The sequence below is a fragment of the Gavia stellata genome, chromosome Z, assembly GCF_030936135.1.
Source record: "Gavia stellata isolate bGavSte3 chromosome Z, bGavSte3.hap2, whole genome shotgun sequence".
Classification (NCBI taxonomy): Eukaryota; Metazoa; Chordata; class Aves; order Gaviiformes; family Gaviidae; genus Gavia; species Gavia stellata.
In genome coordinates, this window is record NC_082637.1 from 68,443,956 (window position 1) to 68,516,044 (window position 72,089).

General features: G+C 38.2%; 1 protein-coding gene across 2 annotated transcripts; it reads left to right on the top strand.

Annotated features, from left to right (window-relative positions):
* The first annotated feature begins 16,759 nt into the window (after positions 1 to 16,759).
* Positions 16,760 to 55,252, top strand: CEP120 (centrosomal protein 120). Of its 2 annotated transcripts, none has more exons than XM_059833433.1 (20): positions 16,760 to 16,811; positions 18,342 to 18,498; positions 19,418 to 19,532; positions 20,552 to 20,693; positions 22,851 to 22,999; positions 24,211 to 24,408; positions 26,454 to 26,681; positions 26,935 to 27,157; positions 29,547 to 29,724; positions 32,073 to 32,222; positions 33,080 to 33,262; positions 35,549 to 35,645; positions 35,735 to 35,887; positions 36,575 to 36,664; positions 37,104 to 37,196; positions 38,837 to 38,998; positions 42,232 to 42,354; positions 43,821 to 43,919; positions 53,937 to 54,082; positions 54,774 to 55,252. In XM_059833433.1, the coding sequence occupies exons 1-20, from the start codon at positions 16,760 to 16,762 to the stop codon at positions 55,006 to 55,008; spliced, it is 2,973 nt and encodes a 990-aa protein (XP_059689416.1). In that variant the 3' UTR covers positions 55,009 to 55,252. The 2 variants fall into 2 exon arrangements, with proteins under 2 accessions (XP_059689416.1, XP_059689417.1); XM_059833434.1 differs by having other exon boundaries at positions 26,454 to 26,673; positions 27,068 to 27,157.
* Positions 55,253 to 72,089: the final 16,837 nt, after the last annotated feature.

Sequence of the window (72,089 nt, forward strand, 5' to 3'; positions counted from 1 at the left end):
AATATGTCAACATTTTGTACAAAGGAACCTGATCCTTCTTTGGAGAATCTAGGAATTAATACTAGTAAAAAATAACTATGGTTGATTTACAATTATTCTACAGTAGCTCTGAGTGTGTGCATTCTCATGCTGTATTAGATGCTGTTCAACACTGTAAATATTTAGCTAGTTAATATTCATGGCCATTTTATAATGAATAATAATTACAATGACCACATTTTACACTTCCATCTCATGTAGTTCCAATAATAATAGTATTTGCTTTCTAACAATGGTGAAAGAAGGAGGCCTCAGACAAAAAAGTAATCTAACCAACATCTCTATAGTTTGTAGAAATACATAGGCAGAGAATGCAAACTTCTGATAAATTGTATTATACCTATGGAAACATTCCGTGTTTTTAGACTAGGCATTTCATCTAAGCAGTTTACCTCAATTTTATTTTTCTCACTAAAAATAAGTTTAGCAGAAGCCATTTGCAGTATGGTTCAACGTCACTTTATGTATTAGAGAATATGTTCCAAAAACATCTCAGAATGGCTCACATGTATTGTGAATTTATTTATTAGGAGCTTTTTAAATTAATAATATTGCCTTAAATGGGCATGGCATAATGAAGTAAGATTAAATTAATTAATTTAAACCTAATTATCCCTAAAATATATCCTTTTTTCACCCCGCTGAATTGCTACTGGTAGTCTAGAGAACAGTAATTTTAGTTTACTGAAATGAAAGATCAGGTGAAGATTGGCCACTGGATTCAGCAACAGTTGATGGTGTTGCAATTCCTATAAATATGTATTTAGAGAAGAAAATTAGCATTCTGATCAGTGGAGGAAAGCACTCACCCCTGTAACAATTTTAACAATATTGTTCAAACTAAGTGCAGGCCATAATGTATGTTATGAAAGTTGCTTTTGTGGTACTTATGAGGTACAACTCTTACTATCCCCTTTTAAAAACTATGCTGAAATATTTGTTTACATTCCCTCTCTCACCCTCCAGCCTGAATATAAAACCAGATGTATCCAGATCCCTTATGAATTCCTAAATTATCAATAGGTTTAAATCAACTGAACATCCACATACATCATCTCTGGTGTGTATACACACTACAGATGTAGTTTACAAGTCCAGAAGCTGATAATATCTTATTTGTAAAAACTAATCTTTCAATAAAAATCTGTTTCAGTGTTATATTAATTATATGAGAAATAACATATCTGACAGACATTAAGAGACATGATACTGTAGATGCACATTTTACAATTACATGAAGATCACTGAAAATAAAGAGCTATGTGTTCATATTCTTTTGCTTCAGTTTCCTGTAATATTTCTTGAAGACTGAGAGGATGATGAAATTCTAATAACTAATACCAGAAAAAATATTAAAAACAATGTAAAAAAGAGAAGCTTCTTTGTTTCCCTCTGAGAAGTATTGTAATCCATTGTCAGAAATCCTAAGGACAGATGAAAAGCTTTTCACAGAGAACACTATTGAGCGTAACTCCAGGAAGAATCAAAGCAGAAGGCTATACATGGCACATTTACCTAAGCAGAATTTCTGGCTGCTAGCTCATGAGGGACAGCTATGGTTTTTTCAAAAATACTCCACCCTCATGAAAAATCAAAGGGGAACTTTTTTTAACAAGACTAGGGAAAAAAAATTGTGTCCACATTGCATGTTGTCTGTAGTTCTTTTTAATAGCCACTTTAAATGTGGGTAGCACCTCTGGCACTATCAGGCTGGTGAACTTTCTAGTGGCATAAAGTGAACTTATGCTTGCATCCAGTGTACAAGCTAATTTGCCACCAGTGTTGGACCACTGTACTGATACTTAATAAAAAGCTGATCATGCAATGCAGCAAATAGTCTGGCCTTTTCGGCATTTGGTTTTTACACACTGCACAAAATTTCAAAAGTCATTTAGCTTGTCAAACAGAAGACAGTTACTTCATTGCTGTATATTCTGTTGCATTTCCACTCTTCTAATCCATACCAACACAGTAAGAAGTCTTTGAGACATGTCAAAGTGGGCAACTGAGTCAAGCTTCTGGTTTGTGTCCTTATAGACTGGCTTCATTGAACACAAATGTGTTGAGCTCCAAAGGCAAGGTCAGGAACAAGATCAATTTTCCTCCTTGGGTATCTCATGGGGGATTACACTCCATGTCCCTCAATGGAGTGAAAGCCTTTGATTCTGCCTTACTGGTGAGGGAAGATGTGCAAAACTTCTGGGGATGGTGGTGAAATTAATATGCACATAAGGGTTTTATATCTTTGGAGCACTCCATGTAGAAATATAAAAAAGCTCAATGGATGAGGCAAGCCAGATAAAATACTTTTTTCTCCCTGAGTTCAAGTTGTAATGCTGAGAACCCATGTAGCACACAGCCTCTAGTGGCCCACGTGGAACTGTTTTCAGCCTCAGGCAGGATCATATTGCCAGATTTTTTTAAACATGTCAGAAAAATGCAAACACAAGATGATATATTAATGGTTATTCATTATATGGTATTCTCTTCCCTCTGAATTGGTTATAACTAGTGCTATAATGCAACACTTAACATGGGTGCTAGTATAAAAGTTTTTGGATATTATGCTGTGTTATGTTCTTAGAATAACACATAAAATCCAGTGCAGCCCATTAATAGTCACTAATAGTATTTGGGAACCTTTCATAAAATCTAATAGAGATAATAGAGAATTTCTAGCAAAATGCTACTTTACTGAAAATCAAAAATTATTTTCCAAACACCAATGAAAAATATTTTTTTCTTAAATAAATATTTTTAAAAGTTGTAATATACTACTTATTATGTCATTTGCATTGCTTATTATGTCATTTGCATTGCAAACTTTATGGCTAACTAAAATTGTCTCTGCAGTGCTATTCAGGAAGATACTCATTTCACATCCCAAATTGTTTTGTAACGTTCATGCGTGTTGTTGAATTGCTTCTAATTTTCACAGTACATCTAGTAGTATGACAGCACTTCGTGAAGGTTCCTGAATGCAAATTGTGTGTTACGTTGTAATGTACTGCCAGATGCAATAATTTATGCAAGGCCTATTGAAAAAGACTATCATGCACGCAAGCCATATAGGTCTGTCTTGATTTCCAGTCTCAAACAGACCTGCAGACAGCCTGTGCTTTCTTGTTTTATGGCATCTGCAACAAATAAAAGAATAACAACAGCAGTCATGGTTCCACTGCTTTAGAAAATGTGTTTCTTGAGAACTGATTGACAATGTTTTAACAGTTTTCCCTCAAAATCATAGTTGTTTTTCCAAAATGGTTGATTCCATTCAACCTGAACTGTTCTTTTATCATCAAACATCCAGGAAAAGTTAGTAACAGATATTCAAAAAACTTACTGCATTCATACCTAATGAATATTTTTAAAATGCAGAATGGCTTTTAAATAGGTGTAAAATAATTATGGTGCAGTGTTGTTCTGAGTAGAATACAGTTAGCCTGGAACAATTCCTACAAATTTAACTAAAGTTGGACCAGAATTTTAGAAACTTTCTTGTAAGATTACTGGGAAAAGAACCTTCCAGCACTATCACAGATGTAGTGTAAGACAGCTTGATACAAAATATGAAAATGAGAAATCCAAGAGAGCATTAGGAAAAACTACAATACCAAACCAGTGAAAAATAATATTTATAATATCTTCTAGTCAATTTATGCACAACAGCCTGTACAATGTGAGTAATTACCTAATGTTGTTTCCTTTTTAAAGGTGAGGCAACTCAGGCACGTATTTTCAAAAGTTTCTGGCTTGTGGATAGTTGAACAATTCCAACTGAAATAGATGATAATTCTGAGTTCGCAGTACTACTGAAAAATCAGGAATGACGTATTTTAAATTAGATAATCCAGAAAGCAAGATGCACTAAATATGTCATTTCTGAAAATGTGTCCGTGTACGATGCCAGCTGTGCTCCAAGAGGTTCAGCCTTAAAGCTCAAGCTAAAATGGAAACAGTTCCAGCTTAAACCACTAGAGTCGGTACTGATGGCATTAATAGAAGCAAGTACTGGGTTCCTGTGGTTTTATCTCGCAAGCACTGAATTACCGAAGTGAAACTATGGCATAATATACATTTCTCGTGCATTAATTTTCTATGCTTTCATTATGCTAAAAAGTTGCAAAAATAAACTACCTTTTTGCCATTACTTAATTCTCAAGTGATGAATAAAATCCTTATTCTTCTTTAACATGGTGCTGTGGCAGATTAAACTTGGTTGGCTGCCAGATATCCACCCAGCTGCTCTGTCACTCTCCCTCCTAACCAGGACAGGGGGAAAAAGTCAGGTAGAAAAGCTAATGGGTCAAGGTAAAGACAGGAAGATCACTTACCAACTACCATCACGGGCAAAACAGACTTGACTTGGGGACGATGGAACAGATCCTCCTGGAAGCTATATCAACGCATATGGATGATAGGCAGGTGATTAGAGACAGCCAACATAGCTTGACCAAGAGCAAATCGTGCCTAACTAATCTAGCAGCCTTCTGTGATGGAGTGACTACACTGGTGGATAAGCAAGAGCAACATATGTCATCTGCCTTGACTTCTGTAAGGCCTTTGACGCTGTCTCACAAAACATCCTTGCCACTAATTTGGAGAGATACGTGTTTGATGGATGGACTATTCAATGGATAAGGAATCAGCTAGATGGATGCATCCAAAGTGTTGCAGTCAATGGCGGCATCTCCAAATGAAGATCAGTAACAAGGGGTGTCCCTCAGGGGTCCATAATGGGATGAGTACTGTCCAGTATCTTTATTAATGACATAGACAGTGGGCTTGAGTGCACCCTCAGCAAATTTGTGGATGACACCAAGCTGCGTGGTGCAGTTGGATGCCATCCAGAGGGACCTTGACAGGCCTGAGGAGTCAGCCCATGTGAACCTCATGAAGTTCAACAAGGCCAAGTGGGAGGTCCTGCACACGGGTCGGGGCAACCCCCGCTATCAGTACAGGCTGGGGGATGAATGGATTGAGAGCAGCCCTGCAGAGAAGGACTTGGGGATACTAGTGGTTGAAAAGCTGGACATGAGCTGGCAATGTGCATTCGCAGCCCAGAAAGCCAGCTGTATCCTGGGCTGCATCAAAAGAAGCCTGGCCAGCAGGATGAGGGAGGTGATTCTCCACTTCTACTCCACTCTTGTGATGCCAGGAGGCTTTGGAAGAGTTTAATAACAAACTGCGTAAGATACTAACAGAAAAAAATGTTTCTAGCATGAAAAAATAGTACTATTAAACTGGTTGGGTCACTTCAGAGCAAAATATGCACTTTATAATTTCATACAAACAAAACTAGGAACTTAGACATATGCATGTGTTAAGGCAAAGGGAATACTCATTTTATAAAATTATCTTAAAAATAATTCAGCTTTAGCATCTGTTACTGCTTTAGCATTTATCATGAACTCATCTTAAACTCCTGACCCCAAATTCACCTCAACCTTGTCAGAATCAATGGGGCTGCAGTAATGTTTTATGGTTTGCTCAATCATTAGAAAACTACGCATTAATTACGTTCATCCTGCTCTTCAAAATCATAGACTGAGGAATTACTGTTACATATTGTAAAATATCATACTAATTAATAATATTAATAGTTTAATACAGCTTTTGGCTAAGGATGCCAAACCCAGTCCAAATTTCTTATAGATTTCTTTAACACCTAAAGTAGTAAATTAAAGATATCTATATTGACAACATTCTCTTAGCTGTCTTTTTATACAACAACGTTTATACTTCATTTTAAAATACCAGTGTTGAGAAAAGAATCTTTCTTGAGTGTATCCTTTCCGGAGTGATTCAGACTTCTTGTATCATAAACCCGAGGACCAAACTACAAATATTTCCTTCTTATTAGATAATGTACATGTGGAATGCTTCTTATACAGGTCTAATTTGGAGACTGTTCAACACGGTAGAAAGGAATCAATTAACATAGTGAACACTAAACTGGCTTCTAAATCTGTATATTACATAATAATAACATAGAAACAGGATTAAACCTCTGAGCCACTGTGCCTACGTGCCTACCTGCTGCTCTTGGAGCACCAAGAGCCCCGGGTACTCCCTGGATCAGGGGTCAAGGAGTGCAGATGGGCACTGGCAAGGCAGGACAGGGTGTTTCCCATGCTCCCTGGTCCAGCCACTGAGCTTTATGAACAGGACGAGCAGAGCAGGAGATGACTGCAAGGACTTCATGTCACAGCAGGACTTTGGATGGTGTCCTCTGCTCACAAGAGCCCTGGGGAGGGAGGGTGGCTTGCAGAAGGAGTGCCCGAGCCCTGTGCTGAAGGGGGTCTCCCTCGGTCCTAGCGGGGAGGGGCTCTGCTGGACTGCTCCAGGCTGAGAGCACAGGCAACGTTGCCCTCAGCTAATGAGCTACCTGGCTGCTTGTGGCAGAGCAGGAGAAGCCCCTGGCCAGGGCCAGGCTGTGACCTGACTCTTGGCTCTGCCGTGGTGATGCCAGGAGCCTGCTGCCCAGGGTCCCAGGGAGGAAGCCCAGCAGGCTGTCCCAGCTGTGCCCAGTGCATGGCCACCAAGGGCAGGGACAGCCCCTGGCCCTGGGCACAGGGACCACCTGGGGGACAGCATCCCAAAGGCCTTCCTCCTGTGTGGCCCTCCATGGTGACATGGGGGGTCCTTCATGTCCATCTCACAGTGCCACCACCCGGCAACACAGCTGTCACCATGCCCAGGGAGGATAAAAGGGGCATCCTCCCATGCCCCACTGCCAGGCTGCGCCATCGGGACAGAGCTGGCTGGAGGCCGACACCTTTGAGGGGTCAGTGGGATTAACTGGAGGGGCTGAGGGGGGAAGACTCGAGGCTGGACGAGGCTGCTGGAGGTTCTCTGCCGCAGTCGCAGCTCCTGGCAGGACCACGTTCAAAGCTGCATCTGCTGAATGGAAATCCTGCTTCATCCTTCCTTTGGGGAATGGAGACAAGCTCCTGGCCAGAGGAGAAGCACCACAAACACCTGGAGGTGCCCAAGGCTGTCAGGCCTTTTCAGCTGGATAGCAGAGGCAAAGGTTGGCTTGGTGGCCTGCCAAGACCATGGGAACGTGTTCTCGGTGCTCGAGGAGCACTGCAGAGCTCACCGTCCTCATCTGCTGTGGAGCCAGTGGCAGCGGCACTAAGCAATGGACTGCAAAGAGGTTGCAAGGGGCGTCAGAGCCAGCACCTTCCCCCAGTGCCTTGGAGCATCCAGTGGTGTCCTGCCGGGCATGGGAAGGATTCTCATCCCCAAGGTCGATCCAGCCGGGGGCTTTTTGCCACTCTCGGAAGCCGCTGAGATGGATCAGGGTTGCAGGAGGGAAGGGCTTGGGCAGTGGTGGCATCCCTGTTAGGTGTGCCCACCCCGTGGGGCCGGGAGGCAGGTCTTGCTCACATCCTGAGGGAAGAGCGGATCGCCAGCTCTGGGGTCAGGAAGGAATTTTTCCCCCCGGGGCAGACTGGCATTTGTCCCTGGGGGTTTTTCACCTTCCTCTGCAGCATTGAGCACAGCCCCTTGCCAGGGCTCCTCTGGGCCATTTTGGGTAAGTACCCGTCCACTCTTCTCGCAGCACGAAGACACCACGAGTACCCTGGATCTGTCAGGAGCTGCCACTTTTCAGCTGTCCCTGAATGCAATACAAGTGCTGTTTTCTCCCTGAAGTGCGTTCGTGTCACGTGTGTGCTGGTCTCGGCCTGGGAGCCTTGTCCTGCAGCTGTGCTGGCAGCAAGGGCATGTACGCTCAGCCCATGGGCCTGGCAGTGCCCTGGCAGAGCCGGGAGGGTTGGCTGGTTGCCCAAGCCTAGCCTGGGTCAAGGTGTCTCGGCAGCCGGAGTGCAAGGCGTGTTCAGCCACTGCCTCCTGGACACTCACGCTCAGCCTCAGGGATGCACTGAGAGCTGCCTCCAGCACCTGGTGCTCCGCACACCCTCGTTTCTTCCCATCCAGGTCTGCGTAGGCACTCACATGGTGCACCAGGGCTGGGGGCAAAGTCCTGCTGCACATCACATACTTGCCCCGCTTTGTGCTCCACAATCCCAGCTCTGCCCTGAGACGCTCCCCTCCCGTGCCACTCGCAGCTTGTGGGGGAGTAGAGTGGGAAACAAGAAGGAGGCCTCCCCACGACTTCCCCATTCTGGAGCACTCAAGATGGTGTTTGTGGAATGGGGACAAGTGGGACCCTCCACCAACATGAGCCTGACCCCATCTTTGCAGCTCAGTGCGAGGTGGCAGTTGGCAAAAGGGCTGGCCTGCCTTTCAGGACAGCTGTTCTTTCGAAGGACCAAGGTCTCAGATGGGTCCACCGCATGAAGCCTCAATGCAGCGGCACGAGCTGTGGTCTGTTGCTTGAAGCGTTGCAGTGAAGTGCAGCAGCCCCCCATGTGCCAGAGGTGCTGGCTGCCCTCTCCTGCAGAAGCCCAGGCCATGGCCATTGCTCGGAAGCTGGCTCTGCAGAGGTGCGAGGCAGGACAGGGTTACTGGTGATGAGCTCTGGGACAGCACGATGAGGTTCGAGTGACTGCACTAGTGAGGGCTTTCCCTCTGCTCCACAACGCAGCAAATACAGTGGAGCTCATTTCAAATGGTTGGACGCTGATGCCCGCAGTGTGAGGAATAAACAAGAGGAACTGGAAGCTTTGGCTCAGTCCCAGAGCTACGACAACGTTGGCCTGAGTGAGACTTGGTGGGAAGAGTCCTGTGATGGAAGGTTATAGGCACTTCAGGGGAGACAGGCAGGGCAGAGGTGTAGGGGTAGCGCTCTTTGTAAAGGAGGGGTTGGACTGTACAGTGCTTGCAGTTGGGGGAAACATGGTTGAGAGCCTCTGGGTAAGGGTTAGGGGAAAAGCTAATAAAGCAGGTGGTGGTGTGGGAGTTGGCTATAGATCACCCAGCCAGGAGGATGACGCTGATGTATCAGTCTATAAGGAATTAATCCCTCCCTCTAAATCAGTTGCTCTTGTCCTTATGGGCGACTTCAACTTCCCAGATGTTAACTGGAGCTGTCACACAGCAGACACAAAGAGGTCCAGGAAATTTCTGAAGCACGTTGAAGATAACTTTCTGGAACAGGTATTAAGGGAACGGGGAGGGAGGTGCTGATCTCATTTCTCTGGTGTCCGGTGATGGGGTGCAAGGGAATGGCTTAATGTCAGGGGAAGGTCAGACTGGATATTAGGAAAAAGTTCTTCACTAAGAGGGTGGTCAAGCACTGCAGCAAGCTCCCCAGGGAAGCGGTCAGGGCCCCAAGGCTGTTGGTGTTCAACAAGCAAATGGTTTGTGTTTTGGTTGCCCTGTCAGGACTTGGACTCAATGATCCTCATGGGTGCCTTCCAGCTGAGGATATTCTGTGATTCAATATCCTATATTTAACTGCCTTGTAAGTACTTTTCACTCAAACGATAACTTACATAAACTTTGCGAGGGAGGAGGAATGAGTCTATTCATTTTTATAATAGTTGCAATTTTTTTACATCATTTTGGTGATTTAGAAATTTAAAAAGCAGTTAACTTGTGACCTGCACAACAATTATAATAAAAAGGAAACAATGTATATAACACAGCATATGCTGTCTAGTATCTAATGAACTTCACAATACCTTATAATTAGCTCAAAAAGCAACTTTTCATAGACAATACTATATTCTGGATAGGACACCATAATGGAATGTGGAAAAGAGGATTAAATTCATGGCTTTATCATTCCTATGCATCCCTGGGCAAGTCATTCAATCCTTCTATTACACAGTCATCCATCTCCATAATGGGATTAAAAATCCTGTCTCTAACTCTCTGGTCATCTGGTCCATGTAAGACCAGATGCTAACTCACCCTGGCACAGAGTGACCAGTTACATTGGTATTTTGTGTGAGGAGATGCATACAAATGCAAGTATAGACTACTACTTGCTAGACTATAAACTCCCTGGGACTTAGACTGTCTTTTTCTGTGTATCCCTGTCCATGATCTATACAGATCACTACAATGAAGTCATGCTGCCTTAAGGATAAGCTTTAGCACACTTTCAGTATTCTGGTCTTTGGAGTTAGAACATTCATACCTGTTATTTTTTGTTAAATAGATGTTATATACATATTCTCCATGCTCTGTTCTTCATACCAAATAGCAAAGACTAGTTTCTAATTTAATCCTCTGTAAAGACTTATTATACACATACACAGGCATTTGAAAGCAGTTCCTAGAGTGTGACTTGCATCACTTTATTTTAGTGTCATAATCACCAACATGTATTTTACATTCTTTTGGACTTTTTCTATGTATCCGAGTACCCCAGAATATTAATGAATTTGTCAAGAATATTATGTTGTGCATCTGCACAGATAGAATTTTAGAAATCAGGTATTTATGGGAAGGAATATAATCCCTGAGTCAGAAAGGTGACTGAGTGCCAGCAATCTTTGATTAATGTCATTCCCTCAGGGCAGAACAGCACTAGTGCTTCTTGTCACAAGTAGTTTATCAAAACTACATGACTACATATTCCCACTGATTTGTTAACTATTACACCTACTCTGAATCTTCTGCTTACCTCCTTAAATTTACATTGCTGCTTGTGATAGAGAAATTGGGAAAGAAAGTTGTTGCACTGAACATACTTCTTTTCCTTTTTCTTTTCTTCACTAACGTCTGAAGAATACTTAGTGTGTAACCGTAGTACAGACAAGCTGATCCAAACTCCTGTGCTCTGTCCAAGTCTCTCTCAGTCCATGCTCTCTTTTGTTGGAACTGCTTCTGCCTACTCTTAATCTATCAAGTATAAATAAACTAATTAGATGCGTACATCCCATTATCAACAGTGGATGTGGTAGCAACCCAAACTGGCATACCAGATCCAAGTGACTTTTTCTTAAAATGCTCTAAAAAGTATCTCGTTTTAGCATCTTTGCTGTCACTGACCACAGACTGAAGAATTATTTTGATGGCTTTGTCCTTAATTTCTGCTTTCTTATATTACACAGCATGTTCAGCTTCACAAATGGTCTCTCTGAAAAAGAAAGATAACGTCTTGATTTATGTTAAGACCAGCAAGGCCTAGTGTATAGATATAAGAACTAAGACTCAGGAGATGAAGGTTCTTAGTTTTTCACTGACCTGCCAAGTTATGCAAGCCAAAATGATACCATTCTCTTTGGATAAATGACAAAAATCTACTGTGTTTGCTGTTCAAATACAACCTGAACTGTGCAGATGACCTTTCTGCTTACAGAGATGTAGGAGTGACCTTTCTGCTTACAGAGATGTAGGAGTATGTCCCTAGTCACTTGGGACAAGATCCAAAATCCACTAAAGGTATCCCTTCAAAGAAACCTTCTCACTGACTCGCATGGGTTCTGAATTAGGCACTTAGTTTAACTTCATGTTTAAGTTTAATGTATTAGTGCACTCAAGATGCAAGGAGTTTCCTGGGAATGAATGAGTGATGAGGTGAAACTGATGATATAAGAGATTCCTGTCATCATTAATCATTAGGAAATGCCATTTGCTGAAATTATTTCAGTTTAAATTTCAGTCACAGTGTAATAACCTTTAAGATGTCTTACCTCTAGACAAGTACGTCAAAACTTTGAAAAATGTAAACATCTGTAAGAATACCAGAGCACTGAAAAATATAGCCCGTGAAATATGCTCACTTCTACTGAGTCTTTTTTTTTTTTCCCCCCCGAAACATTGACTGAAAGTTTTCCATCTTCCAAATAATTAGGGTTTGGCAATTCTTGATTCTTCAGTATTAGCAATACTTACCAGGTGAGCAGTGAGCAGCCAAATGACAGGAGATCACGTGACAGAAGACCATCAGGAATTTATCCACTGCTGGCTTTTTTAGATTTTAAAAGCCATTAGCCATCTTCAGTCTTAGGAATTCCTGTCACAGACATTTTCACGCAGAATCTGACCTGATACGTTTACTGAAAAGATCTGGAAAGAAACAGGAACAATCTGGTAAGTTACATGAACAGTCCTAGAAATGTCACAGCACAGGCACACTTAATGGAGATCCAGAATATATTCTGATATTCTTCAGGATGCTCTTATTTTTTATCATAGAGTTCTAGGTAGTCCTAGACTTGAGAGAGGAACAAAGCCATTGCTTTTGTACTTAGTTTGGGAATATCCACTGTATACTTTGCATTCATTTCTTATACATGTAACTGTCCATTTCCTTTTCAAACCCAATTCTTCTAACAGTTTTCTAGTTTTCATTGATAGCACTATTCATGAATACAGTTTATGTGAATGAGGCATCACAATAAACTTTCCAGTGACATTTACACCATTTGGTTACATGTACTACAGCTGTCAGTGGAGAAAGAAATAATCGTTTCCTACTTATTCTAAAGGAAAATATTTCATGATTCAGTTCTCCCTTTTCCAGAAGAATAAAGGCTATTGCTCTTCTAATTCAATCTTTAAAAAGAGCCTTCGGCTGCCTCTCTTCTTAAATTAAATTTCCTCTGTTTAAATGATGTTTTTGCTCTTCCTGAACATACCAGTCATGCACCGAGTATCAGTGATTCCAATTCTAACTTTTGCCTTAAAGACATTATTTTAAATTTTAAACAAACAAAATATTTAAGAGTACTTCCAAAGTATTCTGAAGTGTAACCAATAGACCACAAGAAGAGTAACTCAAGTTACCCTCTTAGAACACACATTACACTTACATGCAGTTTAAATCCCTACTACAAAGGAATACAGCTATTTACCACACTTTGCATAAACAATCTGCAAATGTTAAGAGATGCAAGACAGGTTAAATAAGAACTAAATAAATGATCCTAAAAGTCAATTAATAGCTACCCTAAGGTTATTCATTAATTAATTCAGAAACAAATATGATGCATTTTGAACTGAAAATGCTGGAAATAACATGAAGTTAAAAGCACCAGTAATTTTTTAAATTGGGATGACATTCATAGAACCCCCTCCAACACAAATGGTGAATGAAACAATACTAGCTTCCAAGCAGAGAGATCTTCAGGACTAAGCTACCATGAAACAAGATGCCTGAACGGAGAGAATAATGCATCACTGTTTGAATTGTATATGACCTGTTCTTAGCTATGCACATCATGATGCTATTCTAGCCTGTTAGAGGTGGCAGGGGGGAATCTCTGAAGATATCACAACATGCTGTGAAACCTCACTAATACCATACTACAGCTGACTGACTGCTCATCTGATCTGTAACAGGAAAGACAACATTCCCAATTTGAGCAAACTAACAGAAGGCATGCTTGATGAGAAAGGACTGATTGCCTTGAGTGGGGTGAACCTGCCAGTGATATAGAATACTTACCAATTTCATCACCTTCTAGCCTTATTTGAAAGCTCATCCCCCTGGCATTTTTAATATAAGCATATATTATTAAAAATAATTCCAAAAAAACATTGACTGTATATATTCTTATTAAGGAGAGGGCCAAACATCTAAGACATGCTAGTTGTAATATTCAGTGCCTTAATTTGGCTTGGCTAGTTGAATGATGAAAGCCATGTAGGAACAGATACCTAACATGTAGATAAACAGAACGATCAAAGATGTAATTTTAGCAGGAATAACTCCATCTTCTTTGTTGTAAATTTAGTCAGAAATGCAGCAAATACAAATCTTTTGATGTTAATAGAAATAAATTTTACAGTACTTATTTAAGAGAATAAAGTAAAGAAGGCAGAGTAAGTAGCCTTGTAAAATGAGGGATAACTTAATATATGGAGACAAAATTAACATGTGATATGAATGGGAAGTGAAGCTGGGACTGAAAAAATAGTGTGCGAAGGAAAATTAGTTAATAATTATGAAGAACTGTTATAGCTTTATAGCCTCTAAAACAAGAAGATAAAACCAACTAATTTTGACTAAAGCATTTAATAATGGCAGTCATAATTTATTAATTCAATAATTACTTCAACCATTGGCTGTACGAAGAAAATTTCATAAGCGATGCTAACTTAAATATTGTACCTAATAGTCACTACTTGATTTGCTTTTATAAGCTACCTTATCATTTCTATTTACATAATTTTATTTATACTGTTCCCTTAGAGACATGGGATAAGTGAAAATAGTAATGAAGCACAAGATACTGGACAAGCTCTATCTTCTTCATGGAAATTGGATTATAAGTTGACAAATGAATCTTGAAAGTGCTACAGTTCTAATTCAATTGCTGAAAGAGAAGCATACTGACGTTGATTTGCCTAATGTGCATTAAACAATTAAACTCAGAAAATGGAAAACCACATTGACTTTCATATAATGTTTCATATAGTGTTACAGAAACTGACTGCAGTTGAAACACAGGCTGTTTTATGAATAAAAAACTTTGATTATTCTTAGTGATGATTTTTTGACTGTTATATGTTGGGTTTTTTAAACGTATATTTTTCAGATACATTAAAAACCATCTCACAAATTATTAAAAAGGAGTGTGCTGCATAGCAATAACATTTAAAATCTTATTAATACAAACATTCTTTTTATATTGTTCTGTTTAGATGCCACTCCAACTCTAATATAATTATTTAAGTCTGAAAGTCATTAGGTTGTCCCAGTTTGGTGTCAAAAAATGCCTTTACAAAAAGGCATAAAAAATTTCAAGAAAGCAGATTTTACTGAACTGAAAGATTTCTTTGGGAAACATGTTTATTAGAAAAGTGGTTTAGGAGAGTTCATAGCTCCTTAAAGAAACTCGTTAAGAATGTACATGCAAAGTATTCCAGTGCAACAAATGAGAATAATAGTTCTAGATAAATTAGCTCTTCAATGATTTAGGCTAATTACTAAGGAGGAGTATAAGAAGCAGGCAAAAATAGAAGACAGTATTAGAATCATAGTATAATTTAGGTTGGAAAAGGCCCTTAAGATCATTGAGTCCAACCATTAACCTAACACTGCCAACTCCACCACTAAACCATGGCCCTAACTGCCACATCTACAGGTCTTTTAAATACCTCCAGAGACGGTGACTCTACCACTTCCCTGGGCAGCCTGTTCCAATGCTTGACAACCCTTTTGGTGAAGAAATTTTTCCCAACATCCAATTTAAACCTCCCCTGGTGGAACTTGAGGCCATTTCCTCTTGCTCTATCACTTGCTGCTTGGGAGAGGAGACCGACACCCACCTCTCCACAACCCCCTTTCAGGTCGTTGTAGAGAGCTATAAGGTCTCCCCTCAGCCTCCTCTTCTCCAGACTAAACAACCCCAGTTCCCTCAGCCGCTCGACATAAGACTTGTGCTCCAGACCCCTCACCAGCTTCGTCGCCCTTCTCTGGACACGCTCCAGCACCTCAATGTCCTTCTTGTAGTGAGGGGCCCAAAACTGAACACAGTATTTGAGGTCACACCTCACCAGTGTTGAGTGTAGGGGGATGACCACTTCCATAGTCCTGCTGGCCACACTATTTCTGATACAAGCCAGGATGCTATTGGCCTTCTTGGCCACCTGGGCACACTGCTGGCCCATATTCAGTCCAAGGTAGCAGTTCTGCTGACCCCACTCCTTACTTTTCTGAGAATCAAAAACACTGTAATTTCATGATCACTATGCCCGAGACAGCCTCCAACCATCACATCACCCACAAGTCCTTCTCTGTTCACAAACAACAGGTCCAGCAAGGCACCTTCCCTAGTTGGCTCACTCACCAACCGTGTCAGGAAGTTATCTTCCACACACTCCAGGAACCTCCTAGGCTGTTTCCCCTCCACTGTATTGTATTTCCAGCAGATATCTGGCAAGTTGAAGTCCCCCATGAGAACAAGGGCTAGCAATTGTGAGACTTCTCCCTGCTACTCACAGAATATTTCATCTACCTCTTTATCCTGGTTGGGGGCTCTATAAGAGATTCCCACCATGCTATCTGCCTTGTTGGCCTTTCTCCTGATTCTTACCCATAAACACTCGACCCTTTCATCACCGTTGTCAAGCTCTAGACAGTCAAAACACTCCCTAACATACAGGCTTACTTTACTGCTTCTCCTTCCTTGCCTATCCCTTGTGAAGAATTTATAGCCATCCATTGCAGCACTCCAGTTGTGTAATCATCCCACCATGCTTCTGTGATGGCAACTATATCATAGTTTTCCTGCTGCACAACGGCTTCCAACTCCTCCTGTTTGTTGCCCGTGCTGCCTGCATTGGCATAGATGCACTTCAGTTGAGCTATTGATCCTGCCACCTCTTTTAGGGGAGAAGCCCTAATTCCTATGTGACTGTTTTCAGGTGCTTCCATCCTTTCTAACACTTCAACAACCCTTGCGTCTCTGCTGCCGTCTCTCCGGCCTTTCCTGAAACTCTCCATTTCCAACCCAGAACACAGACGAATGACGCAACGCAGCCAGACACAGCCTAAGCGGGGAAGCCGCGCGCCCCAGCCCGCTCCACCGGCGGCAGCTGACGGGGGCGGGGCGGGGCCAGTGCGGAGGGGGCGGGGCCAACGCGTAGGGGAGGGGCCAAGGCGGGGGGCGGGGCCGAGGCGTCCTGCGCCGGAAGCGGCGCGCTGTGCGGCAGGCGGGGCCGCTGTTGCTAGGCGGAAGTGCGGCGGCGGGCGGCGGTTGGCGTTTAAAGGCGCCGAGGCGGTAAAAGGGCGGCGAGTGGCGGCAGGATAGGAGGGTCGGTGGGGCTCCCGTTCCCTCCTCCGCTCCGCCTCGGGAGCGGCTGCGCTTCCCGCCCCCCCGCCCCAGCAGCCCCCGGGCGGAGCGGGGAGATGGTCTCCAGAGCCACCGATCGGCTGCTGATCGTCGTCTCCGTCCTGGAAGGTAAACGGTGGGGCGGGAGGGGTCGCGGCCTGCCGGCTGCTGGTCGTCGTCTCCGTCCTGGACGGAAAAAGGGGGGTGGTCGCTGCTTCCGGATGTGTTTTCTCTGTGGAGTGAGCTGGATAAGCCAAGCGGTATTTAATAAGCTGGTTATAGTAATAAAGCTATGGATGTACCTGTCTTAAAACCGGGATGGACTACCCCCAGTTTGTTGCTGGAGGTATTTACCCAAAATATTATTTAAAATTAATGATGAAAGCATCCTTCCTTTCTTAAGAAAATTTCTGTCTTTTTGCATTGCAAAACTCACCTAGCCTGTGTTGTCGTTCAAACTCCATATCGCTGCCCTTTCCAGTGGATGCTGAGAATCGTTTGCCACCGTTGCCTCTGAATCAAGCCTGTGTGTGGGCAAAGACAGCCCGGCATCCTATTAGCACTCTCTTTCTGTAGCGACAGACAGCAGTACCACTAGCCCTTCTTTACGGGCTGTGGAGGCTCACCTTTCGCTGGCTGGCTGTAGAGTCTTTTCAGCTGGGCCCCACTTTTAGGAAAGCTTTGGACCAAAACATTGGAGTCCAGACGATGTCTTTACAATGATCAGGATTGTTTCATGTGTCTGCACCTCTTTTTTTTTAAGTAGTGTTCTGGTGTTTCTATTCCCTACTAGCAATCTACTGTAAGCTTTTTTTTGTGTTGACTCAAATCCCTAGCTAATCGTTCTTCATCTTGTACTTCTACAGATTATGCTTACTGAGGTGTAATTAGCATGCCAGTGTGGGGTGTTTGTTTGGGTGTTTTTTTCTGTTTTGGGTTATTTCACATTTTTTTGGCTGCATGCTTTCTCTTTGTCAGATAAATCCTATTATTTTTCTGTCCATTTATGTAGTTTTCCCAGGTAGCTTTATAATAAGATCCTGTCCTCCGACATGCACGTAGCACCACCCTGCCCTGTGATACCTGCAAATTTTAAGTGTTCACTTCATTTTGTCATTTAAATTATTAATCAGAATACGGGATGATGCTGAACCCCAGGACAAATCCTGTAGCACTCTAGGCACTCTCCTAATCTAGTAGTAATTTTTTTTTTTTTCAACAACTTGTAGTTGGAAAACCACCTTCCACTGCTTTCATTAGGTTGTGTTTTGCTGCTTTGGTGTGGGACAGTGGTAAAATCTGCAGTAGAGGCGAAACATTCAATCTCTGTCTCTCACCTGTTCACTTGATCTATTTCCAATCATAGATTTCTCAAAATTAGATCACACTAGTTGCCTAGTTTCTTTCTGTCTTTGTTCCTTATTACTTAATGTCTTGCTATTTCTGGATGCTTCACAAATAGTCTGTTTCATGTTATGTTCTTCTTTCTTACTTCTGTATACTGGGAAGACCTGGGTTTTTTTACTATGAAGAACATACCTTTAGAGTAAGCACAGGGAAGATGGTACAGGAAATGTGTTTTTGTGTAATTGGTTTATGGCATAAATCTGAGCTCTCACTTTTTTAGTGATGGCACGTGGCAATTACACTCTTTTACAGGGCGCTATTTTCCAAAACGGCCCAAGCACATGCTTATAGTGGAAGCCAAGTTTGATGGTGAACAGCTGGCTACTGATCCTGTAGAGCATACCGATCAGCCAGAATTTGCTACTGAATTGGCTTGGGAACTTGATAGGAAAGCACTTCATCAGCACAGGTAACGTTTGAAAGTTGAGTCTAATTTGGAGGTAAAATTTAATTTTCTTGTCTTTACAGCCACTGAAATACAATTTTTGTGTTACTGTCATCTGAATTTTTTTTAGGAACTTTCTTTTAGCTGTACACTGATCTACCATAATGTTGCCTCAACAAACAAAAGTAGTATGTGGCAAGATAAGTGACGTTTAAAAATTCTAAAGGATATGTTTCTACACTACTGGAAAAAAACCCAAGAGCTTACAGCAAATTAATAATGCTATAGTTCAAGCATTGGATTCAAGCTTTCTTATGTATACTGTGACACAGAATTAACTTAACTTTGAGCCTGAAAAGACTTCATAAAATATTTTTGAAAATGTCAAATAGAAGAGCTGAGAAATTTAATAAAGTTTCCATAACTGTAATTTGGTTTTGACTGATAGATTATGATATTACCTCCATATTTTCAAAGGCCATATTACCTTTGATGGGAGAAAACCACCTAAGTTGTTCCTTATGCTAGATACTTTATCTATGCCTCTAATTATTGTTAGGTGCTTTGCACAAAGATCTTTTGCATAAGTCCTATTTTTAAGATACCCTCACAAATGAAATTCCAGTTTCATGTGAGGTGCAGTGCTTATTTCTTGTTCGTGGATGAGATTGAATTTATTTGTCACTAACATCTTTTTAATAGCAGTTGAGGCTCTGTGAGACTGCAGTACAATCCTCTTACAAAATTAATCCACTTGTTCATTCTTTCACTTACTGATGAATTTTTAGACGTTCAATATAAACTCAGTTTCTGCCCTACTAAAACTAGTTATGTAACACAAATCTTGTATCATTGGTATGCTTGAAAATTATGCATTATTTCTGTGAACTAATTGCAGAGGTAACTTATACATTTTTGAATTTTAACTGAGTTGTTCTTTCAGGCTGCAGCGTACACCTATCAAACTCCAGTGTTTTGCATTGGATCCTGTATCTTCAGCTAAAGAGAATATAGGCTATATTGTACTTGATTTAAGGGCTGTGCAGGAGAAGAAACAGGTATGTTATAGGGTACAAAGCTTTTAAAATTTATGTTTTGATATCAAACTCCAGTGTTTTGCATTGGATCCTGTATCTTCAGCTAAAGAGAATATAGGCTATATTGTACTTGATTTAAGGGCTGTGCAGGAGAAGAAACAGGTATGTTATAGGGTACAAAGCTTTTAAAATTTATGTTTTGATAACAGTACTGTTACATATAGTAGAATTTGAATTAAGGCACAGGCATAACTTTTGAGTCTTGTTTTGGAGTATGACCCCCAGCTGATCATGTACTTTTTTAGAGGAGATATGTCTTGACTCTGTATAAGAACGTGGGCAAGTGAAAATAATTTTGTACTAGCCTTGCTCTTCTGATTTTGAGATTTAGAACACTTAGAAGCAATACTTTTAAGCAATTCCATGATTTAATAATCTGAAAAAAATTATCAAAGCAATTGATATTGAGCAATTGAATTGAGTCTCCATCATCAAATCAAGTCTTAAGGTTTTTTGTAGTAGGCCTCTGCGGAAGATGTGTTAGGTGATCAGAAGTTCTAGCTGCTTAACACAGCATAGAGTAAACATATGTAATTATTTATATAAGTTTAATGAATCAAAATTCTATGTGTTTGACCAAAATATAACTCTGATATGGGTCATGACAGGACCCTGGTGTCTTATTTTGACATCACACTACTTAAGGATTTGTGATCCATATAACTTACTGTACACGTTCAGTTGAGAACATGAAGATTTTATCTTCTAATTAAAGATTTATGGCATACTTTTCTTGGTAACTTGTTTACTGTACAAATCGGTTGAAAAAGAGTATGTTCAGCTAGTCTTCCAGGAATCATTCTATAGACTCTTTAGTATAATAGTGCACTCCAAAAAGACCGAACTTCTGGAAATAAAACCGAAGGTATATTTCTGTACATGGAAGTAGAAATGCTAGAGCAAGTCTAATTTTTCTGTCATATTGTTTTCCTGGGTTTTTTAAATGCTTTTGGTTTTTATTTTTGTTTTTAATTATGTAGGCACCAAAATGGTATCCTCTGCTTAGTAACAAGTACACTAAATTTAAATCTGAAATACAAGTAGGTGTTGTGTTGGAGACTGATTCAAAAGCACTGGTCGATGGTTTTAAAGCAAAGGAGGCACCCCCTAGAGAAGGGAAGGGTAAGTAACATCAGAATATCACTCACTTTGAATTAAAAATGTTCCTGTGCCAGATGAACGTATCAGTTGTTGAAAATGTGTTGGTTTAAGTCTCAAGAGAATTTTAATTTCATAGCATTTCCAATGCAAATCCTTTGCAGCTGATTAATGTACCTTGTGGTAATAACTTTACAAGGATGCTTTACTGTGGTCACTGCGTGACTTTCAGGTGGACAGAGTTGCAAACCAACTGATGTTTAAAATCAGAATCAGGGACTCATAGTTGACTCCTGTGGGCATTTTGCTCATATGTCAGGGCTTTAGAAAGTTCTCTAATGAAAGAAATAAGAAAGGAGCTTCTTTACAGAACACAGTTTCAGTAGTTTGGGCTTGGGATTATAAAGTAGGGCAGTATTTCATTTGTTGGGTAGGCTGTTTCTCTTTTCTGATGGGTTTTTCATCTAATCAAAATCATTTAGTACTTAAGTCATGTTCTGTTGATAAGGTTTTGTAGTAACATCTACTTTCACTGTTGGACTCATTCCACTTCTGGATTCCCTTGTACATTCCTCTCAAAAGCAATTAGTGAAATGCGTCGAAAAATCTATCAGAACTCAAATATTCATGCTAGTAGGAGTCTTTATGTGCTGTGCTTTTCAGTAATTTTTTTATCTGTGATTTTTTTAATGCAAGTTGGTAGTTTAAAAAAAACAAAACCAAAAGCAAACCCTTAGGAACCTGATTAAAAAAAAAAGACCCCACAAAACAAAAACAGATTTACCTCTCCTGTCATCCCCCCCCCAAAAGCCTATTTACTTAATTTCTAAAAACTGAGCCTCTGTTACAACTAGTGGATTTCCTCCTACTTACTTTACAATACTTCGTGTTCTTGCCCTACGGGTAACTTTTTCCTAATTCTAAATTCATCATCTGCTTATGATCTGTGGCTGTTGTTCTGTAAAACCAAAGTGGTCAGTGGCAGTAAGAGTTTTACAGGGTTTCTGGCCCAGCCTTCGACTTGGCTGCATTGCAAGAGTGGTTAAGGCAGTACTGAAGTTCCAGTGTAATCGCTTAGCTTACACCATACTTTCAGGTTCACAGCAAAGCACAGGGAATTTTGCATACTGGTAAGTTTGTGGAGGAGGCAAGGAACTACTGCAAATAATGTGTTAATTTGCACTTCCCTTGCGGTCTTTCTGCCCTCAAGCTCTCCTCCCCCTCATGACAGTGGCAGAAAATACAAGAAATCCCTTCTGCCTTCACCCGGCACTGTCTTCAACTTCATGCTTTCTGTGGAAAAATTGATACAAACAAGTTTGCCAGCTCTTCCCTTTCTTCTGTCATCTCAAGATTATTCAATACCATATTTAGGCAATGGAGGAAAATAAATATGTAGATTTTCACAGGTTTAAAGTTAATATTCCAATCACTGGGTATGACAAAGCTAGACTACCCAGTTCTAGTCTAGTCAGATAAGGAGATGTTTTCCTTTTAGGATTCATACACTTCAGTGGTTTTTTGTTTTGTTTTTTTTTGGTTCACTGACCTAAGTGATCTAAAGCTTCCAGTGTTTGAAATGGAGCCTTTTATTTCACAACCAAAAGTGCTGTGTAATTATTACTATTTGGTGTAACCTGAGGTGCTTTGAAATGTATTAAATTACTGGCACTATAGAGTAGAAGCTAGTAAACCAGAATACAAACAGTATTTTATGCACTGAAGACTTCAGATGAAAAATCTTCAAATGAAGCATTCCAAAGGCCTGTGGAATGAGACATCATTCTTCTGTCAACAATTGAACAGGTTGTCATATGTAGTTACTGTCTTACTTTTCCTTTAATGAGTAAAATAAGGAAATGGCACGGTAGACTCTGACCTAATGAAATAAAGTTCCAGTCACTGTAACATTAAATAAAAATATGCACTAGCATTCTGTCTGTTCAAAACAATGTCTGTGCCCACTGAATCGAAATTAATTTCAGAATTTTTTGTAGCTATACCTAAGTACACTTAGGGACCTTTTTGTGTTGAAATGCTTTGGAACCAAGCATCAGGATGTTTAATTATTGTACATGTGGCAAGAAAAATTGCAAATAAAGGTAAAACTACAATTACCTACAAGATTCCTGCAGCAATTAATAAGGTCAGAAGTTACTCAATTTTTTTCTTCTCTCTTAGCATCTGCCCTTCTTTCTGGACTGGACCCTAAAAGTATTGTACCAGTCTTGAATGAAGAAGAGGGCTATCATCAGATTGGATCAGCAGAGTATTGCAGAGACTACTTTGTCTTGTCTGTAACCATTGTGTTCGCCACACAGTTGGAACTGGTTTGTTTCCTTGCTATGTGTAGTTTCTAAGAAGTGCTATCCTACGTTTGTATTTTTGCCCTCCTGTGCCTTATTTCTAGTTAGGATTTTTTTATTGTCTTGTTAATTCCTTGCAATAAATAGCCTTGTCCCATACTGAATTAATATACATTAATTTGAATTTTTAAACTTTATGTAGTGCTTACATGTCAAATTACAGATGAAAGATCAGAATTCTTTTGGAGCACTAAAATTGCATTTACTTTATATTATGCACTTTTATGAAATGCATGCATTTATATTACAATATAGTATAAAAGTATGTGTATGGATAATATCAGTCTCCAATGTGGTGCCCATGTGCTGAAGTTCAAAAAAGACGAAATACCTTTCAGCTCCGTAAGATATATGAAACAGTAGAGTTTATATATTGCCTAAGGGTAGGACTTACTAGCTTGGATGAAGTGCCATGCTAATGTGATTATTTCAGCTTTAGACCTCAGCTGCTGTGTTTATGCTGTACCACACTTGATACATGCTGTCTGATTTCAAAAATATTGGTATGCCCAAGTTATTGTGAAAGTCATGATTCCAAGCCATTGTGATTTTAATTGATCTGTAACTCATACTGTTAAACTCTCCTCCATCTTGTTATCTTTTTTCAGAGAAAATAGTTTTCCATGTCAGAATTACAGTGTCTTGTGAAGTAAATTTACTGTGATCACTCTGGGGTAGCTTGTGCCTTTTTAGGCATTGAACTCACAGGTGCAGTGGCTACGGGATGAAGTAACTGTTTCTGGCTGTTCCAGTCTTTCATTCAGTCACTTTAGATATAATAGCTTATTATACAACTTATCTGCATTGTTTATTTACACTATAAATATTTTGTGGAGGCACTGCTTATTTCTAAATATTTTTGCAGTGCTTGACATCATTGAATATATGATGCCAGTTGCAGCCCTTGGTGCTGGTAAATCTTAAAGTTAATTCAAAATGGGTCATTTTGCAAGTTACTGGTATGCTTGTAAAGGAAGTTTTTTAATTCCGTTTGAGTCTTAATATAAAAGCTTTCTTTTTATTTTATGTGTGTAGCACAAGCTAGGATTTAGGTCAGCTGCTCGGTAGTTTGAGATCACTTTAAGCTCTTTAATTTCCAAGCTAATGCTTAAGGATTACTGATAACGGTACCTTAATGAAAGAGATATATTCTTCTTTTCTGCATCTTTTTTTAGTTAGTTCCTAGTACTATGAAGCTTCCTGAACGACAGCCTGAGTTTTTTTTCTACTACACATTACTGGGTAATGATGTCACCAATGAACCTTTCACTGATTTAATTAATCCAAACTTTGAGCCAGAAAGAGCTTCAGTTCGAATACGTAGTACAGCTGATGTTCTTCAAGTTTATCTTTGTGCACAGTCAAAATTACAGGTAAGCTGTTTCTTCTCAAATGTGAATGAAAATAAGTAATGAAAATTAAATAGAATGTATCTCGGGCTGAAACTGGAAATAATTTCTTTTTCCAAAACTAGATTTTATTACAGTATTTTGGTTCAAATAAAGTTGATTATCTTGCTGATGAGGGAAACGCTAGCAGCAAGTTTCCCAGCTCAGATGGAGTGCAGTCTCTTTCGTACAGTCGCTATAGTAAGCTGGGTTACATGTTATGGTAAAAGGTATTGGTGAAACAGGATATTCCCAAAGACCTAATGTGGCATTATCAGAGCTCTGAGCTCTGGGACCTGCTCTGCAATCAAACCATCTGCAACCCACAGTCTTGTTTTGTGCTGCCTGTGATACCTCACCCACAGCAGCTGCTCAGGTCACTCTTGCCTAAGTTCTAAAATCACTGTCCTCAGCACTCTTTGAATAATAAGGCTTTTTCCCACTCCTTAGTGAAATACTATTTTTAAATACACTACACCCATATTTGGGCTGTTATGGGATATTGTGTATCTTTAGCTATGCCTTTAAATGGGGGACATGGTTTAGTGGTGGAGTAGGCAGTGTTAGGTTTATGGTTGGGCTCAGTTATCTTAAGGGTCTTTTCCAGCCTAAATGATTCTATGATTCTAAATATTGAGTAGCATTGAAAGTGTTTATGGCAATCTGTGTCTGGCCCACACTTAAGAACCTTAGCTGGTAAGTAAGACAGCGTTAGTTATACAAAGTGAGTCTTGGATCTGGACCCATTTAAAGTTATTTTTCTTTAAACTTGTACAGACCATTCTAGTATTGTTATCCAGGTTAGTTTAAGAATGTTTCTGTTTAAATCTTACCTTGTTTCAGATTTTTTTGTCTCAACTTTAAATTTAATTTTTCTAATGACAGTTTTTGGAGAAGATATGCACTGTTGTGTTTGGAATTTCATCTTAGTCTATGGTCTTGAAACAAAGTATTTACTATAACATATAATATATGTACACATACAGAGAATTATGCGTGGCTTTGTCATATTAAAGAATGACTATTTGAAAAAGACCTGTCATGAGGTCAGATACACATCTTGATTTACAGTTTTCTTTTTCTGACTTCTTACTCAGCTTCTTAAAATTTAGGATATAGGATCAGAGCACTGTATTCTGATCCTTTAATATTGAATATATTTTTTCCGAAAATTAATACTTTGGCAGCTAACACCTTTTACAACTAGACTTGGGGGGGGTGTATATATAGTATATGATCGTATTTGTGTGTGTGTGTACATATATATATATACACACACCCCTAGGTGTGTATATTGGCAGCTGATCCCTTTTAGCATTAAAGTAATCATTAAGTCCAATAAATATTGAGTATCAGAATATGCTGTTCTGATCTGCTAAAACAGAAGTGAAGTGACTCTTTATTTGGGAAAGAGCAGGTTGGTATGTAAGTTTCAAAGAGTAACTTTCACAGAGAAAATAAATTACCTTACAGTGTGTGTTTTTAAAGATCCATCTTTTACTTAAGTGTATAAATATTAAGCTGTGGAAGGAAGAAAGAGTTGAGTCAAGTTTTGAAAAAGGTATAATGATTCTTACCAGGAATTAAGAACACAGTCCCTTAATTCCAAAAATCCTTGCTATTTAAGTAGTGTCTAAATATATGCACAAAAGCTGAGCTTTCAAATAACTTTTTTCTTTACCTTGCAGTCATGCATTTTATGTGCCTGTGCATTAAGGGCAAGAGTTTGTGCTGTGTTTAGAAGGCAGACTATTGAATTTGTCCTTCAGAAGGGATGATATGACAGGTCCTCAGAAGGGCAGTGCAGTGATCTGCTACTCTGCTAGCACTGGGCATATCCTACCTGCTCATACTGGAATTTCATAGCTGTTCTTATACTCCTCAAAGCACTTGCTCTCAGTATACAGGGACTCGACTAGAGATGATGACTTTAATTTGTTGTATTTATGCTACTTTAGTAAAGGGTGAACAGGCAGTTTGAGTAGAAATGCACATGGCAGTTACTTTCTAGCACTTTTTTATGTATACAGATCCATCTTTGCTGTGGGGACCAGTCTCTTGGGAGCACTGAAATACCCCTGTCTGGACTACTGAAGGAGGGAAATGTGGAGATTGATCAACACCCTGTGGGAATAGAAGGAGCATTTGTCCTCGTTCCACCAAATAGAGCTAAACAGAAACTGCCACAGTTTCCTTTGGATAGGGCTCCTACTGTTGGGGTATCTGTAATTCTGCAAAGGGAGAGCTTGAGTGCCCAGGTATGGCTTACTCATTTATTGTTGGTTTAGACACTGTTGCACAGTTTCATGTTAAAAATTGGGATTTCTAGGTCATATTTGACAGTTAAGTATGTAAAAGAAAACCTGAAAGAATAAGTTGCTTTATATGAATAATCCTTCCATTGCTTCATTTTTCGATGTCAGAAAAGTAATCTCAACCTATAAAAATGTTGTAGACAGAATTTCTCAGTGCAAGCCATGATCAATAAGAAAACTGTATCACTTCATTCAGCCTTTGATTCCCTTAAATGCTCCAACCGAACCTAAAGAGACCCAGGAGAAAGTTCTTTCACCTATTAGTGGAAAAACAGAGGGCCTGCAACAGAGGTCCCAGAATGTCCTGTCTCAAGCTGACCACTCTCAAGCTGATCACTCTTCTTCAACAGAAGATGAAGCAACAGGAAGTGAAGTTGAAAGTCTTAAGTTTGAAAAAGGCATGAAACTAAAGAAAAAGGGTATGTGGTATATATAATTTTTTTCTCCAGTTGTCAAGTGTGGTCTTGGATCATGTACTAATCATTTGTGCTGATAAATTTCAGGCAAGTAAGAATTATTTACATAAAACAAGTAACAGGAGGAGAATAAATATTGTAATTTGAACATGGTGGTTGTTGAAAGCACTTGGAATATCCAGATTGGGGATTTGATGGTGTATAGATAACAAGAGACATGGATGGTCATCAGCTTGAAAAATAATAACAGAAATGTTTGGAATTTCCTGAATTTGAGCATGGGAAGGTTCAGTGCAATACCCATGAAGAAACTGACTTGCTCAGTGAGGAGATGAAATGGTCTAATGTTCACATTTATTAACTAGAAAGGCAGGGAAAATATAGTATTTTTTAAGATTTCTAATGGATTTACTATGTGAATAATAAATTGTGAAAACCAGCATTCATACTGTACAGACTCCTGGACAAAACCAAGCAACTGTTTTTGTTTGTTTTTATATTATCCTTTTGTAGGGATTTGATAGCCCACATGGCCTTCTGAGACTTCCCTTGTTTTGTTTTTGATTTGAAAACTGGGTTGGGGAGAAGTTGAAGAGAAGTTGAATAGAGATGGCAGAGGAAGAAATGCTATGATATAGTAAAGCTCAGAGGAAAGAATGTTAGCTTGCTTAACATTACTGAACATGCATCTTCCTAAGAGATGATTTATTCATAAATCGAATGATTATTTTTCTAATGATATTTGTATTACTGTTCTTTTGGTCCTAAAGACACCCAGTTCTGTAGAGGAAAATCTGTGTCCTAGAACGTGCTCTCAGGATTTGTCTGCTAATTCAGCCAAACTTTCTTTTAATCCTAACTGATCTTATCTAAGCAAGGATTAAGTCCTCTATATGGAAGGCAACAAGAAAAAGTATTGTGAACCCAGCAACTAGTGTGAATCTGTGGTTAAGAAATCCAGGATTGTGCTTTTTTATGAATAGTAATAATAATTTTATAACTCTGTTTCGGTAAGATGTAAAACATGTCATTTCGCGTTTATCTTTCAGGGCTGGTGGCTGAGTCTTGCCAAGAGGTTAACAAACAGTATATTGAAGAGCTTCCAGTTTTCAAATCAGAGGGCAGAGCAAAGTCACCTCTATTGTCAGATCTGCAAAATTCCAGTAATGCAAGATTTACTGTGTTTAGTACATTGAATGAAATCTGAATATAGTAGCAACTTAAATGAATTTTAACAGTAGGCTCTTTGTTCACTTGTCTGTGACAGCCTTAAACTTCTATTCAGCTATTGCATTGCAGCAGGCAGTCTAGTGACATTTTACATGAATGACTGAAAATTATTTCGTTCCTACCTTGTGCTGACTAGCTGATGTAGAAATATTATTGAATTTTTTTTTGTATTGTTACTGTTAATCCAAATAAAACACTCAAGCAGGAAAAAAAGGAAGTCAATGCTAGCAATGATGTATTTCTTTACAAATTACGAAAATGGAAACATTTTAGATAATTATGAAGGAAGAGGATCAGAACAGCTTGCATTTATAAAAGACAGTTGAGTTCTTCTCTGACAGTTTCTTTGCACTATCTTAAATGTTTTCGGCCGATACCTTTTGGAGACCCTGTCTGTAAAACTGGTAGTTTGACCTGTTATCCTTTGAAGGCAGTACTGGGTCCCAGCGTAAGGACTTGAGAAGCCTAGATGCGATTGGACAGGCACTCACTGTAGCTTCTTCCTAAATTATAAAATGGATGTCACAGTAGGTGGGTTCTGATCAAAGGGCTTAAGCAGATATACTTTACAGACCTAGCTAGAGCATTTTAGTTTATTTAAATATAGTTAAACCTCAGCTTGGGACCAATAGTTAATGCTTCCTTAACTGAGCACTGCAGTTGACCTGGTGCTCTGTCTTTTTCAGTCCCAAACTAAAGAAGTTAGTTAATTCAAAGCAAACTAAGCTACTACAAATGATTTTTTTTATAAGCCCTCCTCCTCTGCATGCCCTCCAGTTGGCTGGGAACAATATGTAAACTGTTGAAACTGAAGTCTTATAGCATTCCTCTGAAGAATTTAATATCTTGGATCTTAGACTAAGCTTTTCTTCAGTGAGATAAACTTATGTAGCTTTGAAGATTAATAAAAAAGGAAAAAAAATTACAGAATCTTTTAAGATTTGAAGTATACTGGGTTTTTTGGTGGTTTTCTTAGAAGCAGTAACATACAAATAGATTGGCTATTTTTCATGTTATTAGCTTATATTACAAGGAATTTAAATGTCTTGGGGAAGCAAGCTATCTGTACTTGCATTTAAAATGTGAGACTTATCTTAAATATATTTTGTTATTTTGAGCAGAACAAATTATTAAAATGTGCATAAATTCTCTTCTCTGTCAGCTGATAATGTTCCGGTAGCTGCATCTCAACCCAGTCCTGTGGGTGCATCCAGTTCTTCTGAGCCTGTGTCAGCACACAAAATTGTCATTCCAGCAGCCTCTCACCATTTTTGCTTTTCAATAGATTTACGAAGTATACGTGGTCTGGAGGTTGGTTTTCCAATAAATTGCATTTTAAGGTATGATTTATCTTTGTTGATATTATTCTTGGTAACAATACCTTTCTTTTCAATGCAAAGCCTTCATAATCTGAATGATTGTTGGCAATATGCTGCCTGATGCCTTTTTGCCTTTATGTAGCTGACTTTCAGTAGCAAAATACTTTAGTGATGAGCCAGATGAACATTCTAAATATCTGAGCATTACAGCATTAAAGATAGTATGTACAACTTCACCTGCACTGTAATTTTTATTAAATCTCACTTGAATATCTGAGCTCAGACAATACAGATCATCACTCAGTCCTTAGAGGAAAAGGAGGATTACTTGTCTTCTTATTTCTGGCTGCCTTTCCAGCTGATCGAAGGAGTGATTTCTGTAGCTTTCCATGTCTCCACCAAGAATTCCTTGTAGTCTTTTAGTAAAAGACAGATCACCTGGTTTGTGTGTGACAGTGAATCTAAAGGAAGCTCATTCTAGTCTTAAAGTGAAAAACCAGTGTAGTAAATACATTCTGAGAGGTAGTATCAGGGTTTTTTGATAGTCTTTGCATACAGTAAGCAAACCTTACTAGGGAGAAGTAGCATCTTTTGTTACATTAATTTGTGGAATTACGAAAAAGACAAGCAAAAGTAGAAAACTACCAGTGCTAGTTTGGAGCAATTGCTTGGAGATTAGTTTGTTACTGATGTCAGCATGAAAGAGAAGTATGGGAGCACTTTTGGAGAATATGCAGAAGTTAGCTGGCAGGTGAATGCTAAGTTGGAGGAGTAAGAATTAAAAAGTTGAAGGACCAGTTAAGATTTAAGGGTATTGAAACCAGTATCTGTATGCAGGTTTGGGTTTGTTTTTTTTTTAATATTGCTGTTGAAGAGAGAAACTTCCTTTTATCACCTTGTTTTGTTTTAGGTTTTCCTTAGAGTTTAGAACCAAGAATTCATAGATACAGGGATGATTTTTTAAAAAAAAAACAATTCTACCTGTGGAATATTAGTGGCATGTGCCAATATTGATGGCATGTGTGAATGCAGTGGTTCATAGCAGTTTTTACAGTTTGCCTTCTAGTTTCCATTAGAGCCCTTTTGGTGCACATGATGAAGCATATCTTTAAATGGTGATTTGGTTTGAAAGGGTTCAATATTTGTGGCTGTGGAGGTGCATCTGCATTTGCTTTGCATTTGTTGTTCTGACAGTTTGGTTCAGTACAGTTTTAACTGGTCACCAGGAAATCTATTTGTGTTAATGATTCTTGGAGTTCAAGCTTTGTTTGAACTAGGGTGAAAAGTTGGAGTTGAGGTGAGGGGGGGGGAATATTTTAAAATACAACTAATAGAGATTGCATCATTAATGGTTTTCTGTGTAGGCTGTATTATTAAATAGGATGGGGAAAACAACATACAATGGATGGAATTTTGTCACATAAAAGCTTTTTCACATAACAGTCCAAAAATGAATTTGCTTCAGAACAGGTGACAACAGAGATTTTGCTGTTTAATGCACTTCAATTTTTACAGTCATTGGTGAATATGGCAAGAAATCGAAGAGGAGAAACATCCAAACACATAAATGCTAAGGGAAGTTGCAGGGTAAAAAACTGCATTTTCACTGTATATTGGGAGCATTATTTCATTCAGGTCTAAACAAGCTCTTTAAATTGTTTTGCACAAGCAGTTGAAGTATGGAATTTTATAAGTGGCAGCATTTGATGCAGCATTTATTTTATTAGTAACTTAGCTGACCGCTGGCATCGTCAATTTTAGCAAAGCAAAGTTCAAGAGATTCTTGGCCTCCCCTTTGTTGTAGTTTATCATACACTGAATTATGATAGTAGAGTAGTTTCAGGCCACATTGTAAATCATATTGGTAAAATGATTCGACTTTCCTTTTTGTGAATTAAACTGTGTGACTTAAACTAAATTCTGCAAATGTGACGGAAATTTTCAAATGGTTCTGACACTGCATACATGTGCTTGTTAGGCCAGTCTTAGCTGTAAATATAGATACAAATGTTTTTAAGTAGCAATCTACATCTGAATGTAATATTCCTTTATTCTATTTCTCTGCTCACTTTTACATAATGATTGCAGAATTTTCAAAGATTAATTCATATGGTTGTGAACATACAGGTTATTAAAGTTTTTTTGTCAAGATAACAGCAAATATAAGTGAAGCTGGTTCAGTGCTGAAGTAAATGAAAACATGAATATTTGAGAACTAAGTTCTATTGTTGGATGTATTTGTGCAAATTTAGCTAACTTTAATACAAGTCGTGCTTCAGTAAAAGATGTCTAAACTGGTTTTCTTGAAGGAGAAGGTATAGGAAAAAAGTATTAAATTATGATTTGATTATTTTTGTTATTGTTATTAGGTACTCGTATCCATTTTTCGGCAGTGCAGCACCTATTATGACAAGCCCACCTGTAGAAGTCAGAAAGAACATGGAAGTCTTTCTTCCACAGTCCTACTGTGCATTTGACTTTGCAACTAGACCTCATCAGCTTCAGGATACATTCTTCAGGTGATAACTTGCATTCTTTTTATCTTAATTACACTTTTTCTGTTTTTCATTGTAAATGCAGTCACAAGTTAAATTTTTACTTAAGATCATCAGTCTGAGAATTTAGTAAAGAATCCAAGTGCTAATGCCAATGAATATTTAATACAGTGCTCTTCCAGTTTCTCTATTACTTACATTTAAAGACAGGGACTCTAAAATTCTTGCTTTTATCTCCTGACTACTTGTGCAGGGATCATTGCTTACAGGAACAAGTGCTGTTGCTGTAAGTTGTTAAATTAAAGGTTGATAGCATAGTTTTAACAAAGCAGTACTTCAAATGAAATAAGTTATTTATTTTTCTTTTTAATACACGACGGCTATGCAGTATTTTTGAAAATACAGCAAGTACTTAGGAAGCTGAGTACAGTGAGGGCTGTGGCACAGTTTTCCCAGTAGTCCCACCAGCTTTCAATAACTGATTAAGATGTGGAATAAAGAAACATCAAAATAGTCTTTTTTTGAAAGAAGAGGTGTAGGAGAAGTATTCTGTGAGTGGCAGTGACTGAAATTTATTTATAGGTATTTGTAAATTAGGATGATCTAGGTCTGTTAAGATTATTCAGTCAATCACTTTCACTGCAGCATTGTTCTTCCTATAATTGGAGAAAGGAATGATAGTCTGACCAAAGTTACTAAGTGATGGAGAAGATACAAAGTCATTTAGTCTCATTCCTCTGTGTGTAAGGAATTGTTTGACAATTGTGACTATCACTGATTTGGGAAGTTACTTTTAGAACATGAGATCCTTTTCCCAAATGAATAGGAATGCTTCCTCTTTTGTGTTGATGCCTGACACTAAAATCACTACTTTGTTTCAGATTACCTCTGCTGGTTGAATTGTGGCACAAGGATAAAACAGCTAAAGACTTACTTCTAGGGGTGGCAAGACTTCAGCTTTCAAATGTTTTGGCTTCAGAAAAAACCCGTTTTTTGGGTGGTAATGGTGAACAATGCTGGCGTCAGACTTACAATGAAACAGTCAGTGTCACAGCAGCACAAGGGTAAAACTATTTTAAAAAATTACTTTGTAGCAAGTTTTGAAGAATTGTTTGTTTAGTATTTCCCTGAAAAAGGACAAGCTCTTGTTTACCTTTTTGAATAGGTAAACAGGATGCAGAGTATTGCAATATGCGGGTGGGAATGGGCATCCAAGAGATAAAAATTTAAATTGCCACAGGCATATTGTGCAACCCCACACCACTGCCAGAGTCATTGTAATAAACCTTTATATAATCATGATCTTGAGTAAGCTTCGCAGACACCTTAAAGAAATAAATAATTGGAAAAAGTGTTATTGAGGCACTTTCCTAAGTTACTTAACAAATACAAGAAACTGCTGATATTCCAGAAAATAGTTAAGACTTTTTGTCTATAGTATGCTTTTAGATGCAACTGAATTCAGTGAATGTTAGGAGGACAGACATAGCCATAGAGTGGAGAGGTTTACTATTTCAGGATTATACTCTCTTATAATAGAAGGAGTTTGAGCTTCTGTACATCAGAAGGAGCAGTGTTATTAGTTAATACTGTGTCTGAAGATAAATGTTCATTTACATAAAGAAGTGATGTTCTTTTTTTAGGTATATGAAGAAACTTAATTTATAGTTACTTCTGTTCTGTGTCCTTGTTGAAGGTGTGAACTGTGCTAGCAATCAGTGTCTAGACCCTCATCTTTTTCTGTGTGATAATGAACTTGATTATGCCTTTAGAAATAAATATAATAGCTGTTAAGACTGAGGTCAGTTTTCAACCTTTAATCCTAGTAATAATTAAATATCCTAATTAATAATCCTAATCAGTAATTAAAACATGCTATATTTAACACGCAGGAAACTTCGGGTTACTGACAAAGACTGATACCCTCCCTCCTCGCAAATTGATAAAAAATTGGTCTCTGATTTTGTTTAAACTTTTCTGTGTGAGAGCCAGCATTGCCTGATTCTGTGGAGAGTTACTTTATGATCTCACTGTACATTAAGGTTCACACTTTCAGCAATAAGTTTGTTAAAATGAAACCTGGTTTTGCACAAAACCTTAATAACCACTAGATGGCATTCTCAAAATGTAATCAGGTCTCTGCATTTTGCTGTGCTGATAGTTTTCTAGCTTTGCTGTTGTTGGTGTAATGTTCTTTTTACAGTCGTGTTAAACTGACTTAATTACTCAGATTTCTGATGTCCACTACCTTGAATCTTGTTTTGTTTTTAATCAGCGACTGATAGAAAGTTGTAAGAATTTAATCCACTAATTTATGTTAATTTATGTGAAGTACGAATGTTTGGTGGGGTTTTTCACCTTGCAAATAACTGTGTAGAAGATTGCACCTTTGTAAAAATATTTTAGTGTTGTCTCTATATTTGCTGGAGGAGAATTTCTGTGAAAACTACAGCCATGGTTAATTCCTGCAGCCTTTTGTTGCGAATTGCCTCATACCGGATTCTGCAGCTTCTAGGCTTCAAGTGATTGTGTAATTGCCTTTGCATTATTGAGTAGTTATAACTGAAATTATAGTTTTCTTTTCTACAAAGTACAGGTCTATATTGCAGTGTACTTTCATGTTAGACTAGTGATAACTTTCAGTTACATGATTTGTGCATATTCCTTCTCTTAATATCTTTCCATGCAGAAAACTACCTTTGTTTACTACATTTTGTTTATGATTAGAGATAGTCAGAGACAAACTGTTTTATCTAAGCAGAAACTGCAAGTAATTTCAAAGTAGTTTATTAACATATTGGTTATCTAGACATTTTTTCACTGTAGAAGAGCAGATAGATATTTTACCTATAAGTGGATTTAAAGTTGTCAGTTCTCTGTGCTGAGATACATATGATATTCTAAGAGACTTATTATACTGTGGATAACTAGAAAGTTACTGTTAACATGTAAAAAAGCAATTTATTGAGTATCTTAGAACAAAGTCAGCAGCAATACCTGTATTCAACAGGTATATTAGAAAGATTTAAGACTGCAGGTAAAATTTTGGATCATTCTCTTGTTACAGGGATGTGTTGATTATAGTAAGCTGTTAGCTAAATAGGTTCCCAATGCCAAGTTGTCTGTTAAAGTCAGAAAGCTTACTGTAGATGTATAAATTAGTCCCTAAGTTAAAACCATATACATGGGAGAGCATGTTTGGGCTCTCACATAGGCAACTGTTTAGAGTCTCTGAGCTTACATGGAACCTTTTAGCATTTAACTTTGCTGGTTTGTGTGTTGTCGTACAACTCACTTTCTGTATTTTTAAGACAGTTTTCATTAAAATAACATTCTAATGCTATTTATAGGTCAGGCAACAGAATAGCAGAGCTTTTGTATGCTATCACTTTGGAAGACTATGGGCTTGTGAAAATGCAAGAAGTTCTGGTGTCAGATTCTTCTCAAGTAAATATTACATAAATCTTATCATTTTTCCTTGAACATTTCTCTGAAAAGTTGTGTTTCCAGTTAAAAATACACTGTTATTATATCAGTGTGTAGGTTCTGGTCAACAGCGGCATGTCCCTCAGACTCAGCCTCGTTGTGCCCCAGAAAACCATCCAGAACCTCGAGAAACTCTTGAATACAAAGCAGCACTGGAGTTAGAAATGTGGAAGGAAATGCAAGAGGACATTTTTGAAAATCAGGTTTTTACTTTCTGTTTATTTCCTAAACTGCATGACTGCCAGAGAAGCTTTAACAGAATTGGTGAGAGGAATATTAACTGCATTTTTCTTAAACTTTGCCACTGTTTCAAATAAGAACTAAATTTTCGCGTATAGACTATTAAAACTTCAGATACATGCAAATATCTTCTATACTCTTAAGGAAGAAGGTTAATTCTTTTCTGTTAAGTGGCTGAAATAGGTGCTGGTAGTGAAATACAGAATACCCCCTTCACAATTTCCCCTTACTGTTTATGAAGTACAGTAGATAATCAAGATTCAGATTATTGGTATTAAATATTAACACTGCATTTCTTTCTTCTCAGTCAAAATCCATTGCTGTGTTTCTACCCTTGAAGTCATTCTCTGTATTCTTAGTCACATGCTTCTTTTAAAAAAAAAAAAAAAAACTGGGAATCTAGTGCCTATTTGTTAGGATATTTTTCTCAAACTTGGGCTTACTTTGCATTTTGTACTTAAGGGTAAGAAATATCTTTCACTATCAGAATCATACATTGAGTTATGTAAGTCAGTGTGCTAAACTTAGTTTTTAATTCTTTTACTTCAAGGCTTAGTTCTGCTAGTACTCTGTCCTTTAATGTTGCACTTCCAACAGCTTTGATTGGTTCTCTGATTTGGGGATTTTGTTCCTTTTTTGGCTTTTAAAAGCTTAAAAAGAAGGAAATGGTCCATATGCAAGCACTTGCAGAAGAATGGAAGAAAAGAGATAGAGAGAGAGAAGCATTAGTGAAGAAAAAGGTAAGGAAACTTGTTCTTATACTTGCTGAAAGTCTCATTATAAATTTCACTATAAAATTTGACAAGATATTTTGTAACTATAACATAGAACAAAGGGTCTGTGATTAGTCTTCACACCCACAGGTATGCATGTATCTAGTTAGAAATCCTTTAGGTTAGCTAACTTTCTTTGGGGGCTTTTTAATTTTAATTGCTTTTCACTTGCGTGGTCAAAAAGCACTTCTGCAGTCCAGCTGTGCATGGTAACCTGTTAGCCTTTATTGTATTAGAAAGAAAAGCTCTCCATTGTGATTTCATCTTTAAGAGCTGGAGATTTGTTTTATATGTAAATTTCCAAACAAAAATTGTTATTATTTTATATAATAGCAAAAGTAAATACTTCGCCTACCTAAAACTTCATTTTTATTGCAAGGAAAAAAGCCTTTTTTTCTTCTTTTAGGTAGCAGAATATACTGTTTTGGAAGAACAACTTCAGAAAACCCTGAGAGATCTAGATAAGCGAGAACGACAGCTTTTTAGTGCTGAATCAGAGGTAAAAAGTGTTTAGTCATTTTAAACAATGCAATTGCATGAGCTATTTCTGCAAGGCTTGAGTTTTCATATGGAGGCAATTGTGACCTGCGTATAAGAACTGAAATAGCCACATTCATACTGATACATAGAGGAACACTAATAATTTAAGCCAAGTTTTGTTAAAACTACACTCTTCTACTAAAATGGAAATTCAGTTAAATTTTAAATGGATTGGTAGAATTATAGAACTGTAAATTTTCTATTATTAACAGAACTAGAGTGTCAGTGGAGACGTTTATATAACATTAGCATATCTCAATTTTAAGTTTAGTACTGTCAGGTGAACCTTCTACATGTGTAGAAGAGTGCCTTACTTCAAACAGTAATTGCTAGATTAACCATTGAAATAGGAGAAGGTGACAAGGAGAGCTGGGAGAAACTGTAATTTTCCAGTTTTTGTTATCCAGCAATTTGACAGAGTTCCTATTTCATATTTTTTTATAGTGACAGGGCCAAAGAAGATGTGGGAGAAGCCAGTAGCTACCACTGTTTCTAGATCTCACTGAATACCCCCAAGATGAGGAAATGGGATGTGAGTGCTCAGGGAAGCTAGTTGTATGAAAAGAGAAAGAAAGAAAATAAACTGCCTATTTTTGTATTTCAGAACAAACTCAGTTACATAGGTAAACTGCTGTGGTGATTTAGCAGTCCAACAAACTCTCTTTCCTCTTGTAGCTCAGATTCATCTTTTTATTATATCAATCCCTCCTGTGCTTGTGAACAAGATTAAGAAAGCTCCCAACACATGGCCTGGCTGGTTGAGCCTGTGTCTTGTTCTGTACTCAGGCTCTCTATACCCCTCAAGATGCAGTTTGTGCAGTAAATAGTGTCTGACTTTACCTTTAACATTTGTGCGAAAAACCTGGTGATTAGGATTGGCCGAATGCATTTCAGTCTGAGTAAAAGTATTTATTTTGAATCTCATACATGTTTGTCTCAACTTGCTCTAAATTTAGTGAGATTGGGATCTGAGGGTTTAGAGATAATAAAAATCAGCGGATTCCAAAAGCATCTAGGCAAAATGATGTAGGGTTCATTTAGCAATTACACAGTTTGAGAAATGGGCCCTTTGGAGAGATGTCTATTCAGCAAGCAGTTTATCTGAGCCAGTAACATCTTTAAAGTTCAAACGTGTCAAGGACTGTTTCCCTGTTTAGCTCAATGAGAAATTGTCTCAATATGCTCAGTTTGAAGAGTGTAGTTGTACTGATCTAAAGGCATCTTGGCTGTAGCTGTGACTTCACTGTTTGCACAGTGAAGGGGTGTATTTAGCTTTTTAGTTTGTAGTAGAAAGGTGGATATAAAATCTGCCTTTAGCAGTCCCAGGTAGAAAGTACAATAGAGACACAGAACTCCATTTTTACAATAGTCAAGCAAGAGTGTATATGTAAACCAAATACAGCAATTTGCAGTCATTACTTAAACTGAAAGCCAATAAAAGAGTATATAGCAAACAAATAGATAACCATGGAATTTCTATTGTTTAATTTTTAAAACAGGTAACAATTTTTTTTTGTCATGGATAGTAGTGACAGTTGTAAGAAAGACTCTTAAAGATCTTGCATCTATGGATTAATATAAATATGTCTCACTTCTAAGCTTCAAAGAGTAAAGAAGGAGTTGCAAGCAGAGCATGAACGAAATCTGCAGGAGCTACAGGATTCTGTGCGGCGAGCCAGAGAAGAATGTGCACACCAGGTTGAGCTAGAAAGGTCAAAAATCAAACAGCTGGAGGAAGACAAGCTTCGCTTACAGCAGCAGGTAAGTACACTTAAATTTTCTGCATCAACCATTTACTTATTTAAGTAAGTATTTCTTAAAATAAGTGTACTAAGTTGAGCAATGATTTTGAGGCAAGCACATTCTGACAACTCTAATAAATATTGTATCTCCATTGCTCAGTAAGCTACGTGCTGGGATCCATCTCTGTCAGTCTTGCTCAGTAGCAGGGCCAGTTTGCAATGCAGTGGTTATAATTTATATTTTTTCAACACTGAAAATCAAACTGCAATTACAAGCATACATTACATGTAGAACCTGAATTGCAGTATACTTTTCAGTAACTTAATAAATAGTTAGCAATCAACATCTAGCAAAACATCTAAGTAGCTTGGCCATGCAGTTCGTTTTATTCTTCCATTGCAAAAGAGTATTTCTATTATCCTTATTGGAGCGGGGGGGATTATCTTGATGTTGTGATCTTCTATTCTGAAAGTAGTAGTTTCATTAAACTGAGAAAATTTAGACCACATTCTTTTGTCCTGTAAGCTAGCTTTTGCACTAAACGACAAGGCTAGTCTAGCTATTTTTCTTGACTGTTAAAACATACTGTAAAATTCTAAAAGTATTAGCTTTTTTGAGCAGTTACAATATTAGATGCTTAATTTGTTGTTAAGTAGATTAAATCTTAGTGATGTGTAAGTGTGTTTCAAAGTACTTAGTTTATGTAGATTAATTACTTTGGTGCTTTTCATTTCTGGTATGTGATAGTGATAATCCCACAACAGCTTTGACTGATTGAAGAACTGTATCAGCCAAAGGCCTATTTTTGTATTAGGAAGAGTTGTGCTGGGGTTTTGTGGGTTTTTTAGTTTAATATTAAACACTGATACTAACCTACTTCTTTTAGCGTCAGCATGTTAACCACAGTACAGTGAACTTTTTAAATATAGCCAATACAAAAATTGCTACTAATCTAGAAGATGCTAATCTTGGCTATTCTACTTTAACAATCATTGAATTGAGATGAGCAGTTTCAAACTGCAGAACGCAATCCACTTCGAAGTGATGAGTGGACCACTTCTGCATCGTAGAAGTGTTGGCAGCTACCAATGCTGTGTCAGTCCAGACAAGACAGCCAATAGTTCTTCAGGCTCAAGCGGCCAAATGCCACCACATAGGAGTCATCTTCCAAATTCGTTCTTTTGACTCCCACTGGCTTTTTTAGCCAGGTTGCAATACCATCACAATCACTTTATTTTTCCTATTCAAAACAGACATACGGTATCAGATCAAAGATCCAGTTAGCTCAGCATTCTGTTGCAATGGTTGAATTTAGAGCACAAGAAAATAAGAAGTGGGACAAGGGGAAAATACAATTTTGGTATATCCAGCAATATCATCAAGAGTTACATGTACCCTCAGCCAGAGAGAGCATTTCATATTTACTATCAGTCAGTGAAAGTATGCTTCATGAACTCATCTGATCCCTTTTAAGAAGTATTTCTAGTTTTAGCATTGCAACATCCTGTGGCAGTGAGTTCTAAAATTTAATTATGTGTTGTATATTTAAAAACTCCTTTTTGTTCATTTTAAGCTTGTTGCTTAATAATTATGAAGAATCCTTTAATGCCTGTGCTACATACTGTTCCTGAGTGCTTAGGTGTCTGTCATACTGTCTCTCTTCCAAACACGAGCCCTGTTATGTTCTGTCTTTGTATGAAGGCCATTCCTTCCAGCTGATCATCCTGGCTGTCTTCCTCTGTGCTGTTCCTGCTATTTTGAATCTCACTCGTGTTTCAATATGAGATGGTTGTTACTGCATATTCTGCCTAAGACAAGCTTTTTTGTTTTGCTTTGCTGGGGGTGAGGTGGGGGTTTGTTTGTTTCTTTTGGAGTCTCAGTGTAGGAGGATTTCCTTTGTAATGTGCACAAGCAGAAAGTTCCTGTTGCTACCAGTTCTGATGGGCCTCTTTTTTTACCTTTTTGGGTGTGGGGTTTTTGTTTGAGCATTTTGGGTTTTTTATCAAGGAATGTTCTGGAATAAATTATTATAGTCCTAAACCATATGGTTTGACTTATTCCTTACCTTTTAAGGAGACATGTCAATACACAATTTTCACACTTGAATTAGAGTTCTCTAAATATATGAAAAGTGACTGCAGTGAACTACATTTTTGTATGCCTCCTTAGGAAGCATCTTTGCTTTCTTACATCAGTTCTATAAAAGTAATAAATACAAAAAGCAAAAATCTGGGAGAAAAATAAAGGTGACCCAATTAGGAGATCCAGAGAATTAAAATATTGATGTACTAATAGGAGAAGTCATAGGCTTTGAAACAGAAATTAATTCTCTGAAGCATTTTCACCTAGTATTCTAAACTGTTGGATATAATTCATGGACATACTTGCATTAACTAGTTAGACATAAATGCAAGTGCAGCATTTGGGATCATATTCTGTGATGGAATATATCATTTCAATCAGGTATATTAAGGTACTTACAGTTGAATAATATTTAACATAAGAAGAATATAAGCTACTCTTAGAAAATATCTTATAAAAAATTCTTAGTATTTTTAATATGGTATAATGAAAAAAGCTGTTAAACATTTGACTTGCTTAGTTTCTTTGCAGCAAAGTAATTGTGTATTGGCATTGTTTTTCAAAATTTTTTTGAAAAGCAAAGCTTTCTTCTTATATCTTCATGAAACTGTGGAATTACACAGTGAGGGCAGAGGTACATAGCATTAAGTCATTAGTCACTGAAGTCTTTCTACTTCAGCCTTTCTTCTAAATCATTATTTGGCTGTACAAGTATCAGTTGTTTCCTCTTCCAGACATTCCTAAACAAGTTATGCTGGTAAAATTGAGTAAGTAATAAAACTTCATATAGTGGGTAACACTGTTGGCTTCTTTAAAAGATGTGTGTAAATCTAAATAGTTTTTCTGTGTTTCTTCTGCAAGTTGTTTTAGAAATGTGAACAGCAATGTTTATAAATCTTGATCTTCTGTATATGAGGACAGACTTTCTTTCCAGTACTGGGAAAAGATCCTCTTTAAAATTCTTCCTATTAAAACATTGCTGTATGCTGTCATCAAGAAATCATTAATTATGAATGTGTAGCTTTCAGTGTCTGTTTTGTATCAGATAATTGACAGTAAGATGTTTGTTCCAGGGACTAAGGAATAACTTAAGTTCTGTATCCTAATTCTTTGTCTGTGAATGAAGTTTTTCGGTTAATTTGCATTGTTTCTTGATATCCTTAATGTAGCTTTATGAAGCAGAAAATAAGTATAAAATTTTGGAGAAGGAGTTCCAGCAGTACAAAGAACAGCAAAGTTGCAAACCAGAAATCCAGCTACAATCGGAAATAAATCTTCTCACTTTAGAAAAGGTATACTGGATTTTTCTAGTCTTTAAAAACTGTCACAATGGTCCATTCACTGATAAGGGAGATACAGAATAATCATGCATGATTGGTTAATTTGTCCATTTTGGTTTGCTTTTTCCAGCAGTTTTTTCAGACTTTAAATATTAAGACAAATAAGGCCAACAGTGGCTTTACTTCTATAGAGGAAGAAGTAGTGTTAGAGGCTAAGGCAGGAAAAAAACTAACCCATATATTTAAATTGCTACCATTGTGATTTATGCTGGGGACTCTGAGCGTTCTGTTTATAGAACTAAATAAAGATGAAGATTTTCTTGTGAGGATTGATTTAGACTGGTATTCCATTATGTACATTGGTTTTTTATTAAGTACTTCTGAAAAGAGACTGTGTTACTTATCAGTTGAATGGAATCACTGTCATAAGTTGATTTCTTAGAAACTGTATGTGCCTTCAGTAGAGGATATTTTACTTAATTAAAACCACAGATATGGGCATTATTTTCTCAGAATTGTTGTGAAGTTTTAGTCAAATTGTTGACCATATATGCTGAAAGAAATTGTACCAGGCTTCTTGGCATGAAATGCACTCAGTTATATGGCCAGTCTACATGTTACTGTATGCTTGAATAACTTCTTCTAATAATGCAAGCAAATGATTCAATGTTCCTGTCTGTACAGGCTTTATAAACTCCTAGCTTAAATTTTATGTTAGATTTCCTGTATTTGTTAGATTTTTTAAAAAAAAATAAGTGCTTTAAGATCTTCACAAATGTAATGGTAAATAATTTTTGTCGTAATAAAAGAATATCTTAATTGTTAATTAAAAATGCTTCGTTTTTCAGGTTACTGTGTTCTGTGTGCTTCATAACTGTTTTCATTTGCTTTTTAATATTAATTTTCTTTGCACAGAATGCAGTGAATTTTTAGTGTAACATTTTTTAAAGATTATTTAGATTTAATTTAGATGAAAGATTCACATGCGATACATAGGTTTTAAAGAACTGTTTGAACAGATGTCTATTTCAGAGAAAAGAATGTAGCACATATCTGCCATCAGCTGCAGGAAAGAAAAAAAATCTACACACCTTTTAAAGGCAAGATTTATCCATCAGTGTTTCTGTTAAATTAGTGTTTATAATCTTACTTTGAAAAAAAAAAAAACAAAAACAAGGGGGGGCAGTTGCTAATTTGAGTATCTTAAATGTAAAGGTTATGTCAGCAGATTTAGTGCTAAAAACTAATCTTTTCCTTATTTGTATAGACAGCTATCCAATAAAAATAAGGCTATATTTTAAACAAGAAAATGTTCATGTGCCATAATATTTACATTATATTATATAACAGCTTTAGATGATGTTGTATGTTACACTACATAAACACTTTTCTTAAACCAGACCCTTTGTATATATACATCTTTCAGTGATTGTTACTGCTGTTATTGCTTCAGCTGATAGGATTTTAATTGCTTTTAGGTTGAACTTGAAAGAAAGTTGGAGTCAGCTACCAAGTCAAAGCTTCACTACAAACAACAGTGGACAAGGGCTTTGAAAGAACTTGCAAGGTTAAAACAGGTATGCAGGTTTTCGTTTGTTGTATGAGACAACCAAGTTAATGTAGTGTTGGAAGTTAATTACAATTACTGTTAACTACTGGTAGTTTTCATTTTATGTGTGTTTGTCTTAGCGAAATTACAGCTCTGGGCTATGTTTATTACAAAAATGGGAACAGCAAAACTGATTTGAGTTTGACGTTGAACTCAGAAAAGACCAAGGCTCAGGTCTGCAGAGAAGGTTGGCATAGCTAAAAGGAGGCATGATTCAAAAAAGGAAAGTTTCATTAGTCTCATTCCCAATAATGCTCAGTCAGCACTTCCAGAGAAAATACTTTGTTCCTGTCCCAACTGTCTTGGTCAGTTACAGTCCTAACTGTTCTGTATTTTTAACTGTAAAATGAATGAAGAGTAAAGATGAGAAAAAAATCTTAGCTTTTAGAAAGAATGGTTTAATGTTTGCTGAACGCTGTAAAATGAAGTAAACTTGAAGAAAAGTTAAACTGGAAGTGAAACTTTTTTCTCCTGCTTTTGGAAATCCTAATCTCATCCTAATGTGACATGCTTTTTTACTGCTGCGTTTTAACGGAGCTCATGTGTGTATGTGTGTATATATATTCATGCACATATGACTTGAAAATACTCTGCAGGAGTAGCAGCTTCATCCTCACTGAATCCATATGCCTCTGTGGTTTTCATGTTTGTCTGTCTTTCATGAATTACAGTAAACATTAGCTAAACAGTATAATTAAGAATGGCAAGTGTTTCCATTGGCCCTGACAAACAAATTATTAAATCATTAATCCCTGTTGCTGAACGAACCTTGACATAGATACAAAGCTTCAGAATACAAGTTTAGTAGAAGGTTTTTATTACCTGTATTCACACCTACTTCCTGCTTGAGGAAAAATGTTGGGTTTTTTAAGGATTATAGTTCCTACTTCATTCCTACTGTTAGAGTATTCAGTTTTTGGAGAGTAAGAAGCTAAGCCCACCCTTTCCTAATTGATAATTACTTTTTTAATCTGTATTTCTTTTTGAAGAGAGTGAATGTGCTGTATAATCACTATTAGTAATTAAAAATTCATCTTTATTTGCTGTCTTCAAATTGGTCCTTTTTTGCCTAGTGATAAAAGGAGTCACGAATTCTCTTCAATTTCTGTAACATCTATGCTTGACAAGATGATAGAAGGAAGAATATAAGTCTTTTCTCTGATTAAGATCTCTTCAGCAGCCATGATATGTCCACGCTATTTTTTTCTTACTGCCATATTTAAAAATTCCTATAGAATAAAAAAGATTAACACTAGTATATATCACTGTCAAGTTTTTATTATAAACTTCATCACCATAGACCTGACGGTCTGAATTTAGTAACATATGTAGATCGTTTCAGCTGACCCTCTTGCTGAGAGTCTGAACCATAAAATCAGTTGGCATGTACAGTGAATACTTAAAACTTCTCTACTGCAGAACAAACCCTTTCAAGGTAGTTTCTTGTGTTTTTTATATTCCTGTGCTTCATCTTATACTTAGTCTATTGATAAAGGATTTAAGTGACTTTAAAGAGTCAAATAAAAGTTGAAGCAGAGCTGATCAAAAACCATTTACTGTGTTTTAAATATAAATTTGGAAACTGTTGCTTCAGGAATTCTAGATTCGCTTTAGTTCAGATGATTTGTGCAATTGTGCATAGTTCGCCCAATTTCTTGTTTAAATTGGATTAGTACCATGTTAATTTTGCATTGCCTCTGGTGAATAGCCACAGGGCTGTAATCTGTGCCAGTAATTTGTCACACCAAAGCTCTCTAGAGAGCTATACAAAACATTTGTGTAGTGAGGATTAGACGCTGAAAGCCATATCTTAGATTGTTAATAAATGTTAATGACAAAACCCAGCTGGTAAGTCTTGGAAATGAGATCTAATGCTTTGTGCCCATTGCCAAAACAATGTTTAAACAGAGATTTCCATTACTCAAAGGTGACCTAGTACAGTCAATTTGTGAATTAAAGAAGCATAATCTACAGGCTAAGCATTTAGTAAAATGCTCTTCTGATTTGCAACCATAAAAGTCAATGTTTCCTTAATTAAGAAGTTTCCTTTTGCTTTGGAACTAGTTCTTAGCACACATCTGTGATGGTTTTATATTTTGCAGAATATGAGATATGTACTACATAACTTAGAAAAGTATGGGACTGTTAATAGAAAATGCTCTATACTTCTCCATGTCTATGATTTTGAATGCTAAACACAGTGCCAGTGGTAACCAAAAAAACCCTAAAGTACATGAGAACACATATACATCATGCTTACCTGTGCTTAACAAAATACAGAAGTTAGCTGAATTTAAAGACAGTTTGCAAAGCTGAGTGAAAATAGACTTCACCCAGCTTAGTCTTCTTCCCTCTTTGTCACTCAGTGCAAGTCTGTATTAATATGTCATTTATTATACCCCTGTTTAGCTTTAGGAAGACAAATATGTCAACAAGTTAGCTATGTATCTATGGACCCAGGTAGATTTTATCATTTCCAGAAGTTTCAAAAACTGTCTTTCAAAGTTTGACTGGGAGATCTCAATGCTACACAAATGAGACTTCCATAGTTTTTATGTATGTGAGCATTATTTCTGAGAGCAATCAAACCATTTCCACAAAATGCTTACAGAGATCTTAAAGGATAAATTCATACCTGTCTGAGTGCAAGAAACAATGCCTCAAAACAAAAATCAAAGCTGGCAGGTATTATATTTTCAGCAGTTGATAATCTCTGTTATAATCCAGAAAACAAAAACCTCAAAATGTACATGCATATGTTTTTCAGTGTTCTGGGAGAAATATTTAAGTTTTTTAATGTGTTTGCGCCCTACAGAGCTGTTAAAACCAGCACTGATGCATTTGTTTAAAACAGCATAGCCTGTATTGGCTGGCTGACATTCACTCTATCTTGTCCAGTGTCTTGCTTATCCACTCAGTAATTAATTTGATTAATTTACAAGTAATTTAGCCAAGGATGGGATGTAAATCTTTGTTTAAAAAAAAAGGCACAAAAAAAAAAAAACAGTTGGAGGTCCAAGCCTTGGTTAAAAACTGTGTCTTGAAACCATCCAGGCCCTCCTACTGACTTGTCAGCTCTGGGTTATTTTCAGAAAACTTTACTTGAGTTTCTTAGCCTCAATCGTAAGTTTTTCCCACAGACTTGCATGGTATGTGTGAGTGGGAGAGTGAATAGTGGCTGCTATTTAGCCATTGTTTAGTCTAGTGTATGTATGTTTACATCTCCCTTTTGGATTTATAGGCAGCTATGGCAAAATAAAGATTGTGCTTCCTTGATTGAAGAGCCTCTTAACTAGAGCACCTGGCGGCATACAGGGATTCTTTCATGACCTGATTATAATTGAAATTTTGCGGGTTTTTTATTGCTGGTTAATTTTTATTTAATGCTGATATTCCTGTAGTACCATAGGCTTCAAAACATGATTGAAGTTCCCACCATGCAAGCTCCTAAAACAGTATTCCGTGTCTCAAGCACTACATTAGAGATGCAAACTAATGAAAAGAAATAGTAAAACATTGAAGTAAATTATCTGATAAGTAGTATGTGGCTTTGTTTGGATTGGATTTGTTTTGTTTGTGGGGATGTAAGAGGAGGATGGCAAAATATCAAATTATTAAGAGAAAGGAATATCGGTGATAAGTTTTACTGAGGGGGGGGAAGAAAAGAAAATGAGCAAAAGGAGTAACATCACTAGCACTGCTGAGAAAGTAGTGTAGGAGAAGGTACCTGGGCCAACTAAGAGTATATTGCAAAAATAATTTTCAGAGTAATTTAAACATGATACTCTTGGTTCATCTGTCACTGCCTCACTATGGGATAGTGGCTGATGATGACTAGTTGGTGATGCAAGAGTAAGGTTTCCAAGTGTTCTGAGTTTCTGGTGGGTCTTACCTTCTATCCACAAAGCAACTGATGATTCTGGAGTGTTCCCTTACCTGAAATTTAAAAATGCAAAATTCCAGAAGTTTAAAATACTAACAGTTCTTACTGAGGCTTAAAACAGCCTGACTGGCTACAATAAGCAGTTGGGAATAAATCTGAAATGTTCGTTATTTCAGGATATATTATTGGAGCATATTCTCTTTGAAAATGTTAAGTATGTTACAAAGTCTTGACTGAGAATTTCAAGTATGAGTTTATGTGTATAAGCTTGTGTGCACTGAGGTACACTTAAAAATACTTTGTGTTCAATTATAACTTAGTTTTTAAGTATACACAGAATAAAATGAAGATGTTAAAGTGGGTTTAGAAATGCTGGACTTTGCTTTATTAGTACCGTAAATGTGCAAAAGTGTTTTATTAATAATGTTTTTTCATTTTGGAAGATCTCATAGTAAATTCTGAAACATTTCAAGTATTACTATGCAGTAGGGTTCGGTTCCTTCTCTGGTTAAAAAAAAAAAGTGCTTGTTGCCCAATGGATTGTTAAACTGTGGAAAAAGTGGATTTAATACCTGAATGTCTCTGAAGTGGCACCAGTTACATCACTGTGACTAATAAGAAATCCTTCCTTCTCTTTCATCGTAACAAAATACAGTCTTTTTATGGCCCCTCAACATATAGCAATTGCATATCATTTAAGACACAATCAGCATACCTCACTTCTTATCAAACTACTGTTGTAAATTCTTTGCCATCTTCTTGTATTGATGGATTATTGGGAAATGGGTTTCTGTTGCTCTGCTATGAATGGTATACATAGAGCAAGTACATACATACATACGCACCCTACAAATTGTTATGACAGACTTTTAAAGGGGTCAAAAACTAACGTTGGGAAAGACATATGAAAATCAGAGTACAAAGTATGTAACTTGAATTACACACGGGATCATCATAAATGAATCTGCAAAATCCCTTCTTACTTGTTTTCATGTCGTTTTTCCCCAAGTTGAACAGTGTTAAACTGAATGCTAGGGAAACCTTACTGCAGAAAATGTTAATTTTTTTAAATTTAATATTATTGTATTTAAATGTCATTATTCAGGGTTATGGTATGGCACACATCAGGAATTCCTGACTTCCACTGTTAGAGGACTAAAATCAATCTCATCTTTTCCCTCACCCCTCCCAAACAAGGAAATGACAAATATTTGTCATGTTTACATCACAATTATATTAGTAATCAAATTGAATTTCTAATCACATTTCTCTGAAAGGAAGTCCTACCCAACATTAACTTCTAGACTGATAAGAGTTTTTCTCGTCTATGGAGAAAAGGAGAATTTAGCACTCTCTATATTCAAACTTACTTCCATAGAAATCTAGGGATATTATCCTGAGCAATGAGCACGCTCACTAGCGATACTGACTTTTTAAATTTTTTTTTTCATAGACATTTTTCCCAGGGAAAAACATCAAAAGGAATAGGAACTGAACAAAGGATTCTTCAGGAAAGCCTTGCTTTTCCTACATCTCTCTGTGGTTTTTGCATCATTCTCTTTTTTCTCCTTTTCTTGGTTTTATTAAACATCACTAGAGATGTTTCTTAATCAAAAAAACTTATGGTTCTGAAACTAACTACTTCAGTGAGGGCATAAAGGACCAAGGTATTAAATGAGATCCCTTCTGATCAATAGTAAAGCGTTAGGAATATTCTTTCTTCCTGGCCTGATTGAGCTTTGGAGCTTTTTCTATTAACCTTTGGTATAAGTACTTCTAATGTATACTTTTTTGAGTTTAAGATGCCTTTTTTGCTATCAGTTTGCCATTGTGAGCATGTTGCTGAACCGCAGGAACTTCTGGATCATTGAACTTCCCTGCCTCAAATAGTAACGTATCGACTTGTCATGTAACTTGTACTCCCACATGCTTTTTATGGCCCGCACGCAGTTATGTGTTTCCTCTGAAACTGCAACTGTAAGAAGACTTTCAAAATCTTTCCTTATAGATCTGAGTAATACACTCCGCAAACTGAAGGACTGGATTAGAAGACTTCTGTTCAGGGTAGTCACAGCTATTTGATTTGTGTGTATTGTGTCTCATTATAATCTGTTTCATTAGTAGCAGGGATGTCATCTCCTGCTGGTGTTTTATAGTCTTGCTGTGCTATTAATAAGTGCTACTCTGTTTTGCATTAGTTTTCTAATATTTATGTTTCGGGTGATGTTTGCACAACATACCTTCAAAAAAATTCTCTCACAGAATTATTCAAATACACAAATTTGCAAGACTTTTGTTAATACCCCAGCTTCCCATAACAGTAGTCCTGGTTTAAAATGGGACAATTAGAACATGAATAAACTGAACTGCAGAGCAAGGAGATTTTTTACCCAAAGTTAATCCTTTCCTCACCATCTGCAACAATGCATTGGACTGAAGCTAATCATATCTACAAATCGGCATACGTGGAAAGGCTAGAAAAAGAGATAATGGCAGTAAAAGTCCCCTCTTATGTAAAAGATTTAGATTTTTGACATCATCTGAGGCAAAGATGTCAGCCTCATCCTCCACAGTAATGAGGGGGTTTTTCCTATAGATGAGGCAGTTTGCTTGTAAGCTGCATTCTTACATATTTTTTGTGTAGCCTCCAAGATTTTTACCAGTGTTAAATAATGTCAACAGGAAAACCAGGTTGTACTAGATGAATTAATTCCAAAAACAGAACTTGGATATGCAGGCTGTACTGTAACTGTTACAGAGATGTATGGAAAGTTTCTGTAGACTTGTTGTCTGATCAGGAAAAGTAGCTAGTCACCATACTAAATTACTGGATTCTTTACTTGTAGGGACAGACAAGTAGAAATTTCTAGACTTGTTCTACATGTACAGGGCAACAGCTCCTCTCCTGAGGCTAAGCGAACTTTACAAAGGAAATTTAACATATTCAAAATTTTAGGTCTCATGTTTGCCTTAAGGTATCAACCTCAACTTCTTTTTCCTGAAACACAGCAATATTTTAACTTGCTTTATTTTGAAAAGGGTTTAATGTAGGAGATCTAATGAGACCACCAAGAACAGTGATGGTGTCAAAGTAGTAAATATTACCCTGTCCTCATACTCCTAGATTTTGGGTAATTGAGATAATCAGATTTGCTGTCTATTTATTTACTTGTACTATAACTAAAGTTGTACTGATTTTATACCAACCTATCTGAGACTAGTTCATGCTCAGCATTTTATCTTACTACCTGCATTTAGCAAAGCAAACAATTCCAGGTAAGTCCAGCTATCAAAATAGTTAAGATAATTCCATTCTTCCTCATAGCCCATTGTATACTTGAAAGTTGGCTTTACTGTCTGGTTTCTGTTGCCTGTCCAGATATTTGGAAACCAGAGAATACCATGTGATATTTGCTGGGACTTTATTAAAAAAAAAGCCACCCTCTCTTTTCATTATTAAATACTTCAACAGTAATGCTTGATTGGTAGCACTTTTCAAAATACAGACACCTACCTTAATTCAAAACATTCAGTGATTAAGAAGCTCCTCACATATTTGGTATATTGTTAAAGTGATTGATTTACACTGTTTTAATAACTTGAATCATGTCTCTAGTTGGAATTTACCTAGTTTTGACTTTCAGCCAGTGCTTTTCATTGGTGGAAAAAACCAAACTGGCCACTGATGTGAAATATCAATCCAGCCCATACAGAGGCCAGCAGTGGATGCACAAGACCTAGAAACCCAGCATGGGTATCTTTGAATATCCTACAGCTGCCCTCTGTCAATTTGTTAAGTACATCATGAGCCAGTGGTTGCATTCACATCAGTGAATGTGTTCTTAATTTATCTGTTTCCTTTTCAAACTAATTCATGTTTTTGTCTCCATATTATCCTACTCTTTCACATCCACTTTTTCCCCACTGAATAATTTTGTATCGGCACCAAACTGCTTATTCCAGAATGATATATTCATAAGTGAGGAAGTCAAAGAGCAGATTCTTGTGGAGTCCACTGTTACTTTCTTGCTGTTGTGGAAATGATCAATTGCTATCCTTTCTCTGATCTTCTAAACCCTGAGTAATCTGAGAGGACTTTCTCTGTGACAGCTTCGTTTTGTGTTTGGTTGTAGGTGGTCTCTTTGGTGTGGTGTTTTGTTATTTTGGGGGTGGGGTGGGGTTTAAGACTAGTTGGAAGTGTGACTTTACTACAAAAGATGCATTCATTTTTCCTGGTGTCCCCATACGTCCTGGTTTGGTTTTTGTTATGGTTTCAACCAGTTTGGCCACTGTGGAAGTAAGTCCTGCTGGTAGTTCCTGGATATTCCTAAGGCCTCTCTTTTTAAGAAAGAATAAAATAAAAAATGGGGAAATAGTTATTCCTGTGGTGTCAACATCGGTTTTAGTGACTGATTACACCTCCAGTTAGTCTTGCGACTTTGTGTTTGAATTTCTGAGAACTCTTGAAAACTCTTGGGTAAATATCAGCTGGCTGTAGTGACTTGTTAATATTTGCTATATGTATTTGTAAACTCCTGTTGTAAAACCTATTCTACCAATCTGAGACTGTTCTTCAAACCTGTCCCGCATAAAAAAAGGGATACTCTCACATGGGAATGTTCTTCTGCAATGAACTCTTGTTGGGGAAGGAAGGGCTACGACCTTATCTTCCCCAGTGCTTTTTTTATGTCAGTCATCTTTCAGCTGTAGACTCTTTGGCAGGAGTGCTGCTTCTGGTTTTATTGTTAGTATGGATCCCTTTAACAAGTTGTTCTTCAGGCTTTTTGGCCTGTCTCACTGCAGTTCTAACATCTCATTTGCCTGGCTGGTGTATTGGATCTAGGATAAAATTTGGGGTTACAATATGCTATGATTTCTTGTGAAGTACTTCTCTATTGCATTGCCTGTTCACATTAACAATTAGAGTCTTTGTTTATACCAATTCCTTGTGAAATTCAGATTTTCTTATCCCTTATTGATCATCAACAGGGAGTGCTTAAGATGCTGGGAACTGAAATTCAGGAAACTGCCTGACTAGACTCTTCCAAATATTATTAGGTTGATTGTATAACCAATACACTCACACATCAAACAAAATTATCTTTTTTTTACCCCTATAATAAATATAAAACTGATTGTATTAACCATCAAATATTTCAGATGAAAGCAATGTCAAAATTACAAAGGTAACCTTACACTTCACAATATGTCTAGATCCAGGATGTTTGTGTAACCTCCTGCCTTATTTTTTAACTACAGGAAGAAATGCCATTTTACCTCAGGTCTTCTGTCTCATTCAGAGTGTAAGACTGACTGTATTGAGTTAGTGCACAAGGTCAAATGGAAAATGACTGGGAGGAAAACAAGTGGAGAAAGGACCGCACTTCTCATTAAGACACTTAATGTCACAAAGTGGTAGTGGAGTCAAACCCTAGTTTTGTTACAGTGTCTGTATAGAGCTTAAAAAAATAAATAGAACCAAGTAAACTTTTAGAATTAATAGAATAATTGGATTAAATCCACAGAGTAAGTTATCTAGGCTTTAGCATAGAGCTAGACAAATGTAAAAGGAAACCTCACCAGAGTTTTATTTTCAAGGCCTTTTTTAACTACAAACTGCAATTTCAAAAAGTAGTTCTTGAAGCTTTGACACTAGGCACTATGGGGCTGATGAAGGATTCTGCAGCTATTTAGCATTTTTCTGGATTTTATTTCTTAAAGTTATAATTTAAAATACTGTGTAGTGAAGGAATAAATCTCAGGATCTTGAGCAGTTCCACAAGTATAAATTCTATGTTTACCAGGTTAAGCCAGAGTTTGTAAAATGCTTTGTAACATTTTTGCTCTTTTGTTAATTGGAAGGTATCTGACTGGATTTCAGCTGATCCAGCCTGGACAGGTTTACTGCAATTGTGATAGTCACTGGTCTTACTTCATTATAGATATCAACAGCTAAGACATTCTGTTTAACTCCTGCTTTTCCTGCTGGAGACTTAATTGTCATTACTTCATTCCTGAAGTTTTGCTCATGTCCCTATAATTAGCACTTCACATGTAATCACGTAGTCAACTGAGTTATGTCTTCACCCCTTCCCACATTAGCGTGAACAAGAAAACGCAATGGCTCACCTCAAAAAGCAGCAACAAGAGCTGGAGCACATGAGGCTGCGCTATTTGGCAGCAGAAGAAAAAGAGCTGGGGAAAACAGACCGACAAGAGCTGGAGGATATCAGAAATGAACTTAACAGGTAAAAAAGCATTTGTAAGCTTTTTTCCCCTCCCCTCTCTTTTCTTGCCATCTGCCTCAAAATAGAAGAAGGTTCGGTTAAATCAAGATTATAATTGGCTGTCAGTCCGGTGAAAGAATACAGTTTAGTGTCCCTTAGGTAAAGATTGCACGTTTATAAAGTGCAACACTACTGCAGTATAGAAAATCTATGTTTAAGGCCACTGTACCCTGTATTTTTATGTTATGGTCATAGTTTTACAGCACCAGGCTTTTATTTATTTTAAACCTTCAGTTCTAAGGATAATTGTTGCATAACAAAAAGAAAGAGGCATGTACTATTCTTGTTTTGAATACATTAAAATTTTAAATCTATCTAATGTTGTCCTCCAAAAACTGGCTGAAGTAGTTCTGTATGTTGAACCCTTTTAATTTGAGTGCTGTTTGCATTGTCAAAATAGGAGTCTTGGTAGCAAGTATTAGAGTTACATATGCATATAGAAAAGGTATTTTTTAGAATTTAAGTATTATATTAACATTTCTTTTACTTATAGCTGTTTCTCCTTAGAGAGAGGATAATCTGTTACCTTTTATAGATTTCTTTATTTTACTAACTACTTCAGTAGATAAGTAACTTAAGAGACTTAATATGAAAATAATCAGAGCAGTTTTTAATATATATCCTCTGATTCTTTCCATTTTATTAATATCAGGCTAAAGCAACAAGAAGAGAGAAAGCAATTGCAAGATGTTAGAGATAATTCTGCTGGTAGAGTGGATAGTCTTCATTCTAGAAAATTAAATGAGAATGTGGATGATTATCTTTCTCGTCTGATAGAAGAGAGGGATACCCTGTTGAGAACAGGAGTATATAATCATGAAGACCATATTGTAAGTGAACTTGATCGTCAAATCAGAGAAGCTATTGCGAAAAAGGAACATCACTAAATAAAAGCGTACAAAAAGTTTTTTAAAACAGCCAAAATTTCAACAGTGAGGGATTTTTATAAACCTGTACTACTTACTCTGCAAAATATGTAAGGTCATGCTTAATTTTGCACCCTATTGTTAGCTCTTTTTGAAGTCAATGTAAATATTTGGAACATGTGAAGTTAAGCACAGTTGTAAGTTTTACGGGAGCGATGGCTGTTTTTTAATATTTTTATAATCGTGTGTATATATATGTAAATATATTTATCTTGTGTACTTTCTTCTGAAATGTTTTCTACCTCTTTTTTCATCACCCTGGCTAGGTTTATTTGTAGTATTTTTCTAAGTTCTAAGATTTTTGATCAATACTGTCATAATTTCTTTCAATTTTTAAAAAGACGTCTTCAGCTATACTAGGGAGAAGTGACATCAGCTGTTTTCCCAGACAGAACTCTTAATTCTGAACTGAAGTGCAGCACTGACCAAATGTCACTTTTTCTACTGAATCGCAAGGTGATCAGTTTTTGCTTCTCCAACTATAGTTAAGATAACTAAGTTCTGTAGTAAAAGACAAGGTTTTGGCAGGGTGAGGGAACTCTCAAACCTTATGAAACTTAAACTGAATCAATTAAGTAACTAGCCTGATTGTACAGGATGAAAATCCCTTTGCCCTAGCAGTTTTGCACATAGGCCTGTAAGGGTGAACCCAGGAGGGTAAAGACCTAGTTCAGAAATATACGTGCATTCTTACATCCATCCCTAATGAGGAAAGATACTTGAAGCACTAATTCAGTAAATTTATACACTGTAAATTCTGAACACATACATAAAAATAGAGCTTTTCTAAGTAAAGATGTTTTCCTTAATCAAGACCTAACCACTTTGCAGTTACTTAACATATATTTCAAAGCATGTTATCTCGTTACCACTTAAATTGTATGTAAGGTTTTGTTTGATTGTAGAAGTATGAATAGGGTGCAGTCTCAAGTTGTTAATTGCGAGAAGAAAAATCCACAAGAAATGTTAGTTTGTGCATCATCACAGTTGAAAAAGTTTTGGTTTCCAGCCTTCATTCTATTTCAGTAATTTTAAAATCATTTGTGTGGATCTAGCTAATAATGTTAGCTTACAACACTGTCCTTTCAATAGGGATTTTTGTCTGTCCTGTAGGTGCAAATGTTTCTTTACTTGAATGTCAAGTACTGAAAACACCTTAGGATTTGTTCCTTTTAGAATGAACGAAGATACCAATGCAAAAATTCCTTTATTTTTTACATAAAATCAGTGGACTTCCATGGACATGGCTATATGTGTGTGGCCTTCCTGTTCTGTATGGTATTAATTGTAAATTTTTTTTTTATATTGTATCTGGCTTTGCCTGTAGGTGCATTGTTTTTCCTCCTCCCTAGCATGGGCCTATCTCCTGTTAAATAAACTATTAGTTTAGGCTCCTTAGAAAAGTTTTAAACAAGCTGTATAAACATAGAGATCATATTCTGTGAGGAATTATCACTTACCAGTACCAGACTTTGTAAGAAATGCTTTTGTAATACTTCACACACTCTACTGTATTTTTCAAATTACTGTGCTTAGAGAGATCCCTCTCCACTAGCAAGGCAAATAACACCTTCATAAATCCAATACAAATCCATGAAAAGTAATTCTACAAGTTTTTTTTACATCATAGCTTTGTCATATCACTGATACATGATCATATGCAATTATAAATGAATCGGGGAGCTTCTGTCTTGTCAGGAAGACTTACTTGCTCACGCTGTTTTTCTTCAAATGCTTGCTCATTTGCTAGAAGTGTAGTTTGTTCTTCAAACGCTGGAGGGTGCCTTAGACTTGAAGATCACAAAGGTTGTGTTAACTGAATTTTTGTAACTGATGACTTCTTTGAACTATTCTATGACTTTTCAGGTGTGTTACTTTTAAATAAAATTCAAATTTTAAGTAAGTATTAAGGATTTTGTGTTTACTTTTTGACTATGCATTTGAACAAAAATTTTTTGTTTACTGTTTCTGTTAATATGACAGTCTTTAGTGCTTGAGTCCATAAAATTGACAAGTTCATTTTCAAAGTTAATTTCACTTTTTAATTTCTAATTGAGTCTTTTGCATGGTGTTAAGAAAATGGCAGTAATGTTGCTGTGAAATTTAAAAAGAAACTACTCGGGTGAGTTTTCTTTCTAGTAAATCAAAGTATTGAGTAGAATAAAAGGTATAACACTTATTTTTTTTAAAACATCTGTAAGCCTGATAATTTAAGCTATTTCGGTCCATTTTGTTATTTGAAATATCACTATTTCCAAGGTGAGAAGCATGAGTTTTGTGATTATTAAAAAACTTATTTAGCATTTCTGTTATAGTCATTACCTTTCATTTTCATTATATTAGAATAAAAAGATGAATGATACTTCAAGCTTAATGTTTCAATTTCATTTTTTTCCAGCACAATTTGTCTATGTGCTTCAGTCAGAAGTACTCTAGAAAAAAATCTGTATTTGTAGGAGATACCTGTAGCAGAGATGAGCTCAATGTTACTCTTTTTTAACATGTTTTTATGTTGAGTTCCATTTGCCTTTTTATTGCCTCAAAGTCATTTTAAAGTTTATAGCTATTTAATGGAAAGACCAAATACCATTATTTCTAATCAAAAATCTTTTAAAAATTTTGTCTTAATCTCTCTTCATGGCAAAAGAAGTGTCATTTGAAACAGATGCATGAGATAACAAGCTTATTTTAATTTACTCAGCATAAAAAGACTGCTGGAAATGAAACCTGTGTTTACTGGTTCAGTCCTGATTCCATACGCCTTACAAAAGGGGGTGGGAAGAGGAGTGACAGCTAGGCCCTCCTGGCATTCTGGCAAACTCCTGCTATTGATCTTAATGCACCCAGATTTCACTAGGGAAGCTGATGGAATTATTTCAAAACAAGTACTCTTACCAATATGTTTCTGTGAACCCAAATGCCCATAAAAATTAGTAAATGCGGGGGGGGGGGGGGGGGGGGGGGGCGGCTGTTCCATGGCCAAATCAATTCCAGCTTTCATCTGCCTTATGATTCAGACCCAGAACTTGCAGTTGGCTTCAATTATAGCCTGTATTTGTCCAACCCAGTCTTTTAAAGGAAAAGCATTAGCCCATCTAAAAATGAGGGCTTTTACAAACACTGTTCTTTTTTGTGATTATCTTCAGCCAGAGGATCCTGTCCTGTCTCTGTAGGTACTAATCTTGCAGTGGTGAGGACTTGCTGTTGCCTAACTTTACTACCAAAGAGTTGCCTCAAATTGCTTTGTACAGGTTTAAAAGTAAGGCAGCAAATCTGGTTGTAGGATGTTTATACACCTTGATATGGAGCATTAGCTAAGATTTTGAGAACTGTTCTGAAGAAATGGACCTCTTTCCTCTGTTAATTGTTAGACTGTTTATTGGCAAAATTGTCTCTAAATTCTTACTTAAGAAGTGGAATGCATAATGAAAAAATATGACAAATTATTTTTAAAATAAAAGGCAGCACTGTCTTGCTTTGTATTGGGATTATTTAAATACATAGTTACATTATTGATCTTTCCAGTATATTGTTTTTTGGGGTGAAGTTATAACCACTGTTTCTATAATATTATAGCAGTTATCCAGCACTTTTAACACTAACACACTTTCAAAACTGCTATTGCAGAGAAGAAGCAATGTTATGTCTGGCACTGAGCTTTCAAATATTCAATCCCTAGTTCTCCTTCACTGCAGTTTAAATGCTTCTCCCTTCCATCCACCAAGATAAACCTTAATGCACAACTAAAGACAGAAGTCCTTTATCATACCTTCTAAGTGCTACTGCAGTATTTATACCAGTTATTACATATTTATGCAATTATTTATTTTGCTACTACTGTGCCTAAATGATCATGACCTGTGTCAAGTCTTGGATAGGAAGCACTAGCCCTGCTATTGTTCAAGACAGAACTGTAGAAAGGCGGCTGCATACTTAGATCTCATTTCATTTGTTTCTCCAGGGGGTTGTATTAGTAGTGTTTTCATTAGAAATGTTTTTACAGATGTCGGCTATCCAGATATGAAGTCTCTGTGGTGGAGAAGCAGTCAGGAGTTTGGCATTCAGAACAGAAAGAAAAAAGTCAACTTTGAGAGACTAATTTATAGAAAAATAATTTACTGACTTTCTGATGTATAAATGTACAGTAACCCCATAGCGGCTTTAACGCAGAGTAATTGAATTCTTGCAAGTACAGTTTCTTCAAGTTAAGAATAGAAAGTAACGCTACAGCCTGTCGTTCCCCATCACTGAAGACTAAAATAGTCCCCATTAATAATGCTTCTGGAAAAGTGACACCCACTACTATGTAGTCCAGTACTCTTTTTTTCCAAGTGAAATACTTGTAGTAGCTTGACAGCATTTTAAACAATTTATGTATTACTACAAAAAGTTTTGTTCTAACAATATACATAGAGAGTAGATGATTATGGAAGTGTAGTGTTACTGAGTGTTTGACCAAAGGGTTTTCATGCACTTACTGAGATATAACTGCATTGACAAAATAATACGGCATCAAAATTTAGAGTGGTTTTACTGGGGCAGATGGAGTCTAGTAGAACAGCCTGCAGCCTAATACTGTTTCAACAGTTACTGTACATTGCTTAAGCTTTAACTGTACTATGAAAAAAACCTCTAAAAATTGTTGTTGGAAGACTATGACTTACTGTGATTATCATAAGTTTTGTTTTACAAATACAAATGTAAATAGGGCAGAAAAATCATTGGGTTTTGAGTTGAGCAGGCATTCAAGCTAATGTTTTGTAGGATTTAGGTTTAAGTGGTAATAGTAAGTCTTCAGTATTTTTGTATTTGCTTAATAGCTTAGCATAAGTGAGGGGGATTTTTGTTTTGGTTGGTTTTTTTACTTCTGGAGATACAGAAAATAATTTTATTGATCTTGTTAAGAGACATTGTTTGTACAGGACACCAGACCATCAGTATGTTTGCCTCAGAAGGCTATTTTTGGCAACAAGATTAATATTGTAAAAAAATAGATCATCCAGATCAGGGCTGAAAGGCAGCATAAGCTGTTATTTGCTTTATAATCAGAGGGGCACTTGTGAAGTTTGTGTCCCATCCATACCAGGCATGAAGTTGACATGATGCTTCTCATCCAAATAAGACAACTTAATGGTTTGTTCTTATAGCCAGCATTTTAAGGCAATACTGCAGGTATGTTTTCATTAATATTAATACGTATTTGCTGTAAACCACAGAGCCTACCTGCTTCTCCAGGAACCGTTCAGGCAATGTAGGGGATAAGTTATTTGGCCTATGAAATATTTTTGATGCTTGTATAGCAATGTTTTTTACTGCAGTTTTCCTGAATGTGGATGCATATGATTTTTTAGCTTATTGTTTTATCCTGACTTTTCTGATAGACCCATCTTTTCAGTGCAATAATTGGATTAATAACCCAAAATAAATGAAAAAATTAAGCAGAATGTCAAAAAGCAATACCACACCGCTACCACAAGGAATTGGTAGGTATATCTCCATGAGAGGGCATTGCTATTTGTGGAAAAACTTGCACACCTCAGCAACATGCTTATGTGCCTCTACAGTGAGTTTTACCCGTCCCATCCTACTACATCTTGCAGAATAGATATTTTTTTTTTTACTCCATGATTGTATCTTATTGCAGATATACAGCAGATCATTAAAATGGTCTTAGTTTTACCTGAGAATGAACATTTTTATGCTACTGATTCTGATTTCATTTACTTATATCATCATCAATGCAGGTGGCTTGTAATAGCCTAAGCAGAAATAGGTAGGCTTAGCAAGAGAACGTCTTAGAAAGCATTCTCTCTAACACTGCGTAAGGGAAAAGCAATGCTTTGCCATCCTGACCAAAAGCTTGTGTTGCAGTACTTGGTGCAACACGGCAAAATCTCTCCTGAGTCACTCATGAAGGGGCTCCCACTGGTAGGCTGAGGGTTGGGCACAAGTCTGTGGTTTCTCTGCCCATCTTGGTTATAGGGGTGTTGAGTGATCTTGCACAGGGCTCTGGGCCTCCACTTCCTATCAGCAAAATGAGAATAATGTGGGAAAAGCTTTTCAGTGTAAGTGGTTCACAGACTGCTTTAAACTCAGACTATTTGTGCTGGATAGGGTTGTCTTAATGCCGTAAAAGGGGTAGTTACTAGCTTCTACAGGGATGCTTCTCCAGCAAGCGAGTACAAGCTATTTACTGATTGATCTACCAAAAAGGAACAGAGTTATCTTCTTTCATTCTTCTGGCTAATTACCAATTCATCCAAAAGCTTTCAAAAAAGCAAAAATACTTCAATCCTTATGTATAACTCTCTAATTTCTAGGGAAATTAAGGGAGTCCAAGGCTGCAGCTTTCCAATAAAGGCTAGGTTAATCTTCTTAAGAGGTGAATTAAATAAAATCACTTAGTGAGGGCAGAAAAAAAGGCAAAATATCTGAAGTTTTGGCCCTGTCCCGAACAAGTCTGTATGTGGAATGGGGCAGTACTGTTTACTTTTGTCTCTCTGAGTAAGATGAAGGTGCTTCCTCATTATACTGATGCTTTGATGATAGCTAGTTAATGCGTGGTTGTTACAGCTGTTTGGAAAAGAAAAGGTCAAGCATTGTTTGCTATACTCCATCTATTGAGCAAATAAGTAATTGCGAGGGTTTTAGTGAAAACTTTTACAGGAAAATAATTTTGTTACTTATTTGTATTGAAATACTAATAAAAGCAAATCCCTATTATCGTAACAAACATGACAGATACTGTTGGAAATGAGTCTTAAAGGTGGGGAGAGGCTCTTAGTGAAGTAACTCTCAAATGCTGTGAAACCAATTGGCTGCTGCTGAGCAGGACACTCGTGCCCCTGTGCCAAATGTGGCTGTGCCCACGAGCTGGTCACGAATTCTCCATCCAGGTCTGGAGCTCAGCACAAATATTCACGGCTACCGGCCCACAGAGAGCAGTGGGAGGAGAAAGAGGAGGAAGCAGCAGCTTTGCTCCACTGCACTTGCCATCACAGGGAAAAGACGCTATTGCTGCTGCTCACAGAACTTAAACCTCTCCCTGTAGAGCAACAAATACCCAGTTTTTTGCCAGAGTGGACTCTTGCCCCCCCCCTTCTTTTTTTCCTTTTCCTGTTATCACATGTGCATGTGACAAAGAGAATAGCAGATTTCACCAGCAAACAAATAAATTGGGGTGGTTTGTTTACAGTAAATAATAAAAAAAGTTTCATAATCAAATATGCAGAGAAATTACATATTACTTTATATACTTTATATTGAAAGCAATCTTGATCAGATAATTTTTTTTAAAAAAGCAGCATCTACAGGAAATAAGTTTTTCCTTTTTTTTTAAAGATTGCTTTTGGGCATACTCAAGCAGTCTTTCACAAAGAGCTAAGGGAGTTTTTGAATTTTCTTTTTTACTCTTCCTTTCATGCTCATTGAATAAGTCATTCACAACATCTGTACCATCACTCCTGGAAATATCCCACCACTATAAAAGGAAAGTATCTTAGCTCAAATGAATGCCTGTAGAGTTACAAAAAAAAAAAAAAAAAAAAAAAATGACTGGCCGTGTCTTTATTTTGCTTGCTGCTTACTTTACCACTCAAGTTTCAGATAAAAACACATTTCATGCTTTATGGAATGCAATCTGTTACAGAGCACGGACAACATACCAACTTGTGTACCGCAAAATAACAAGCTTCTATGAGTACAGGCAGGACTGCTGTTTATACTGCCAGATTCAAACTTTTAGTTAGATAATTTTGGCAGTGAAAGCACCCAGCCTGTTACTTATACACCAGTTAATCCTGACTTAGAAACAAATGAAAGTCCATTTAGGGCCTCTAAAATCTTAGCTTAACTTTTATACTGTGGTAAGAGATGATTTAGGGTATGTCACGTTAAAGACTAAGTCTTAAAATCTTTCTTCTGTGTCAAGCATTAGGTCTTTAAATGCTAACACTGTGTTTTTACACAAAAGTTTAAGAATGAATACTGAGTCGAACTACAAAGCAACTTGTAGTGGCCTCAGCTCAAAATTTGTTCTATTTAAGCTCCCAAAAGAAGAAAAAAACCAGGCATTTAGTGTTATCTGCTTTTTTAACACAGGAACAAGGGCTACGATGAAGAATAGCCGTACGAAGTAAACAGACTACCCCTATGCGGTTTGAACATATGTATATGTGTATTTAAATACGCTGATGAAAGAAGGAACATGGTTAACGGAATCCACCCAGGTTTTCTTAAGGCAGAGAGACGTGCTTTATCTTACAGCACTTTCTTGATTTTCTTCTGTGGCACAGAGCAGTATTTCAGTGGCTTGGCATCCAGGTTACATAATGTCATTTTAATAAGAAGAAACACAATTGTCTTTGGGGACACGAAAGGCAACGTGTAACCTGGTTCACCATATCTTCCGTTTCTGATTCTCTTATGCTTATAAAATAAAACCAACCAAACGAAATCCCAACATCATTTGGGGGTTGCCTTATGGAGATTTCTGAAATCTTGCATTTATTCATCTAAGTCTCATAAATACATATTTTTAAAATATCACAAGCTCGCCTCCCTTTTCTAGCTCCATTTTTGTTATCACATTATCTGTTTTAATGGCTATTAAGCTACAATGTCCGTACCTTATCTTTGTCAGTTAATGTATCTAATTCCACCATCCCAGAGGGAATAAACCTGAAGCTAAAACCTGCAATATATTAAAGAATCAAGAACGCTTATGCAGAACAAACAGAGGATTTAGCTTGGATAAACAGCAGAGAGCCTAGTGTCTTTTATGTCCAGAGCTCAGGACTGGAAGAAGAAAATGACTATAAATCATCCCTGTGAAACAACATAACATAAATGTTGTATGTTTATTTAAAACTTTATACAATCATTTATCTGGGCTATAGCTCAGTTTCAAAAAGTGCTCTGCTGTAATGAGGTACTGAGACTAGCAGTGATCAAGAGTAAAATGATACATAGTCTTCAAGCAGAATTTGTTATGGGAAGAATGGAAAGCACTTAAGCAGACACCAAGTATCTATAGCTAGTAGATCAAGCGGGAGGATAATGCAATAATAACAAAAGCTTTGATAAATTTTTTCCTGTTTCTCTTCAAAATATCACATTTCTTGTAACATGACATTGTTTTGAGAGCTAAGCAGCCAGCAATTTATGCCTTAATTTTCACACTTGAATAAAGGCTGATTTGTTGTCAACGTCCGAGGTATGACATGTTGCTCCACCAGACTTAAATTAAAAAAACAGGCCAAGTCTTCATCTGGGCTTGCATTCCAGGGAGAAGTGCTCTTTAAAATATGCTGCTGTTTTTTTCTTGCTTATAGCAAACACCCCTGTGAATTCATAACTAGTAATTGCTAATTTTTTTATTAACAGGAAATTGAAGAGCCACTGATGATATATGTACTGTCTAAGGAGACCAACAAAAAAATATCATGCAGCTTTTACTGCAGAAGGAGTTTTTTCCCCCAAGTACTTTGCACCCTGGAATGTCAAGAGAGGAGCCTTAAGTGTCCCAGAAGATGTCAGCTTTTAGACCCTGGGGTGCCCAAGCACCCATCAGGTGCCGGGACAGGGTTTAGCCATGATGTCCCAATTGCAAATGTGCCCAGCCAGGACTGATTCAACTTTCATTGTGTGTGGGCACGCTCTTGCACACAGCAATTCCCACCGCAGTATTTTTCACCTACTGTTCCAATGTCATTCAGGCAGATCTTCCTCTGTGGAAATGTGTGCTGTGACACAGGAGATCCCACCCAACGCTTGGGAAAGCGTCTTTGGCAGTGGCAGCTTCTGCCGTGACTGCAGGCACCATCCCTCTCCCCAGCTGCTGCATGCAAAGATTTTCAATGCTGCCTAACAAATAACCCATCGCTTTGACAGTGCATTTAGGTCGCAAGCTCTCTGATTTTTTATGACTTCCAGAGCTGATCTGTTGGCAACTTAAAGCTAAGCTGCTCTGTGTCACCAAAAGCAGTATTATTTCAGTTAGCAGGACTGCAGATTTGTTAGTCATTCAAGAATTAACCATAAAAAAAATAGTAAATCCAGCCACACCATTTGCACCTTGATTTTTTTTTTAAATTTTATTTTATGGCCCATGAAGGCCTGTAGAGATGGGGCTGACTGAAGCACTGTATCTGCTGACAAGAACATCAGAGGTGAAATCTTCTCTCTCTTTCTGTTTCCCCTCCGCAGTTGACAGCGCCCTGTAAAACAGTGCTGTAAAGAGCACAGGCTCATAAATACTTCCATGCCTATGCAGCTCCGGATGTTTTCAAGCAAATATATTTATTATGTCAATAACGATAAAAAAAAGATGACTTATTCAATAATTCATAATGGTTTCAGAGCTGCTGGAGGCTAGGACGACTCACTTTACTTTAGATAACTTATAAATGTAGATTATTTCCATGACAGACTGAAATTACTTTCTGGTGAATATTTATTTGAGCTTTAATTTTCTTATTAACCCAGTATGTTCTAGAAAAGAAGATGATGGTGCTACTGTCCTCCACATGCTGCTCTCCCAGATGCAAATAACAAAATCTCTGAGACATGTTTTGTGGAAGCGAGGTCTTAAATGTTTCTTCATGCCATCCACACTAGAGCAAACTGTTGACATTTTTTTTGGTAGCTGAAACCATTTTGTCAGTGCGGGATCTGGGTGTAAACAAGCACCTCTCCAAGGAATAGGGAGGGCTGGGTTTCTGCCCTCCCCATGGGAGCTACTGCCCAAACCCCGTACCAGCCCTTGCAAAATGCACCCTGGGTGCCCAGGATAGAGCATCCCCACAGCTGGAGCATCCTTGGCGGCCGAGGCACCCAAGGGAGGGCAGGGACAGGAAGGGGCTCCCCTCTGGGGGCAGTTGGGAGACAGGATGGTGTGCCAGGCGCCGGGGGTGGTGCAGGGGAGCCCCATCCCTACGCTGAAATATCTTCCAGAGAGCAAAAGCCAGGCAGTGAGAGCCTGGGGGAAGGGACAGGAGGCAGCAGGAGGAGGAGGGACCCCCACATCCAAACACTGGGCCCACGTCCCTAAGGCAGGCTGGTTTCCTTCTCTTTTTCCCTAGGTAAAATACCAAATTCAAGATACTCTGTTAAGCACGTATCTATATCCCAACAACGCCAACATTTTAAGTGAGCGCTGTTGTGATGGTGCTTGAACACTGAAGAAAGCATTTATTGTACACAAAAAAAGATACAGGCAGCAAGTTTAGGATAGCTTTTCTAGCTTCTTGTTGTTCAAAGTTAATTTTTACAAGCTAACAGGTTTTGAGTTTATTAACAAAGTGTTTATATTGAATGGGAAGCATATATTCTATCATTCTTAAACATGAAATTGCTTTATTAGTTTAATTTAGCACACGCAAAAATATGCACCCGCGGGAATCCACGTATACAGACCCGGTTAAAAATAAACCTTGCGCTAACACCAATAAAAGCTAGCAACAAATATTTGAAAACTTGAACTCTGTACAAATATGCAAGAAAGCCACGTGGACCCTGGTCGGAGCCAGTTTCTAGGCGGAGACGGGTGACAGCAGAGCGTGCCCGAGGCCGCGCACCCCCGGCCGGAGCCGCTGGTCCCGCAGCCGCGCAGCGGCACCGCCGTCCGCGGGGCTCCGCAGCGCGGGTGCGGAGGGCCCGCAGCGGGCGTCCTCCCCGCCGGCAGCCGCGCTGCGCGCTGAGGGCTCTCCTCCCCGGCCCGCCACGCTGCTCGCCCCGACGGCCCGGCTCCCCGCACCAGCACAGACAGAGCACCCTCTCACTTTAATCGCTTAAGAAGTTTCTTATGATACGCTACTAAATATTTAGTTGTGCAGAGGACAGCTTGTCACAGACAGCTTTGTGGCTAATGTATACAAATGCTGGTATGGCGCTGGCTTCCTCCCTGCGTACACAGAGATACACACACACTGACCACAGCCTAAATAAGCTGATTTATTTGTTTCAGTTATTTGATAAGTGCATCATACCTCAAACCCTAGGAAACCACTTTAGGAGGATTATAAGTTTTATGATGTGAAAAGATTACCCTGAGTGTGCTAAGCAAAGTTTATATTCGGAGACTGTGCAGGAGGTGAGGCATTCACAGAGGCTGGGGAAAGAGGGCTTGATAGATAGAAAGGGGATTTTCTTTGTTGCTGCACCTCCAGTTGGATTTTTTTTTTTTTTCTCTTTTCTTCTGTTGCAAGAGTGGCCCCAGCGAGCCCCCCAGTTGTTAACCTTGTGACTCTCCTCTGCCTTCCACTCAGCAGCAGGAATTTCGGGATCTGCACTTTTTTAAAATAAGGAGCAATCAGTTCACTGGCAAATGAAGGGAAGGGAGGGGAGAGGCTCCGGGTTACCTGCAAGGGGGAGCTGCGAGGCTCCTCCCGAAATGGAGATGCAGGGAGGGCGGCTCAGCCCAGCTTCCCCCGGGGCTCCATGAGCACATCACCCCGAAGCGCATCACCCCAGGGAGGCTGGTGCACACAGGGCACCTGCAGAGGCACTGGCTGCTCGCTCAGGCTTTGGGGGGGCTGCATCACCACCCTGCCCCGGGGCAGGGACCAGCACCTACCAGCTGAGGGTCCAGAGGGGTCAGCAGAGAAGTGCAGAGCTGGGACCATGGCTTTGCTCGTGGCTTTGAACTGACGCTGCTGTCCTCACAGCATGTGGCTTTGCTGGGCTTGAAACTTGTGTCGTGACATGGCAGAGAGGGGAAGGCAATCTAGCCTTTTTACCCTTGTTTAATGTTTGACACACGCTCAGGGAATGATTATAAATAGGAGGAAGGTTAATGGAGCAAAATACCTAATGTATGTTTCCACCCCTCCTTTTTAAGGAATGGACTTACACAGCGAATGTTTGATATTGTACTCTAATGATGTCCTCCTATTAACAGGGCAATGTGGAGGTAACAGAGAAAAGAAAACAGCAACAGAAGGGGAGACAGTGCCTACAGAGTCACAGATGTCTGCTGATCTTGGAGGTCTTTGCTCAGGTGTTGGGGCAGCACCCAGGCAGGGTGCCTGAGGGTTTTGTTTTCCCACAAAGTGCACCAGGTCCTGCCCAACCCCGTCCCCTCCACCACAGCCGCAGCACAGCAGGGGCCCCGGCCCCGGGGCCCCCGTCACCCCCTCCCCAGCCTCCCCCCACCACACGCTCGGGCGCTGCTGCCCCACAGAACTCCATTAAAAAATGCACTCGCACCCGGCGCCGCGGGGCCCGCAGGGCTCTACTGTTACTAGAAAGGCATTTATATTATATTCTGTCTCCTGCGTCTTTCATAAGGGAGTTTTTATGTGTCACCAGAAAATACTGGGTAACACACTTTATTAGCCTCATGATACTGCAGCCCATCAATACTTGTCGAGGCCTGATGAGATCATGCTACGATTGTTAATCAGAGCGAAGGAAGGAGGTGGAGGAGTGGGTAATACCTTTAGGAAAGAATCAGTTAGAGAGAACAGTACTGCAGGTAAGCATGCAATGTGTTTTTCAGTATAAAACACAGGCAGCTGATCAGCCCATCACTGAAGTTTAAACCTAACTTTCATGTAATATCAGACATGCCTTTTTTCAAGGAGAGAAGAAATACCACATTAGTAGAACATGCTTGTGATCAGTGAGTGGATCTTTCAACCACTATCAGCCTCCGTAAGACCCGTTACTTAGGAAAGCACTTAAGTGCACAGCTGGCTTTAAACATATCGAGTGTTGCTGGGACAGTCATTTACTCTTCGTTAGGCTAAAAGGTTTTGGCTTCAAGAGATTGCCCGGCATGGCTCAGCATTGATTACTCATGTGGAAGGGTGGTCTTGCCTCAGGTTTTTCCTTTTCAGCGAGGAACTGTTTGCTGGGGAAGGAAGTGATTAGTTTTGACTACTTTGCATCTTCTCCTTAAAAACTCAGAGCAGGGGCTGACCCTGCCGCCGAAGTGATGCTGAGTGTCGCATGGGTGAGGTGAGGGATGAAGTGAGACCGGCGCTGCCACGCGGCGATCACCAGGATGCATTTGGCGGTGTGGCTCCAGCTGACGTTTGGTTTTCAAAGCCCACTACTGTTGCTTTGTGCTGATAGTGCGCAGTTCCTCTCTGCTGTATTTTTGCATCCCACCCAGGGTCAGAGGAGGATAAGGTTTTTATGACAGAGAAGTGGAGGTCAAGTGATTAAATGACTTTTTCTCAGACTGCAACAGAAGTCAATAGCTGAAGTACCGATGTCTCATCCCCCCAGATGTTTGAGTTCCTAGGAGGCCTCTTTAGACTGTGGTCAGTGGGAAAAGCCCAAGATTCTTTGGTGACACCCTGGGTGAAAACTGTATCATTTACAGAACCTGTTTTGCACACCAAGCTGAGCGTGAAACACAATGTTCAGTGGTTTACATCCTTCAAAGTAATGCAGGCCAGACTGATGACAGATGCCAGGCTGTTTGCTCAGTGCTACCAGCCTAGGTAGCACTTTCGCTGGTTTAAGAAGTACAAATATCTGCATCTTAGACTCTCCTTGCTGGGTTGGTGCCATGCAGAGAATTTCAGGGAAAAAATGAGGAAAGAATGGGATCAGACCCTGGTAACTCATACTGGCAGGGTGCTTGCAGCACATCTCCCTGTACACATCCAAGGATAGAAACAGGACTTTATTTTGTATGGCTGGGACCAGTAGCTGCCTTTCATCAGTGCAATGTTCAGTCTTTCGATACGAAAAAACCTAAAAATCCTATTGCATTGTTGTCAGTACAGCAAGGTCCTCCTCTATTAATTTGGGTCTTAGGGACATCACATTGTGAAACAAATGTGCTAAACAGGCCTAGCAGAACAACTGCAGAGGAGAGAAATAAGCCATACACACTAATACCTCCTTATAGGATAGCTCTCACAGCCAAAGGGACCCACCTGAATGATTTCAGAGAGTCCTCAGAGTTATTTTAAGGAATTCTCATAGAAAACCCTTGATGTGAGCTACATCAGCACTTCTGGGAGATTCCCTAGGGACTTTTGGCAGAAGGTACCTCATCCGCATTTAATAAGGTCTCTATCTTCACGGCACAGTGAATGTGCTCTTATGAATGTTAGATACAGCACCAAACTAGGGTCTTTCATTAGAGGGGAGGAGTAGGTTTTGCAAAGCACATTTCCCCTGGTTTAAACTAAATGCATGAGCTCAGTGAGTACAAAGAGAAGCAGGAAATCTCAAAAAGATTCCAAGTGAAAAAAAGTCAGAAAGCAGCAATCAAGAATCAGCAGATGCTGTTACAAGCCAAACATAATTAGTTTCACTGAAAAGCACTTGCCTGTATTCCTGAGTGAGGGAATAGAAATAAGTGCATCTCAATGAGATGCAAATATGTTTCCCTGTGACCTCTAGGAGCTGCTTATCCTGCTGGGTATCTGTATTTCTGTGCTGCTCTGAAACGGACTGGGACTATACATTTAACAATAGCAACCTACTTCCAGGGCTTTCCTGAAACAGAGGTAGTGCCAAAACCTCTCCTGTGCAAGTCCTGACGTAAGTGATGACTGCACTGGGTACAGGGACAACAAAGCTGTTTAAAAGCATGAATTTACTGCCCATTGATTAGCACAATTCCTGCAGGCCCCATGAAATTCTTTTAAATGGATATCAGATACAAGAACAAAGCTGAGAAATCAAATACAAATCTGCTTTGCTCAGGGCAAAGTCCTGTGTTCATAGTTTACTCCTATTCCTTGTAGAACTATTCCACTTAACAGTGCATCTGATAAACAGGAAAAAAAAGCACTAAATACACAAGTTTTGGTGGAATATTTGAGTCCAGAAGGGACCATTAGATCATGCAACCTCATTTTTGTGTATCGGAGGGCTTTATATTTCATCCAGCTATGCCTGGATGGGGCCCAGTAGCCTCTTTGGACGGAGAACACTTGCCTTGGCTAAAGCACATCTTCCAGAAAGACTCTCAAGCTTAATTTGAGGCTGTCGGTTTGGGCTCTAAGCATCCTGCTCACATGCAGATCCTACGTATCTCTGCCAGGATGATGGGAGGAGAGCTCCTCAGATCTTCTGACAGGGCCAGATCCTGAAACAGCCAGCAAGAGGCAGAAAATTTTTCTAAACCCATTTGCAAACAATTTTTGCTAAACACTTCCGTAAACCTTCTGGGCTCTGTAATTCAACACTGGCGTTGAGCTCCAGCCTTTTATTGGCGGTGTATCTTGGCTTGATCTCATGCTTCCAATACTGGAAGCCAAGTTTTGAAAATTAAACTGTTCGGTTGACTACGGGTTAGATACACTCTTGATCCAAGTACAGCAGTTCTTGAATCTGTTTGCACTGATTTACAGTGAAAACAGTCTTTCAATGGCTCTTTGCAGTTTTTCCTCTTTTTCTATCAGAAAAAGAAATAAAATCAGTTCCTTTAAACTGCTTTGCTTTCTGTTGAATTCTGGAGTTCTTACGGACATACGTGGCTCTGACCATTGTAAGACTGATGTTTCCAGAGCTTGTAGGTAATTCCTATTTCCACCGCTCCCCCCCCCCCCCGCCCCGATCAATCTTATGGCAAATGGGTATTTCATATGAATAAACAGTGATGGAAAAATTTGAGAATGTGCAATGGTCATAAAGAACTAGGATTACATGCAACAAAAGTGATAGCTGTATACTTTAAAATTCTCCTAAATCAGATAATGATGGAAAGAGTAAGGAGCGAAGACTTCCTCCGTATTTGTAGGAAGCTATCCCTCCTAATCAGGGCAGTGAAGAGGCATAACACAATTTTTTATTTAAAACTTGCAATTTATTTGTCATGGGCAAGAGAACCTGGTGAGATGGGTTTTTAGTTTAGCTTAGTTTTATTTTAATTCACAGGAATCCTCACACAATTTTATTTTATCATCTCTGGACCTCATGTGACACCTCCCTCAGGTGCCTCCATGTGTTCTGTCATTGCCATACAGTGACATTTGCTTTTCATCTTGTCCTTCTCTCAGCCAAGAGGCCACCACTTTGCTCCCAGCCCTCGAGGCTGCTGAGTGTCCTGGCACCAAATACAACAAATGGGACTT

Bases quoted from the DNA above. Each gene is read 5' to 3' on its own strand.
- CEP120 (XM_059833433.1), top strand. From the start codon at position 16,760: ATGGTCTCCAGAGCCACCGATCGGCTGCTGATCGTCGTCTCCGTCCTG. The intron at 36,665-37,103 runs GTAAGGAAACTT...TTCTTCTTTTAG, and splicing joins AAGCATTAGTGAAGAAAAAG to GTAGCAGAATATACTGTTTT. The intron at 42,355-43,820 runs GTATACTGGATT...AATTGCTTTTAG, and splicing joins ATCTTCTCACTTTAGAAAAG to GTTGAACTTGAAAGAAAGTT.